The following is a 72,089-nucleotide window of genomic DNA, read 5'->3' as shown; positions in this document are numbered from 1 at the left end:
TAATAGTCTCGATCAAGGCTAGCTACTACTTTTTCTTCGTCGTCTCGTCTTTGCTTCTGTTCACCTTTGTATTTGGCGTTTCGCCGGGTTCCGCAGGAAGTTAGATAAACTAGAGGGGTCAAAGGTTATATGACGCCATAGACGGGCGACAAAACGGAAATAAAGAAACGTGCCGTGTCTTCTAATTAAACTATAATTTTCTCCGAATCTGAAAGATTGTGGAAACTGTTGGGATAATGTAAGTACACAACAACAAAAAAATATATAACATAGATATAGTGATTTCTGTTATTTTTAAAGCAGAAAAATTACATATTGTGCCTTTAAATTATACACCAAAGGACTTCTTCAGCCCCAATCCATAAATTTAAATTATCCTCCTTATCACAAGTTGAGCTCCAATAACAGTTACCACGGAAGCCTGGGTTATGTAACGTTACATAACAGACAGGCGGTATGAGTAATATTTCATAACACTAGAGACCCTGACTCCATGGCATCATCTCTCCTTTTCTCTTTTCTCTCACTTCATCTCTCTTCTGATGTTGAAATCAATACCGTTATTTTACGCAAAGTCCCCTTGATGGCCATCAATGGCTCTGTATCAAACGTAGCATGTCACTGAAGAGCGGCCATGTGTTTTTTCCTCCGCCTCTCACTGTCTAGCACTAGACCAGACGCTTTCCTCATCCAAATTTCGATATCAAAGAGTCATTAAATTCACCCCCACCCTCGACTCCGCTCACCCTGATTTTTTTCTTCCCTCAGTCTCCTTGAGTGCTAACAGGGTCAAGCCAGGGTCACGGCACAGATGCACGCCATCCACCAGCGGGCCATGGCTAGCAACCAATCACAGACAGCAGACGGCAAACCCACCATCAAGATGCTTTTCAGAAGATAATGGATTTTATATTGCTGCAGATTAATGAATATCAACAACGAGCTCTTTGTTAGATCAGACTTTATGAATATGAAAGCCAAACTGTAGATACATTAACAGGAACAAAGAGCAGCAAGCATAATATTCAGACCACATTACTGAAAAATCATGCTCTTCATATTTCTTTTCACCCGTGATACCCCAATGAATATGACAGTAAAGTATAAACACATTATGTCCTTGGGGTTCAAAAATGATATTATCAGCATAACAACTTAAGTGAAAAGAACTGAAAAATTAGCATGGACTGACATAAATAAGACAACTGACCTTTGATACAAAAAGATTCACATGGTCAGTATGACAAATGTAATTACTTGATTAGAAATGATACATTTTAAATGATTAATCTTATTTTTATTATGTTAATATTTATGTTTTATCCTAAACAGTTAATTTTAAGTCATTATATTTACATTTTTTCTAAATCCTAATTAAATCCTAATTAAATTCTTAATTTATTATGATTTTTTTTTTTACAGAATAAAAATAAAAAAGACATTAACACTTCAGGACATAAACACTATATTTTTACTGTGAACAATATTAATTAAATGTTACATAATTGCTGCTATAAAATACTACAACACTCTACAAACCAAGCACGCTGTAAATTAGACCAACATTTAATTAACTGATTTTGTAAATAGACTTTTTAAGCTAATAGTCAATTAAATATTACTGATGTTAGTTACTAATGCACAGTGCCTTTAAAATAGTCTGTCCATAAAACCTAAACTATACAAATATACAGCATACAGAATGTTCACATAAAATCAATTATACCTATTAAAGGGATTCTGTCATTATTTGTTCACCTCATGCCATTACAAAACTGTATCGCTTTCTTTATTCTGTGAAACATGAAAAGATGATATTTTGAGTTTTTGTCCATACAATGGAAGTCAGCATTCAACCAAAATGGTTTGGTTACCTGCATTTTCCACAGAAAAATGAAAGTGAAGGTGAGTAAATGATGCCAGAATTATCATTTTGGGGTTAACTATCCCTTTAATACGTATAGTATCCAATTAAACTTGCTTTAAGAGAACAATCTTATGAAAACCACAAGCACACACATATTTTCATTGCAACCTTCTTACCAATAAACACCTACATACAAACAAATGTTACACCTACCAGATCCAGGTGCACTGAGGACCAATGATGATCTAAAGCACAAACACCCGCTCTGTGCTCTGTTATTGTGGCATCTATGTGGAGATGCCACAATAACCAGGATTATTTCAAGAGGAAATGGAGTCACTACACACAGCCAGAAAATAGACGGAGCAGTTGACTTTTGTGCATTTCAACAATCTCTGATTTAATGCCTCAATGCACTGAGCAAACCCCTGGATGAGATGTGCACTTTACCACATGCGTCCACAAGCTTGCTCGCTCGCTGTTCGATAGCGCTTCCCATGATATATCACCCGAGCGTTTGCAACAAGAATGGTTAAAATACTTTTCCGAACTCAAAGACCCAGTGTGCCTTTTCACCTAGTGCTAACTGTACAAGTCAACTATAACACACATATAGGCCCATTGTCTCTGATTCTCCGGAGGTAGCGGACGACCGGATGGATGGACAGTTGTGGGGGTTCCCGGATGAAAGAGTGATGGACAGAGGAAGTTAGGGGCATACTGGGAACAGCGAGCACGACAGAAACTGGGAAAGAGAGCGACCCCCACAATTCCAATCACAGTTCGCCTTCCTGCATGTTCAAGCATGCATGGTGGCACACACACACTCACGACACACACACGTACACACAGAATCACTTACGGACAAATCCTACCATGCAAACTAACACAATATTTGCAGCACAAGCATTAGACAAGAAAAGGTGAAGGAATGAAGAATCTGTTTTCAACACACATCTCACACATTCTTTGATTCTGTCCTCCGCCGATGCCTGAATGCTGCACATCCCTGATATCAGCCCGCAAAATGTAAAACAAGACAATCCAGAGTGAACTACTGGTTTTCAGTAAGATTAAAATGCAGGAGACAAAAATAGATAAAAAGAAAGGGAAAAGAAGTGTTGTTTGAATGTGATTTCAAAAAGTGAACAAGAAATAGTAGTAACAGAGAGTTGAAGTTGAAAGATAGGGATGGAGAGAAAGAGATGGTGACAAATGAAAAAAGAGAACTAGAGGGTTTAAACAGAAAGACAAGAGTACCAGTCTGGTCGATCCTCCTCCTTTTCCCGCGGTTTCGTGATCCCACATTTGGCTCTTTCTCTCGTTGCTCCGGATTCTTCCTCCTCTCCGCTATCCCAGTCACTTCTCCCCTCTTAGCGTTTTTTTCCTCCTACCCATCCCATTTCTTACTGTTCATTAAGCACTCTGAACTGCTTACACATTATGAATGTGAAAATTTGTTGGATTGAGCTGGCAAATTATTTAACGAAAAAAAAAAAGAATGTAGATGAAATGCAAAGGAGAGCGAATGGTGATCAGACACCGAGACAAGTAAGAAAAGGAGCTGTTTAAGGGGCCTGTTTTTTTTTTAGGGAGGCACGCAGAGGGGTGGGGGACCACTGGAAAGGCTGTGCATGTTTCTCCGTCCAGGAGGGAGGAACACGGATGAAGCTGCCAGGCTGCAAGGATGAGAAGAGAAGCACTGCAGCCGGCGGAGAGAGAGGAAAAGAGAGCAAGATTGTAAGGGCGCATGTGTATGCAAGCGACCGCATGAGGAGGTGGGAGGGGAGAGAATGACAGAGAGGGAACGACAGATAGAAAAGAGAGGCTAAGGGGTTCACGGGAGGGAGGGAGGGAGGGAAGAAGGAGGAGTGAGCCGTAGCCGAGAGTTCAGGGGAGGGGGCCGGAATACATTTTTTTTTTGTCCTCCGCTCTCATCTCCCGGCGTTCGATTTTCTTTCATTTACTCTTTTGAGAGTGCATGTTTTGTTTTGTTTTCTCACCTTCTTTATGCAAAAATCTGTGGCTGAAAAAAAGAAGAAGAGGATATTCCAGTCTGCGCTTTAACATTCCGCTCTCTGTCTCCCAGGTCATTTTCTCCACATGCACTTGAACTCCAAATCCTGTCTGCCGGCCCCTCCCCCCGACCTCTGTGACTCGCTCTCCTTCACTCCTTCTGATGGAGGCTTGAAATAGTGCTCGCAGGCTGTAAGTGAGAGTGAGAGGGAGGGGGGACGAGGGGGACAGAAAGGGAGAGAGACATGGGGGGAAGGGGAGAAGGTTTACACGAACAGACTCTGTGCAGAGAGTGTGTAGAAAATGAGAAAAAGAAACCTCGTGCACATACGTGTGTTCAGTGACTCTGAGTCTCAGAAATTACAATGAGCAGCACAAAACATAAATTCTTGGAACCAGTTCTGAACAGGGGCATCTATTGTCTCCAAGGAGCCACCAGTGGCAGTCCCGGCACACTTGAAACCCTAGGCCAGATAAGATTGTATGAACATAAGGAAACACTTTTTAATAACTTAGTAACTCTCTACATAAGTGCAAGTATTTTCTAAATAAACAGCAACTGAATTGTTCATCACGCATTTTCATAGTATGAAAAAAATTTATAATAATTCCACCGGACAACGTTTTGAAGAGTAATGACTGATTTTGTCAGTTAAGTGCAAATTAACTTATTATTAAAACTTACTTAAAACTTTAACTAGAACATTATTAAATAAAACAAAATTATTTTTGCTTTACTTGAAATAGAACATGAACTGTAATAAAAGAAAATATAAAAATAAACATTTTAATTTCAGCTAGTTGCAAAAGCCTCATATATCACTCTCTTTTAGTTTATCCTTAAAGCTGCAGTCCATAAATATCCAAAATTTATATTTGAGAAAGTACATAACCAGCCAGTGTGCGAAACTATCGCGTTACTTTAGCCTGATCCATAATTTGAGTGGTTCGGGTAGGTTTTCGCGGGAAATTCTAGCATGTCGCAGCGTCATTATGTCACGTATGTAAATATAAAGAAGTTGTCCCGGCTACTGGGCTTTTACCATAGACCAGCGGTTCCCAAACTTTATTTCCTGCGCACCCCCAATCCCCACTTAAAAAAAAACGGCAACAAAGCTTTCTTTTATCGCCATATAAAGAGTCATGTTTAATCACGCGCAAATAACCAGAACACGCATGACAATAAAAACATCAACAAAGTTTCAATATAATGCAACAAAGCTACGCACAAGCTTCCACTTTTAAGAGGACGAGTGACAGACACAGGCTCAGTAACAGAAAGCACGGTTATTTTCAGCCGCGTAAAAGAAACATTGCAGCAATAGGCTAGGCCTATTAAATGACCATGGAGCTAGCAGCAGCATCATCTCAACCCGCAGCCCGTCACGAATTAAAATGCGGCCCACCATGCTGAACACAATTAATTTATTATTATTATTATTTTTTTTTTCGTTTTACAATTTAATTTTTTTACATTAATTTAAAAATGTACTTAAGAAATATAAGCTATAGCCTAATGTTTTTTATGTTAAATCATTTTGTGTTTCATATATTATTTTCAGACATGAGCAGACCTACTCACATAACATTACGCATTTAACGAACACATACATGCGCGCACTTTGGCATAATTCAATTCAAATAGTCATCAACAGACATTAGTTCGGTAAAATTGAGCATCAGAATGGACAAATTTGTTTTTAAGGGAGAAAAAAAAAGAAATGTGGAAAATGTCTGCGATTGAACACATAGAAAAAATTATAGTCGCAGTATCAGTAGTGAAGGAGAGTGCTGGATTTTCGGTTTGCCCCGCAACTCACTTGAAGAAGTTCAAGCAAATGGAAACACCTATGCAGCAATCATCCTTAATTGAAGAAATGTGTCAAAACATCTCTGGAGATCCTCATATTATTAAATTCGAAAGTGCTTTCCATATTTTGGATCATAGGCTACATTTGTGAACGCACATTTTCTGCAATGTCGCGCGTCAAGTCATGCTCCCGTGCGCGTCTTACAGACTGCATCTTAAGCCTATGTTATACTTTCTGCATCCGCGGGGAGTCCGCTATGGACCGCTAGGTAGGCGTGACGTAAAAATCATCATCGGAGAGTGTGCGCCGAGGCTCTGAGCAGACGACCGCGCGCCGCTCGTGGTCAGTAGTCTTCAAAAGCACAATTGCACATGTGCAGCCAGTTTGAAGAAGCCCATTGCTACTGGAACCTGTGCAATCCGTCAATAAAGAAGAATATAAAGACAGTCAGATGTGCAATAATTCTGGGCAACTGTTTGTTCACATGTTTGTTGCCAGTGTTGGGAAGGTTACTTTGGAAATGTAATAGGTTACAGATTACAAGTTACCTTGTTTAAAATGTAATAGTAGTGTAACTTTTTCAATTACTTTATTAAAGTAATGTAACTAATTACTTTTGAGTACTTTTTGATTACTTTTTTTAAATTTGTGAAAATTAAAGAATAATAAATAAAAGCATATACATCAACTTAAATACAGTTATCTAATAAGCATGTGACGTATTCTGTGTAATAAACTCCTGAAATATTGGTGTTTTTTTTTAAACTGCTGTCTCTTTGTATATGATGATAGTTTTCTCAAAATAAGTAAAATGCACATGAAGTGACACAGAGCAGTTTTAGGAATTATGAGGAATATTGAGGCGGCAGAGGTTGAAAACACTGCGAGCTTCAGTAGGCTTATGTGTAGTAAATGAAACCATGTCTTTGCCATTAATTTACAGGAGGGGCGGACTGGGAAAAAAATTCAGACTGGAAAATTCAAACTCATACAAACCAGTTCATGGACAAAACTATTTTTTGTTTGGACCTGACATAAAAAAAAGGTTTAAATCTTTAATTTGGGGACATGCAAAATAATTAAAAGTTCTCTCCTGAACTGCACCTTCACTTCCATTTTAAAAAACATTAAATAAAAAAAATCAGATTTTTTTTCAGCTAAATTACTACTGTAACATTACAACAGATAATAATGATGTCCTTTATATAGTATTTTGAGTGATGACTGATGAGCAACGTGCTGCTGCTTGATTAAAAAAACAAAGACAAAAATTCATCTTTACAGATGAAACTGACCTGAAACCCTGAACAGTAGTTCTGCTTCTCAGCTCCAGTCTGATCCAAACCGTTTGGCGGAGGCGCGGAGAGCGCGCGAGTCACGACTAACACTTCATGACTTATTAGAGATTTAATTATCAAATGGCGGATTCGCAAATTATCGCTTTAGTACATTCGGCAGGCAATTATACAATAATGATATTAAATAGTGGGCCAAATCGGCTGCCAGGCCACCGGGAATTGTCCCCCGGTGTCCAGTCCGCGCCTGATTTCCACAGACACGCAGAATGTCATATATTGCATTTTTGGGGCTTAATATTCACAGACACTAGTCCATGTCATGTTTTGATTCAAGTGAACTGACCTACTTTTGATTTAGTCATCCAAAATGTGGCATATTCCGTCCGCGTTAGACATTTCGTTTTTATGACTGGATTCTAAGAACCAAACTGTATTTCCGCATCCCGGAAATTATCAGGGCGGTATGTCTCAGAATAGTCAGTGCAATTTGGGAAAGATATCAGTTAAATCTGTATGTGGATGTGTGTAAATATTCAAATGTAATCCCCTTTGTAATCGTTAAAAATTTCATAAGTAACTGTAATTTAATTACTCATTTTTTCTTAGTAACTGTAACTAATTACAGTTACAATAATTTTGTAATTAAATTACGTAACGCCGTTACATGTAACTAGTTACTCCCCAACACTGTTTGTTGCAGAGCGGACCATCAGCGTATGCTTTCGGAAGTATAAATGGAAGAAGTCCGTGTCAGCGCTGGACGTGTACGCGTCCGGATCGTTCATGCATGAAAGTATAACACAGGCTTTACAATTGCAACTTCATTGTGCTGTTACTACATCGAGCCGAATTTCACAAAAATGTGTTTAGCTCCCGACAGCATCATGGTGTTTTAGTTATATGGGGAGTGGAATTTTTTATTTAGTTAAATGAATGTAATCGATAAGATATCATAATATTTATGCTATAATATTATAAATCAGGTTGGTTTGTATTGGTGACGTAATATGTAAATGATATGCGTGCGGCCCGCGAGACTTGCACTTGGACCTCAGTGCGGCCCGCTGGAAAAAAAGGTTGAGAACCACTATAACACAACGGTTATGGAAATTAGAAAGACAGTAAATTGAATTAAATTGCAATGAAGTTACAAACGATCCACATCATTAAAGAGAATAAGCTCCGAAATAGATAAAATAAATAAAAACGAGGATCAATCTGAAACTTTTCAAGTGCGACAATAAAATTAGCCTACACACGATCTACAACATAATTAAGTTGCAAAGAGCATAGGCTCAAAAATAAAATAAAAGAGGATGCATCTGGAACTTTTCAAGTGCAGCGCAAAAGTCGCTCAGCCTACAGCAAGAGAGAGATTTCCTCAAGATTTTTTTTCTTCGCTAATTTTCTTTCTCTATTCTCGTCTCTGTTGCCTCCAAAACCTCACTCTCTCTTGGCCCCTGTCCTCCTGACTAACAACTTTATCATAAGATGTCCGACTTGACAGTTTCCCTGATTTCAGCCAGTTAAGCATATTTATAATATATATTATGGAATGAATGAAACATAAAAGAAGAACAGTGCGTAGAAGACAGCATCTCTCTTCTACGTTTCCATCGAAAACTAATAATTTTTAGTTTTTTTATTTAAAATAAAAGCGATTACAAAGGAAATGTTTACTGTTCATGTTTTTTATTGTATGGAAAAATCCCACCAAAAAAAAACAGAACGCCATTACATTTTTCCTCTCTCGCACCCCCTGGTGGCAGCTCGCGTACCACACTTTGGGAATCCCTGACATAGACAGTAACATGTGAGGATCCTGCAGGTGGCGGATCATTTAATTATAGCCAATTCCACAGCAGCTGGAATAATGTAATGTCTAAAAATATTTTTATGGCGGACTGTAATCAAGAAAGATTATATGAAACACATGTGATTTAAATTAAATTATATTCCAGTTTTAAATGTGCTTCTGATTACAGATAGCCTGGGTTTCCACAAGATATGTATTTTAAAGACAACGAGTTCGATAATTTGCTTTTTGGGTTAAAAGAATTTCTTATGAAATTCAAATGACGTGACAATTAGAGATTAGACTGTACAGGAATTGAAATCTATATGCTAGTACACACTAAACTCTTAGTCACGCAATGCTGATGTTGTTAACGTTAATCATTTGAGAATAAAGTCTAAAAATAATAATAATTTGCAGGGTTTGATGTGATGTGAGCTAATCGATCGTTAGATTAATTAAATCACAATTGGTAGCGTGAGTTATTTAAATGCTTTTTTCCTCAGTTGGTCAGAACAAAGCATGGCAGACTTGTTACTTACTCGTTCAGATGACAATATGTGGTGAAAATTCTTATTAGGGTCATATATTACAAGACGTAGGCTAGAATATCTGATTACTAAGTAGAGTAACTATCCACACCGGTGCGGTGACTGACAGCTACACATCCACCTCAAAACAGATACATCCGCGAGATCACAACCCACGCATGGAATATAATTCCGCAAGGAACTGCAATTCCTGGTTTTCGAACACAGGTGGCGACAAAGAGTCAACATTTACGGACGGCAGCTTTAAGTAATAAAATTAATAAAAAACTGAAATAAAAGTGCAATATATATCAAATTAAAATACAACCAGAAAACATAAAAATAAAAACAATTTAAAATGTTAATAAAACCTATAATAATATATCAATGTCTAATTGTACTGACCACATTTTGAGATGTATAAAGGTGGTTTTGGCCTATAGCATTGTAGAAACCAATTTTTACCTATAATAACCATGCAACCTAATTATCAAGAAATCAAATAGGCCTATTCTTTATTTTTTATTTTTGCTATTTTTAGTAATTTATTGTTGCATTAGGAACCCATTTGAATAAAACAAATCTGGTGAAGCTGATTTAAACTTCAGTAATGGAAAAACTAAAGTTTAACTAAAGTAAAGTTTCGGGTGCTGCAAGTATATGACTGCTTTCAGGTGTTGGGTGTTTAAAATTGTAACATCTTGCTTAAGGTACAGACGGGTAATAAAAAAAATATTTCACAATTTAGGCAGATCTTGCACAAACCGGTAGCCTATAGTGAAACCAAAAGTATCACTGGAGAATCCACCTATGCAATATCAAATAAACATTCAAAATCCCATTTTGCGTATTGAAATATAAAACATTTTCACTTCATTATCAATGAAATATCAAATAGATTTAAGACAATTACAAAACCATCTCGGTTGTCATTTATATTTATTATACAGAAAAAAAGGAAATCAATTCTAAAGTAACTTACATTTTATAAACCACGTTGCATTTTGCAGTTACTCCACAATGATATTCACTCACTATTGAAGACAGTATCCACAATAGTATACTACTCTATTTTTGCCTTGTTGACATAATATATATGACTAAAATAGAATATAGAAAGTCAGTCACTTGTCGTCAACTAGCAGACATGAAGATGAAGGCGAGTAAATATCAAATTAGCTGATATTGAGAACAACAGCGCAAAATATAACAAGTTTAAAGATAATAATACTTAGCAACTTACATTTAAGACAATATTCACAGGTCATTTCGTTCGTTTCGTTCATTTTCAGTTTTCGTTCTAATGAATCGGTTTTTAGAACGAATCGTTTGAATGAACGATTCAATCACTCGCTCATAAATTAACGAAAGAGTCTGCACCACAGATTGAGAATCTGTCTGTAACGTGTGTTTAACACACACAAGCACGTGATACAAATAGTCCTAAATGTTCATTAAAGGGACTGTAAGTAGGAATTACTCCCATCTAGTGGTGAAATTGTATTTTGCATTCAAACTCATTTTGCTCTCAAGCGCCTCGCTTTTTCAAATGCGCGTTGCATCTACGGTAGGCGATATGTACCAAAAAGCTTTGATTTGACATGATTTCTTCTAATAGCACTTCGTTTTGGCGACGATGTTTTCTTCTCCTGTGGCGCAGCATATGTATGGTCCATAATAAGAATGCAATCCAGACTTAAACTTGCCGGTGCAGTTTCAAGCGCCTCTCACTGCTCTGCACCTGCGTTTCTGGCTCTGACCGAAAACGCGTTGTGGAAACGCGTTGGCTTAGTACTTTTTGTCCCTCTCTGCTATTATAGTTTTGCAAGATGGCGGAACTACATGGAAGCCTCCGTCGACCTACCCGTCCCATGTATATAAAGATAATAAATTCTTCATTTACGAGGATTAGTTTAAACATTGGCATAGGTATTTGTACACCATTGAGGGCATATTTATGAATAAAAATATTGATTTTAGATAATAAAATACCTAAAAAGTTACTTATTGTCCCTTTAAAGGAAATCATATAAAGACAATTACGTTTTTAACAATGTAAATAAATACCATTTATTGAGGTCTCAAGTTTATAAAGACCACAGTGAGCCCTCATTCAAGCCTAGAACAACCTAATATATAAGTCAGGGAAAATGTAACTGTGATGATAACCCTGCTGCAACACCACTGTGCCCTTCAGCAAGACACTTAACCTCAAACTGCTCCAAGGGAATCATCCCTGTGATTAGTGAACTCTAATTCACTGTAGGTAAAAAAAAACAAGAACTGCTATACCACACATAACAGGTCCTGTTGTGTTTAAACTAAGCAGCAATATGTAATCCTGCTAACTGGGTGCTTGCTAAGGCTAATATTGCTATTTCTCATATAAAACTTACTGTATCCTGTATTTGATGTGAATTTCTGGTCCTGTATAATGATACAATGATCAGCTTGTTTAAAACCTTATTGAAAACCTTGTTGTAATCTGCTTCATGCCTTCTGCTCTCTGACTAATAAATCATTCTTTCTTTGCAAGTAAAAGGTAAAATTGTTATACAGTACAGAGACGTTTTATTGTATTTTAAGATAAACATCTTGACTGATTGAATTTAGGTTCATTTGATTATCCAAACATTTTTCAGAGAAAAAAAATCTGAATGTAATCTATACTATATATTATCTTACCATGGGCAAGCAGCATTTATATTTTCTTCAGATCGAAGGAAAACCTGAGTTTAAAGTGATAGTTCACTCTAAAATTAAAGTTCCGTCACCATTTACTCACACTGTCAATTCAAACCTGTATGACTCTCTTCTGTGGAACACACACACACACACATTTTAAAGATCAGTAAATTTCATGAGCAGTTAAAATGTACTGTATTCCTTGTCTTTTTTTAATTGTGTGTGTGTGAACGTTACCATAATTTTCAATACTATTCCAAATATTAACTATTCCTTGAGTGTCTTAAGCAAGAGCTCAGCAGGGACGGCTCATGGCTTAGTCCTTGTGAGGATCAAACCACCAACCTTCTCGTTACTTGTTCATTATGTATTAACCACAACAGCATAATATAGCTCTAAAAAGCTCTCTGACAATAGCAATATATCATGGGTTTCAAACCGTTTTGTTTCCTCCACCAGCAGCCAGGTGCACATGCATCACTATAGTGCTTTTTTCATTTCATAATGCGATCTATCTTTTGTTGCCTTTATACTCATTTCCTCAGCTCTTCTACTTCCCCATTGGTCTCCAAACAAACCAGTCACAGTGACAGAACTGCAAACAGAGGTGAGCTGATGCAATAGAAGACCATGGTCCAGATAGACTGCCTCTGCTGCTCGAGATATTCTACTCAGAAATCCAGCCATGCAAATCTGAAACCAACATCAGTAACTATATTGGAAATCGTATCCTCTAACTACAGCATGGCCTCATTTGTATTTGTGTTTATCATGGCGGCCAATAAAGTGGTTCTGGTCCGTGTCCACTCAGTGCAGCTGGTGTGAGCAGATGTTCAGCGCCCTCTGCTGGTTGATGGTGAAAGTCTCTTCCCCTTTATTAGTCAACAACATTACTTCATACAACATATTAATTAATGCAATTACATTTGAGATAGCTGAGCTGTACAATTTAAGTCTGGGAATTTAAACCAAACAATAATTATAAATATTTTACTAATTATAAATATGTATTAAAGACCACTTTTAACTGATGAAATGCTTAAAGTACAACCAAAAAGATTATATGCACACTCAAGGGCAGTAAAGTATTGATGCATGTTGCTTTTTTTTCCCTTTTTGCAGACTTGGCAGACCCAAAAACAGACGTTAGCCACACTTTCTCCAAATCACTGCTGCCATCATCTTTGCATGGTGTTTTGGTAGATAAGAACATCCTTCTGATTACGCTATTCTTCATTTTAAAAAAAGGATCATAAAATTATATAAAGCAGATCAGATGTTCCTTTACTTTTTACTTTTTTTTTTTTTGACAAAATTTGGTTAGCAATACAGTTTATAATGTGTACAGTTTAATACCGCATCAAATGAATAAGTTCCCCAAAAATTGAAATTTGCTGAAATTCCAAAAAATAGACAAGTTTGTTTCTTCATATGAATAGATTTGGAGAAATTTAGCATTACAATATTGCTGCAGTGAATGAGTCCAAACAGCTGATAAAAAACATCCCAATAATCCACATGACTGGTTATATATGTGTCATCTGGATGCTATGCTAAGCAAAATGCTATGTGTTTGTATTATACACATCCATCATTAAGAGCCGTTAACTTTAAATGAGTCCTCTATCATTATTATTGTTTTCTACAGTGAAAAGGTGGTCTCGCCTGAATCAGGAGAGAAATATGCACAGATCAAGCACCAGTCACAAGTCTGAAACAAATGTGTCCCAAAAAATATGTCAGAGGACTTTGATGAGAGAGGACACCAGATGGACTTTTTCACTGGAGGAAGATTTTTAAGGATTATGGACATATATTTTGGCCAGAAGCAACAGTTTAATAATAAAACACCTTAAAGTTGGCTTTATTTCTTACAAACCTGCAGCGTTTCACTTCACAAGACATTAATTGATGGACTGGATTGGTAGATTATCGTGATTTCTGTTTTTATCAGCCGTTTGGACTCTAATTCTGACGGCACCCATTCACTACACAAGATCCACTGGCGAGCAAGTGATGTACATGCAATGCTAAATTTCTCCAAATCGGTTTCGGATAAAGAAAACAACTCATCTACATTGCAGATGGCCTGAGGACGAGTCAATTTTTGGCAAATTTTAATTTTTGGATACAAAAACCAGAAAATATTTTGTAGACACATTTGGGAAAGAGCATCAGATGCGTCCACAATATGAAATGATGAGGCCTTCAGGTCAGACACTACTAGACCCGATTTCAACGTAATTGACACAAATCACTATAAAACTCCTGTAGATTTTTAGGGTAAGGAAGGGCCATCACTATTAGCGTTCCAATCATACAACTTCAGCGATTGAGCACTGGTAAACATACTAGGAAGAGAAGAGGGACAAGGATCACTCATAGGTCACAGAATGACAAAACAAATTAGAACAAAATTTAGTTCTTGCCTTGAGAGAAATTAATTCGACAGCAGAGAGGCCAGATTAACCAGGACCGAATCTGTGGTATAAATAGCCATCAGCATCACTTTGCCAAGAATTCTGAAAGAAAATGGAAATTAATTTAAATTTCTACATTTTATCTGATATTCTACTGTATGGTTTTGTAAGTACTATTTTTGGAATTTAATATTCAGAACTTTTAAGTTAAAGCATAAATTCTTACTCAGTGGAAGCACTGATCCTTTCCTCCAGACCATCGATCATTTTTACATATTTGTCGAAGAACATTTGTGTGACACTATTAAAGGTTCTTTATAATCATGAAGAAAACAGTAAATATATTTAGTTGGCTAATTGACAGTATAACTAATAATAACACAAGATCAATGCAATCTTTTCTTACTTTTGTGCTTCATCAAGCTTCTCTTGAGTTATTTCTCCACTGTCAGTTAACTCTTTAATGAAAATTCTCTTCACTTCATCCCAGCGGCTATGAAATGTGAGGTAAAAATTTCATTTGATTGGTGATTTAACTTACATTGCAACATTACAAATTAAAATGTGTTGTTTGGAAATATCAAAAGTAAGACAAAAAATTCAGGAGCCGACCTGTTGAGCACAAAATAATTCATGTTACACTTTACCTTGCTAATTCTTTGTGTCCAACATTTTTAATTTGTTGGTTCATCTCAGAGAGAACTCTGTCCCAGATGGCAAAGCATGTCGCTTTAATTTTGCTGTTACAAAAATCAACAGAGAAAATGGTTGGGATCAGTTTTATATTTCATTCATAAATTAATGCTTTGAGCGTTAATGAAATCAATGAAATTTAACATTACATCCTTTCCTCACCAGTGTTCTGCAGTGAATGGGTGCCGTCAGAATGCAAGTCCAAACAACTGATAAAAACATCACAACAATCCAAAAGTAATCAACAGAACTCAAGTCCATTAATTAATGTCTTGAGACATGGAAAGCTGAGTGCTTGTTTGGACTCTCATTCTGACGGCACCCATTTACTGCAAAGGCTCCATTAGTGAATGAAGTGATGCAATACTAAACTTCTCCAAATCCGTTCCGATGAAAATACAAACTCATCTACATCTAGAGTTGTCCTGGGGGTGAGTACATTTTCAGCAAATTTTCATTTTTGGGTGAACTATTCCTTTAAGCATACATACACAAAAACAAACAAACAAACATCAGAGCTTTATGTATTATACCGTAAATGTCGCAGTGGGTCCTCATATTCCACATTTGATGTAATTTGGTTTTTCTTGTTTATGGAAACCTGAAAAATTTCATTACTAATAATATTCCATATTTCATAAATCACAGCCCTGGAAAACAACAGAAAAGGACATTTTTGCATTAATGACCAAATGATGATGAATCACCACATAATCTTTAGTTTATCTGTACATTGTCACTGTACAGGTGGAATATGCTCAAATGTGTTTGTATTATGGCATCTTTAACATATTTATAGTGGAGTGGCCATATTGATTTAACAGAATAGTGTGAAATACAACATGTTCTTACTTCAAATTGAACAAGATGTCTTGACCTAACAATTCAGTGAGAGTGTTTTCAGTGTCAATAAAAAAATCATTAACTTCAGACATCCCAAGGCCATTTTCAGACAATCTTTCATAAATTGGAAGAGGGTATACTGTCACCATCTTCATAATGGCCCTGTGAAACAAAGAGCAGAGTGAATGGACATACATTTATGATGTTCAAACAGACTATTAAACTGGAATGCAATACATTCATGAGGCACAGCTTATACATTCATACACACACAATAAGCATAACAGCATTATGAATGATTAATGGATTTGAATCCATGCATATTTACTTGAATCATGCCTTGGGGTCAATGGTCTCAGTTAGTTATTAGTCATACCAAGTTATTAATTCACAGTCATTTGTGAACAGTGTGCAATGAATGAAAATCACCGTCATACTAACCAGCTGGATTGATTGAATCTCTCATCTCCAAAAATCCCATTACCCCATCGATCATATTCTAGGGCAGCATTGTCAAAAAGATCACTAAAACGCTCATCTGCCCAACTAGATAAAGAAAAGGAGTTCAGTTCAGTCGCAGTTATTACAAATGCCATTGTGTTGATAGGGTTCTTGATTTGCAGAGTAACACTCATAAACCAAACTCAAGTTTCTGAAATCTTTAAAGTTTTAAAGGAATCAATCACCCATAAATGATAATGTGTTGAAAATGTACTCACCCTTTAGGGCCATCCATGATGTAGATGAGTTTGTTTCACTTTATCCGTACAGATTTGGAAAAAATTAGCATTACATCACTATCTCGCCAGTGGATCCTCTGCAGTGAATGGGTGCCGTCAGAATGAGAGTCCTGATAAAAGCTGATCACAATAATGCACAAGTAATCGACACGACTCCAGTCCATCAGTTAACCCCTTGTAAAGTGGAAAGCTTTTTAACTTCAAAATGTTAATTTCTGGATAAAAAACAAGGCCTCTATCCATAATATTAAAATAATTGTATCTGAATCAGGAATTAAATTTGCACAGATCAAACACTGTTCACAAGAAAAAACAGTCCAAAACAGTTAAAAACAAATATGTTGGTGTTTTAATGTGAGAGGACAAAAGGGGATGAACGTTTTTGCTGAAGGAGGCATTTAATTTTATTATGGACTCATATTTTGACCAGAAGAAATGGTTTTATGTTAAAATGGCTTAAACATGGATTTTTTTTTTACAAACACACAGATGTATACTTCACAAGACATTAAATGATGGAGTGGAGTCATGCAGAGTACTTGTGGATCATTGTAATTTTGTTTCCCCTGACGGCACCCATTCACTGCAGAGGATCCATTAATGAGCAAATGATGTAATGCTACAATCTGTTGGGACAGTAAACAAACTCATCAACATCATGGATGATCTGAGAGTGAACTTTTTCAGCAAATTTTCACTTTTGGGTGAATTATTTATCTAAAGTGTTTTACTGGTATTAAAATTGAATTGTTTTTACGTCCAGGCTTTAAGTCCCGTTTCTGGGCTATAAATCACATGATATTTTTCAGTATCTTTCAACACACTCAGCTCCTTCCACCTCCTGCAACACAAACAACTATTATATTACATCAATTATTTCGTATATTTAATATTTTATATTAATTTTTATTTTAAATGTAACCCATATCAGGTAACTATTATGTTCAAAGTCTTACCTTACAGCAGCTAAATACTTGTTATGGAATGGCTGGCTCTCAGTGTATTCCAATAGTTTATCCCAGTAAAATGCAAGAACTCCAGATGCAGTTCTATGAAATCCAGAGTCCGAAATTGCAGGTCACACTTTACAGCCAATATGATTAACAAACATACAGCTAAAAAGTATTTTGGTTAAATTCAAGTGAACTTGAAAATATGTAAATAATTTTCTATATTAATAAAAAATCAGTATAGAAAATAATACTTTCAATGTACCTCAATGTTATTAGAAACTCATCCTTCTCAGTCTGCCTTTCTAAGGTAGAAATTTCTAAGGCCTTCTCTCTGACAAGTTGCACAGCCATTTCCACTCTAAAAAAGCATAACTGAGACTATAAAAATCTAGATTTGTCATCTGAGTGTATTTTGACATTTTAAAAGGACCATTTTAGGAAACAGCTGAATGAAAGAATCAATTTGAATGCAAGAGGTGTTATTGATTTTGTGTGCTTTAACACACCAGTGCATAACAAAAAAAAGATCTTACTCTTCAAAAAGTTGATTGATGTCTGTCTCCCCAACTTCCATAGCAACTTTTAGGATCTTAGCCACTTGAGGCTGTGCCCCCCTGTTATAGATCACAACAAAGAAAACCATTTCCAGTCAGCATGAACACTAATAAGCTTTATATTAACATCTTCATCTGAACTTTGATTGATACAAAAAAATCTAAAGATTAATAAAACAATGTTTACAGTATTTTACTAGAAATTAGCAGCTAAATATATTATTTCGTTATTTCAAAGGGAAAGAAACCGTTTGTAAGAAACAATGCATCATACAACTTAGACAGAAGGTAAACGAGGAGCCCCAAGGGATCGCTGTAGATTGGTGGAGCTCCTGGAAGGTAGTGTGATTCCACATATCTGCATTAAACAAAACTATATTTTAGCTATTTAGAATTTCAAACAGAACCTGAGAAGATTATCTGCATTTTAGAGGTATTGGATTTGAACTGGTAAATGGATGAATCTTTACACTATTTCAAAGCAATATGTTTTGTCATCTTGCACAAAAAAACTAAACAAAACAAAAAAACACCTTACTTCCAGAGGTCCACCACTTTCTCCTTTTTGAAGATCCCTTTGAACATGCCAAATTCTCTGTAAGAAGACCAGAACATATTAATCAGTCTTGTGAAATGAGACAACATGTATTCAAGATATCTCAACAAAAATATATTCAGCAACAGACACATTCAATCCTATGCATATCAGCATGCTCTGCATTAACTCATTTACATGTTGTAAAAAAAATATAATAAAAAAGTTATACAATAACATTAATTAATTGGATGAATGGTCTTCATACCGTTCAGCCCATCTGTTGCTGGGGAATGTCCTTAAGAGCTCAGACATACCATCATGGTAAAGTGTACCCAGTTTGCGAAAAATCCTGTTAAACATGCAGAAGGGGAAAAAAAGATGATAATCGGATCACAGGAGTTCCTTAAACATAAGTGGATTGTGTTCAGCTTTATTATTCATTATTTAAATACTTGTTTTAAGTTCAGTATATGTGAACTTAAACAGTATAATATGGTTATAAAGTGCAAACAGTCTTTTGTAGCCAGTGGATGAAGTACTCACTTCAGTGCTACAATGAAACGATCATGTCCTTTAGCTTCTTCCTCAGCACTGATCTTCTTGATCATCTCCTTCACAGAAATCCACAAGTCTTGCAAATCAGTACTGTACAAAACAGAAAACAATGGTAGAGAATTTACACTCCTCATTCCAAGAAAAGTCATAGAAATATGGCCCAATGTACCGTGTTCACATGAAGAAATTTTCCATATTGAATTAAGAATTATTGAAGAATACGAATTACTCTGAATTAAGCATTGCACTGTCCATAAACTTGGAAAACATGTTGGTAATTTTCTGCCCGCACATTTTTCATTACATTGCATGGTCATTGTTAACTTTACATCATAAGTCTCTGGTTTTACCCTGTTTTATTGATCTTATTTTTTTCCACAACCTCTTCTGCTGCCCCTTTTAAATTGTCCAAGCATTTCAAAAACGCTTCAGCTCCCAGCGTGAAGAGTCTGTCTGTCATTTCATAGTCCTCATCGGTTAGGCTGACGTTGTCCATACCTGTATAAAAAAAATAAATCAGCTAAAATATAAATGACAGTATAATATTCAATGATTATATAAAGTCCAACCAAAGTACGTATTTTAATATCACATTTATATTTAAATAACCATTGTGAGATTAATATTATCACTTATTCAATAGAGCTGCCATGTCAAATGAGAAATCAAATACCACATCTGATAGAATTTAGGTATATAATATTAGGTATACAGTATAAGGTATATATGAAAACAGGCATTAGCTTACCTTTAAAGAGCAGGACAGCTAAGATCAAGACAGCTAGTGACTTATTCATTTTGTTGCTTCTTTTATCAGACCAGAAAACTAAATAACAAAGAGATCACAACATATTCACACCGGACTTAAACATCAGGAGTAAAAAACTGGACTAAACTTTATCTCTACTGATATGAACTTTCATCTGTGTTAACACACCTACTGAATTTACCTTGCAGTCTGTCTGCTCTTACAACATGAGGAGTGTTTCAATGTCCACTCTGAAGGTCACAATAATAGTGCAGACAGTGCCTCTTTTCAATTGTAAGTTTATCATTATCAGTTTTGGGATAGGTTAGCTTTTGCGCAATATGTTAATATTTTTAAATAAGTCAATATTTTCCTTACAACACAAAAGCAAAAGAAACTCTAAAGCGAGTTAACAAGAACAGTTCATTCTAGTGCATGCATGTACATGGCAAACTATGACAGTAACTATAATTTTGAAAAGGCCAGATTACAAGAACTGTATGATGATGATTTGTGCAAGAAATGCAATCTGTCAATATTAAATTGAATGTAGACCAATGAGTTTAATGCACGTTGCCAATAATGTAGATCATTGTGAAAGTCCATGGTGTGTGTGTGTGTGTGTTTTTTTCCAGGTCAATATTTCTTCAGTCAACATACGTTTTTATAATCAGTAACTCATTAGAGCTTAAAAATGTTAAAATCAGGGGCCACTCCTGCAATTAATAAAGCTAAAAGTGCTACACCTAGATCTCAGCTCCTAAGTTATTTAAGAGAGTCGGAGATGTCTCTCAGTCTGACCTAGGAGTAGCATGATGACTGATTTGTTTGAACCACACTCTCCAATATGGAAAAGGTGCTTCAGACTTGCATAATAGTGGATAAATGTGATTAATAATTGACTAAACAAGTGAAATCCATCAATATATGCATTTAATGAATTTCTTTAAACTAGTTTTAATGAATTCAGTGTACAACATCATTATTAGTCAGGTAAGGTTACATGTGCAATCTCAAAGTGACAACTAAAAGCCAAGTTGTTACAGTAGTCAGGTAAGGGTTAATGTACATCCAGCTGGTTGTTATTGCTGCATAAACTGGTGGTCAGGACTGAATGTTGTAATGGTCAAGCGGTCAGTTATTTGAGTGTTGTTATTGAAAAGTACTCTGTAAAAATCACAATAGTTTCATGTGTGGTGCTTTGAGAGATTCCCAATATGTAATAACTAATCTTTTATTCAGGCTATATATTTCTCTGTAAAACAAACAAAAAAAAAAGTAATGTGAGTTGCCATTTAGATTTCACAAAAACAAGAACAAGTTCTAGGTGCATAGAATAATTCTACAGATTATTCTAGCTCTTAAAAATTCTATATCTCTAAAAATAAGTATTTTATGTTTTCTTTTTATAACAGGAAAATGCATTTATATAACGCACATTTTCTGCATGATGCTTAGAGTGCACTTATATTTAGACTGTACAGTTTTTAATATGTACATTGATTAAAGGACAATGTTCGGCAAGAATATTAACAAATAGAGGGAATTAAAATTGGCCTTCTCATTTCATTCATCAAACAATAGTAAAGTAGCCTGTGACTTGATCTGTTATAATAAATAATGAACAAATGTCATATAACAGTGTCATTTCAATGCTATCATCATACCCCTGGCCTTGCACTCAAGTGTTAACACATGAAAATTGATCCAGATGTTATTGATATCAAGATATTAGACTGTTTTTATTATAAAATATGTAAAATAAATCAACAGAAATGCAACAAATCATGTTTTTGATGAAACCAAAGCATTACAGTGGAATTCGATTTAATCAATATTCACTAATGAAATTTAGTAGTCCTTCAGAGACAGGTACACATTAACAGCAGCATCTTAGTTATGTACTGTTAATACATTCCTGGTATGATCCTGCTTATTGCCAGCAGTTGCAATCTTGACATTGCCTTCAAATAAATATAGTTTACTCCAACAGGAAGTCCAAGGCCTCATTAAATGTGACCTTTGTTTGATACATCAGCTTCATGGAGAATCTGAGGGAAAATGTATGTTATGAAGCTTACTGATTGTACTTGACAATATAAACTGATATTAACTATTAGTCTTTTATTTAGACAAAAAGTAACGTTTGATATGGTTTCTGTTCAAATGCAGATATGGTAAGAAAATGATAATCTTACAAAACAGTTGGATCGATCTTTTCATCAAAGCCGTCAACGAGATCAGTATACTGCTTCAGTTTGTCCAGGATCCGGTGAATGCCTTGAACAAGGTTTCTTTTTAATTGAAAAACAAAAAGAGAGCCAGTCAAATATGAATACGTTTCGAAAAGAATATTAAATATTAAAATAAAATATTAATTAAGAACATATCTTTAAATTTTATTAGTTTTAGATTTACAGCCACATATTAACAAATAAATACTTGTCCTTGATCTTTCCTCTTACTTTGGTACTTCTTCGAGCTGCTTTCGAGTAAAAGCCTTACTTTTCAATAACTCATTAATAATGGTATGATTCCATTTGCTGGGAAATAGAAAATTTCGTATTGGTTATTAAATTCATAAACGAACAAAAATCGTTCACAAGAACATGCTAAATTTCAGCCGACAAATGTGTTTCAGAACCATGTAGTTCAGATTCACCACCACAGAACTTCACCACATTGAATATATAAAAAAAATATAAAAGGATATTATAAAAGGACATTTCTTACCTCTGCGTTTGCTGGTATGCAGTCTCATCAAAATATCCATGTTTTTCTAAACTAAGAAAAGCACTCCAAAACTCTAGGAACAGTGTCCTAATTATTCTATAGCAAATAGAAAATTATTATAAAAAGAGGAATAGATTATATCAAGAAAGCAAAGCACTGGCCTTCTAAACAGAAATATCAAGATAATAAAAAACTTAAAAAGATAATTTATACACTTTTGCAAAATTATTTTCATGAGGGGTTTTCAATACATTGTCTTACCGCAAAGGCAGTAATAGTTGGTTATTTTCGCTCTTTGATTTCTCGTATTCAATTAATGAACCAAATATATAAAAAATGAAACGAATGGAGGCTTCCAAGAATGTTTGTCTGCAAGATAGAAAATAACAAATAAAGTCTTAATATTTTAATATTTACATGGTAAAATATGGTCAAAACCAGATGTTTTGTGTGTCTTACCTGTTATAGGAAATATCATTCCCTTCTAGAATAAGAGTTATGTCATTAACTCTGTGAAGAAACCTGTTGATCTCAGTGATCTCAAAGCCGACGTCAGACAGTTTTTCATAAACAGGAAGAGAGTAAACAACAGCGCTCTTGACAACAGCCCTGAGAAACATGCACAAGAAAATGGAGGGATCAATTTGTTTTAAAACTTTAATCAGTCATTAATGTTGCTTTAGGTATTAAGTTCTGTCAGATGTTTATTAAATATATCTTCATGTTCGTGTAATTCATCTGAAACAACACATGAACAGCTTTTGAAACATGAACTGCAATTCCCTTTGGGGTTACATATTAATTTACCATAAATAATGTGGTTTCATTTCATGCAGTACTGATCCATTAACAAAGTTTCAAATTAAATTTACCAGTTGAACTGATTGAATCTGTCCAAACCCAGAGCTGCATTTCCACGATTATAATATTCCTGAGCCGCGGCCTCAAAGAATTTACCAAAATAATGTTCAGCCCAGCTACAAAACAAAAGTGGAATGATAGATGAATGATACAATGCAGTGGAAAACCTTGAAAATTCAACTGTTATTCAGTTTAAGAATCTAACATACTAACAGTGGACCATTATAGTTGATTCTAATGATAATTATGAAATCATTTTAGTAACCAGGAAAAAAAACCATTCTTGGATTAATTACATATTGACACATTGATACCACATTTTGAGTATCTTTCTTCCTTACTTCAAACATCCACGTCTTGTATCTGGGGCTAAAAGCACATGATAATTTTCACTTGTGTTTCTCCACTCTGTTAACTCTGTCCATTGCCTGTAACACACACAAAAAATGCTCTTTACTGCTTATTTTACTTCATACTTTCTGCTATTTGTGCAGAACTGGACTGTCGTCTTACTTCATAGAATCCATGTACTTTGCATGGAACGATGGGCTTTCAGTGTGTTCCAAAACTTTATCCCAGTAAAAAACAATCAGTCCAGATGCAGTTCTAGAAAACAGAAAAAGTTGTCATTTAGAAATTTCTAAGTTAATTAAGTTAAGTTCTAAGTTAGTTAATTAAAAGTACAATATTGAAGTTAACAAAGGTTTTAACCTTAATGATACAAGGAAATCATTCTTCTCTTTTTGTCTTTCCAAAACTGAAATCTCAGAGGCTTTCTTTCTAATCTGATCCATAACCATCTGCACCCTTTGGACGAGACAACAAATGGTTAAAATGACACCTTAAGAAACATATTTTTGTAATGGGCTTGTGTGCATTTTAGCCCAATACTTTACATTTGGAGGACAATAATTCAGTAAAACAGCTCTTACTCCTCATGAAGTTGGTTAAAGTCAATTTTTCCAATCTCCACAACAGTATACACCCCAGCTTCAAGCATGTTCACCAGCTGGGACTTCACCATTCTGTTAGATGCCAGAAATACACAGTGTCACCTTTTAATTCGCTACTTTAAAGAGTTAACTAAGTGAAATCGCTTTGTAAAAAGTAAATACATGTACATGCTAATTATTACAGAATCTAATCCTAATTTATTAATGATAATGTTTTAAATAAATTATATAGTGAGATCATACGCCTTAGCCAGAAGGTGACTGAAGAACTGCATGGGTTTACGGTAGACTGGAGGAGCTCCTGGAAGATAGTACGACTCCACTTCTCTGTAATAAACAAGTCACATGAATAAATCAAGTTATGAGCAGATTTGGAAGCCCATTATGTTCAGTGCACAAACACATCTTTGACCAGCACTTTGGCAAATCAACACTAGAGTTGTCTATTCTCAGTGAACACATGCTTACTTCCAGATGTCTGGAATTGTCTCATTCTTTACGGCCTCACGGTACATCTTCCTATAACTGCAGAGGAAAAGCACATTCGCAGGTAATATATTAGTCATGAGTTTCAGTGAACTGGTCAGAAGTAAACGAGATCTGTTAAGGTCTTGAAAATGTGTAAAGATAGTAAAGCTCTTACGGTACGAAAAACCTGTCAAAGACATCCTTAAATGTTACCAGAAATGTACCACCAGTAGATACCAAAAAAACGCTGTGAATCAAAGAACATAAGCTATATGTAAATAATAATCATAATATATATTTCTAAATCACCAAAAAAATGCATTACATACAGTAAAATAAGACATATTTGTTCTTTATTAAACACGTTTGATAATAAAACTATTCTTATTCTAAGAGTATGAAGAAGTTCACATCACAACTATAACGAGCGACATATATACACAAACACACAGGTGTATCTGAATAAATAAGAATGTCTTGGAAAAGTTCATTTATTTCAGTAATTCAACTCAAATTGTGAAACTCATGTATTAAATCAATTCAATACACAAAGACTGAAATAGTCTTTGGTTCTTTTAATTGTAATGATTTTGGCTCACATTTAACAAAAACCCACCAATTCACTCTCAACAAAATAGAATACTTCATAAGACCAATTAAAAAAAAATTTTTTAGTGAATTGTTGGCCTTCTGGAAAGTATGTTCATTTACTGTACATGTACTCAATACTTGGTAGAGCTCCTTCTGCTTTAATTACTGCCTCAATTCTCCAAAAAAAACTATAGGCAGTTTAAATGCTCAGGACATTAACATTCATTAACAACCATCACAAAACAGCAAAGTTACAACACAGCATATTAAGAATTAAGTATATATATAAACTTTTGAGAATCATGTTCTTGACTTGAGCACAGAATAAACAATGTTATCATGATTAGACAGTAGTACAATCACCGACTTACGTTGGTATTAGAGATGAATCATCCCGGCTCTCCCTTTTCTCAACATTTTTCAGTGATTTTGCAATCTCTCTTAATTTTTTCATGTATTCTAGAACACTGATCCTGTAAAAACATAAAGAAAAAAAAAAGAGGATCAGGCAACGGCGAAACCAACAATTCAATAGCAGTACATAATCCATAGCTGGTCTTACCTTGCTTTTCTGAACTGATCATCTCTCACAAATTTCTCTGTCGTGTTTCTAACTTTCTCCAGGAAGTCTAAAAAGACTACAGTCCCAGAGTTGAGGATTTTTTTATCATATGATAGTTCAGCACTCTGCACACCTTCAAAACAAAGACAGAATCAAAAACAGCGTCAGAGAAACAGAATGAGTCCACAAAAAACAGTCGACTGGTCCAGAGCTACTGCTTTTGTCTAATAAAATTCAGTTTAAACATTGGACCACAAAGACTTTACCCCAGCAGCAGAGAAATGCAGTTAAACTTAAGATGGCCAAAATCTTATTCATGCTTCCGTTTTATGCTGAAAGAGGAAAACAGAGAGGTTTCAGAATGGATTCAGAACACCAAAATCAATGGATGTCTATACTTTGTACTGAATATAACAGACCACAGAAGTGACAAACACTTACTTTTTAAATCTGTGTGCATCTGAAATAACCCTCTGTCTGACTCTTGCTTAAACGGGTCATTAAAAGGTCACCTGTTCACAGTAGATTAAATGTGTGTACAATTCAAGAGGGCAGAAGGGCAGATGTGGGACTAAACAAACATTCTGTTAATATTTGAGTGTTTCGTCCATTGGTTGTTACTGAAAGTGTAATTTCAGATTGAATGTCCACAGACAAAATTTTACAAAAAAGTTAAGATATTGCAGAGAGAGGAGCCTGAGCATCTCATTATTAATAATGTGCATTTAATTAAAACTAGCACAAAACTAGCCAAACTACCATGAACAAGATAATGTTGAATTAGTCAAATGCTCAAGGTATAAAAGGATATTAAATCATAAATATCTGAAAAATGATAAAAGGCATGTCAAAGTAAATCTTGTAAAACTATAAAAAATACAAATATACAGGCATTGAATGATTTGCCAATTAGCATACAGGCTGATGATGAATAAATATAAATTTCACTAAATAAAATAAATGCATTTAAAATAAAAAACTTTTAGTGTACCCACAAATCCACTAAAGAATAGCCATTAAAAAATATACAACATCATATAAATTAATACATAAATAGTGTTTGAATTATTAAATCTTAAAAATGCTCAGGTAAAAATAAAAAAAAAACAATTTCCAAAAAATATTTTAAAAGGTCGAATGAAGTTCAAGTCCTATAAAAGCCAAACGAAATGCATTTTTTTCTTTGGAATTCCATGCTGTAAAAGTATAGAGGGGTCAATATTGATTTCAAATCCACTTATATTAAAAACAAAACCAAGTTTCAAGATTACTCTGTTCAAATATTTTTTCATCTTTATTACATACAGAACATCATAAATAAAAAAAAGTGCGTAGAAAAATTTTACAGATTTAGAAATTCTTGTATACAACTATATACAAAGATTCACTCTGAGTTGGATCACGTTCAGTGATGGAATCAAGCCACAGTCTTCATTTTTAACACGCATACTTCAATTCTGTACAAAAGCATGAGGGAAGAGGGATATGGGAATTCTCAGGAAAAACAAACAACTGAAACAAACAACCCCTACAGTCACATTGCATAAAATCAAAGCTAGTGTGGGATTATCCCAGCATTCTTTATACTATTGTTTGTACTGCAACTTAACTAGCTGTCACTGATGTAGTCAACCCAAACAGAGACGACAGTCGGTCTAAACGATGCTGCATGAGGAAGGGTATCACAAGAATGTTGATACCCTGGCTATTAGCAATATGAATGTTGGCTGTTTCAAGCTAAACCTGCCATTCATAAGTAAGGTTTTGAATATTTCCTTAAATACTGTTGCACTGACGATCAGAATGGGTCTTTTCAAATGTCTAACACTGCACAAGTGATCCTAATATTACAGTAGAATATTACAATAGACCCCTAAAGACTGGCCTCGAGATATAAAAGCACATAAAAAACAGTGGATTCTTAAAACCAATCTGTCAAAAATTGACTTCAAGTGAAGTCTTATGAAGAATGGTAATCTGTACATGACCCAGAATGCTGTAAACTGTCTGTATGTGCATTCCGAGAAAAGGTACACTAACTTAATGTGACAGTCAAGGGTGTTCAATTTGGTTTTTAAAAAAGTGTGTTGTAAGTGAAGCATTCATTTGCACCCATTTAAAAAAAAAACTGAAATGTACAAACATCTATTTTCTGGAAACGCACAGACTTCGGTTAGAAAATATGTTGTGTGGCAAGATTGTTCATGGTTTGACTAAAGATTTTGTCTGTTCTGGAGAATATGTACAGTGTTTATGTTTCCAAGAAAAACAAAAGAGCAAAGATTATTAAGGTGCTTTTGAGGACGACCCGTAACAGGAACTCCTCTTGATTCAGTAGCAAAAATAATCCCACCCTTTCTGACTTCAGGGCATCCTCCACTATGAAAACCTATTTACATTAATTCTGCAAGCTGAAGGATCCTTCCAGAATAGATCTACTGCATTACCAGCGACAAGATCTGAAAGGCATGCTTGGACAAAGAAGCGTAAAAAAGACAAGTAAAAATAGTTAAGTAAAGGGTATTCATTTTGATGTCACGATTTGTGATTGTTGTTTCGAAACAAACTACGTCATCCAGTGCAGGATGTTACTAGTGTGTCTAATGTTGGGGTAGGAATCATAACTCATATGAGGTAACCATCCTTCAGAATACATTCATCTCTGCACCATTAAACACCTGTAATGAGTGTCTTCCTTCAAAAAATAGCCACCCATACCAAAATATCCCGTCCTAAAGCTCCTTTTCCTGCCCATGTGCCAGAGTAAACATGCTGATTTTAATTCAGGAAGCGTCGGCAGCGCCGGGCCCCACAGTTACAGTGCAACTTGCTGTTTTCATCTTCAATGGGGAACTTGTAGTCATAGGTAAGCTCTTCTCCACGGTAAATCTTCCGCAGGGCGAATATAACGATGTGCTTCTGGCCCTCCACATTGATGACTCTTGAGTAACAGTTAGGGTCGCAGGAGTGATTTATAAATCGTGCTGCGTTTCCGTGCATGGTGGCGTCCACCACATCAAAGTCGTCAATGCGAAACATGTAGCAGCCGATGCCCTTTGAGGAAAGAGAGGCATGAAACAGACAGTAAAGGGTTAGGAATGAAACATCACTGATAAGAGATGAGCCTGCAAAAAGAGAAATAGATGTTTTTAAGCAAAAACTATACATCACACTGGGACAATTAATTTTTACCTTGCTGTCATAGTATTTCTCCCTTTTGTCTGTGAGAACTGCGCGGATGACGTTGCCAGCGTACTCGATCACCATCTCTCCAGCCTCAATGTTCCTCTTACAGAAAAGACCACGACCATGTATAGCAGATCTATCATGGAGATACGGAAAACATGATTGCACCATTTACTTTTCCTCTTTAAAGGTTATGTTCATTCCATCTTTTTATTAGCATGAGACTGGCTGATTTTACACGGCTAGTTTTTATGCTGCAGCACCCTGCATCTCTTGGGAAGGCATTACCTGTAAACTCCTACAGCCTCTTTTGAGGTTTTCTCCAAGTGTCTGAACCTCATAGCCATTGGCAGCTCTGTACTTGTGGCTCGTCTAAAAGGAAGTCAAAATAACAGGATGAGTCACAAAAAAAACTAAAATGTTAACAACACTAGTAATGCATTTATTTTAAATGGCTAAACAATCGATTATTTTGGTATAATAGTTGATAAACAACATAACATTTGCTTTGTCTATCTTTTTTTAAATTACACAAATAAATTGAAGCATACCATAATATGCAGTATGAAACAAGGATATTCATTTTGAAATTTGCTCAGGGTTATATTAAGCAGTACGATAGGAGTAATTTTATATCATGATAATGATATATATCATTTTATTCCTTAATATCTTATTTTAAAACGTTTTTTATGGTATTAAAATATTTGATACCATAGAATTTTCATAATCCTTGTCACTAATGTCAAGATCAAACTAATACAAGCCTAAAAAAAAAAACCTCAAGCTCACTGAAGATAAATAAACAGTCAGTGATGAAATAAGGATAAGAAACTAATTGCAAGCAATAGGACTAAACCTACAATAAATAAGAAATGCTACATACATTGTGTAAATTAATTCACTGTCTTCACTGTGTTAATTATAGATAGACATAAATATAATTAACGTGTATTATGTATAGATTCTATACATCTATGTATATATAAATATATAAATTATGATTTTTTTTTTCTTCTTCTTATTAAAGTTACAAAGTTAATTTAGTCAAGAGCAGTGATGCATGGATCCAATATATTGATACACGTCTTCATTCTCAGCTATTTACATTCACTTCAGTCATAAGGCCAAGACAGGCATTTTAAAATAATTCTGTGTGTATTTTGACATTTAAAGCGAAATAACTTGTACAAGAAATCTGAATTTGTGATCGCATGCTGTGTGAGAGAGACGTGGCTTTCCATGTCGGGTGTGTGATAGCGCGTGATTACTGCAGTGAGTTCTTTGGCAAGGTTTATTTAACTTTAACATTTTTTTGTTGTTGTTAGCAACAAAGCGCATCCACGCTTTATTTTGTTATTAATTATGCATGTTTCTTATTGACTTTTAAATTGTTAGTAACTTTCAGCAGTCCTGCGCTGTGCAGATATATAAAGTTTAGTCAGTGTTCATGCAGGAGTGGAAACAATGTGAAGCAGCAAAAACTGCTTCTAAATATCCAAAAACGCTGTCATTCTTAAAGCATCTATACTAGTAAAATGAAAAATCATACTTTGTTTCAAAGCATAGTAACGCCATACCTTTTTAGTACTGGTATATTGAGTAACACTATATATATATATTAGTGCTGTCAATGTAACGCGTTAACGCATGCGATTAATTTTTGTCTGGTTTAACGTGTCAAAATATTTAACGCAATTAACGCAGCATCCGTATTTTCTGCCATCCGTTGGCTAGCTTTACATTATGATCATGCTCTTATTCATTTAAATGCTTTTAAACATTTCAAGCACGGCAAGACAAAAGAGAATGCGCTGTCTGTGAATGCCCTTATGTGACACATACACACGTACACACACACACACACACACACAATGCATAGACAGGGTGCCAGAATCCAGTTCTCTTAAGCGCTTGAACTAACAATAAACATCCCAAAGTGCCAGTTTTGTCGATTATCCTCATAAGAGCAATCTTAAATGATTTATATAAAGTCTAAAATGAACAAAAAGAGTTGTGAGAGAATGAGGCGAGATCCATAGACAGTATATAAACGGTGAGATCCGCGTGTCTGTCTGCTCTTAAAGGGACAGCAGCCAATAAAGCTTCCTGTCAGTAAAGTTAAAGAACAAAGGGAACAGAGAAAATGACTCGCTGCTCTTGACTAAATAACTTTTGTAGCTTTAATAAGGATTAACTATTTAATTTATAGTTTATGCAGTGCAGACTGCATATAACTTTGATAACTTTATTAAATTTCTGTATATTTCCTAACTGTTAAGACAGGAAGGGCAGGAGTAAACATGACATTTATTATGGGTTTATGTTAGCATTGTTTTAAGTTTACTTAAATTAAAAACTGTTATATTTTTGAAGCCTAATAATAAATGTAAAAAAATGTAAAAAAAATCAGTAGCTGTATTAATATCAGTAATACTGGCCTTCATTCATAAAAAGATGCCATTTAAACAAGTATTTAAAATATACTGTCTTTATGTTGTTTCTACATTAATTTGATTAACTGTGAAATTATTACATTAAAAAATATATTAAAAACGTACAAAAACATTTCTTTTTTTTTATTGCGATTAATTGCGATTAATCACAGAAAAAATGTGTGATTAATCTAGTTAAAGTTTTTAATCGATTGACAGCACTAATATATATATATATATATATATATATAAAATTATACATCATGAGGGAAAAGTGTGTATTTTATTCACATACTATGTTGCTGAGTGTCTAACCTGCTGGATTTGAGCAAAACATCATCCTCTTCATCATCACATGGCCTAGACTCAGGAAGCTGACGATGTTGCGATGCCAAGAAATTGAACATGTCAAAGGTAGATTTTCTGTTGGGAACAAAAAAGGCAATTTTTGATTTCCAAATTTGGAAAGGAACAAATAAAGGAACTCAAAATCATATGTGATAAAATGTATACATGAGTTGACAGACACTTACCGCACATAGACCTCTGCGCGGGCACAGCCACTGGGGTTTACTGGCAGCTCCTCTTCCAGTGTTTCATGCTGGTGGAAACGGAAGCAGTGTTTCTGGCAGAGAGAAGCACCCTGCAGCTGCTCCAGCAGAAAAAGCACGGCATCATGGAGGACACCCAGCACCCTGGCACCGCTGACCCCGCTGAAAGGGAACTGCTCTAGTCGACAGCCTATCCGTGCCTCCTGGACACCGTCCATTACTGCCTTCCATGCCACTGAAGAAACACAGCAGAGGAAACATTTAATAATGTGCCAAACCACAAAAGGAACAAACTAATTCTTATTTCGAAGTTTCATTTCAAGGTTCACCACTACTGACCATCCATGCTGTCAGCTTCTACGCTAAAGCCATCCTCACTGGTAATCTGGAAGTGCAGGTGGGGCTGACACTGACTGGCACACTTATCCTGCTTGCCTAGTGATAGAGAGTCCTCATCTGAACTCCAACCTGAAACAATTGCACATGTGGTGAACTTTCAAAACCTGTTACAGTTTAAGCTAATTGAAAAAGCTTTAGCAACTACACCAAATATGTATAAGGTAACACAAGATCTTGTATTGACCTGCATAGGGGGCCCAGTCTGAGGAATCACCTTGTTTGGAGTTCATACACTGAGATTTAGCACTGTCCTGTTTGTCATATCTCTGCACCGCAGTGGGCTCGGATTCATTTGGAGTAATTCTAAAAAGAGGAAAAAGACAATATTGTGATTTTCAAGGGTAAAACATGAGTAAATATGATTAAGTTATCGGCACTTACCTCTCTTTTTTTGCAACCTTGGATTTATCGTTCTTTGGCTGGTCGAGAGATCCAAAATCAGGGTCGTCAAGCACATCCTTTATACTTGGGGCCTTTATTCGAACGCGGTTTGATCTAAACATTAACAAAACAACATTATTACTATTACATTATAATATTAAATAGAAATGTATAACATCCAGTTGGGATGTTAAAAATAACATTACAGTTGTGTTAATGGCTAGCTGGTCTTAATTAGGCTTTGATTTAGGGTCATGTCCACCAAGAAACTTGTATTTTGTTTATGAAAATTCTCTTTTATGCATTCATATGCTTTGGTTGAAGACCTAATGATATTCAATGTAATAATATGCAAAAAAAAAAAAAATCAGAGAGAGGGGTAAATACTTTTTCATAGCACGGTTATCTTTCCTTGCTCAAAACAATAATAGGATTGTGTTACATCTGACTAAATAAGACTGAATATTTATCCCTACCTGCTGTGGGCATCTTGGGAATAAGAATCCACCTGTTCCAAGAAATCCGTCCTGCATCTTTTTATACTAAATCGATCATTTACTGAAGACACTCTCTTGATCTTGACTTGAGGTCTGGAGTGGGACAATATGTTTGGTTTAGTCCGAAGATGAAACCCAGGGAATGAATCTTTTGATTCAGGTGAGAGGCGTTTTTCAAGGGACTGAGAAGGGCTCATGCCAATGGGACTTCCTATTTCACAGTGACTTGCCATTGCTTTATCGTGTATCGCCTGGGCCATCTCCTGCCCACCTTCAGAAATCGAGCCAGGTCTTTGTATCGACGGACTGATGCTATGCAATTGGCTTCCAGGATAACTCTGAGGAATCCTCCTGATTAGCACTTGGGTTGGTGGTGTTGCTCGATTGTTGTTGCTATAAGATAAGATACGCATTGGTGTGGTTTTGCCGAGGTTAGCCTGAACCTGCGGCACTGGTATCACTATAACCTTAGGAACGGGTCGCTGGAGAACATTGCTGTGGATTATCTTCGCAATTTGGCTGATTTGGGTGTAGGAGGGGGAATTAGAGCTAGGTAATTGATATGTATTAGTCAGTGGGTTTTTCACTAGAATCTGTCCCGCACGGTTGACCAGAAGAACCTGAGGCGTAGGGGGTGTACCAGGTAAACAGTGGGGCAGAGACTGTTCAGTCACTTGTTTTTGGGTGGCAATGCGTATGGCAATCGTACGACCCTTAGTGGCTTCCTTAGGCAGAGCTCCAAAACCATTTACTACAACCGAAGCAGGAGCAAGTGGAGGTCCTTGTGGTGCAACTGAAATGGTGGGAGAAGATGATACAACATTGACAGGCATGGAAATGGGCAGAGAGTTGGTGACAGGCATTGCCATCTGGAAGGTTCTGAGTTGGGAACTTGGTTGTATGGTCACAAAACTTCTTTTTGTAGCCGTAGGTGGTGCAACAACATTAATCGTTCTAGTACTACTCACTGGCACAGATGCTGCCGGCTTCTCATCAGGAGACAAAACTCTATTTAAAACATGTTCATTCTTGTATACTGGTGAAGAATCAGTTGCCACCTCTGCCCCATTATCTTCTGTCAAGTCCAAAACCCTGCCATCAACAGCGGATATGAAATTCCCACTGGTGTCATCCAAGAACACTTCTTGCAAGCCTTCCGTTGATTCATTTTCAAGCAAGACTTCTTCTTGGGTCGTAACAAGATCGCCACTTTTGTAAAGGATGGGAGTTGTTCCTTTTAGTTCTTCGGGAAATGATGCTTCTTGTCCATTGGATACGTCAGAATCAACAATTACATTCCCACCATCTTGAAAATAAGTTATTTCCTGAATTTCCTGTTCTTCACAGACCTGGTCCATGTTTTGAGTCTCTACCTGAGAATTCTGATCAACAGAATCTGTTTTATGTGGATTTGCAAGAGGTGTTCTTGGACAAACAAGCTGCCCATCGCCAAGGGTTCTGCCCTTGTTCCGCCCATTGTGTTTTAATGGCTCAGTATCCTGACTACAAAAACTACTTTCTACTTCCTGAGTATCATCGTCTGTGTTGGCTTCACCTGTCTCACTCTCTGAGTCCTTGTCAGCTCCATCCAGCTGTGAGATGGACCCTGAGTTAGGAAGGACAGAGAGATCTGCCTGTGCTGATTCTTTGGCAGGTTCAAGGACCACAACTGTGCGAGAGAAATTCAGATAATGGTCAGTGACATCATCATCATCTGTTTCCACTGGCATCTCTAAAGTCAAAGGAGATGACAAGTCCTCCCTGCTAGTGGTGAATTTGCAGACTCCTTCTGTATCTCCATCTCCACCTTGAGAATCACAGTCCAGAGCCACATTTTCATTGAGTAAAGCCTCATCAAATTCAAGCTTTGAATTCAATACCGAGGCCACCGCTACATCTGTGTCTGGATCAAAGTGTGCAGAGAGCAGTTCTTGATTCTTATCAGTTGCTGTGGGAATTCTGTGGCTTGGTGCACGTGCAGCCTCCTCTGGCCCTGATGAGGCAAAGAACTCTTGAACCACCTCATCAGTTTTATGCTGTATCGTTTTAAAAGGCTGTTGATGTCTTGGGGAATGGCGGACACATGAAGGTAAAGTGGAAGAGGGACTTCGATGAGTTGCTTGTGGTGGAGAGGGTCCTGAGGTGATGCTAGAGGAAGACACAGAGGAAGGCCTCCCTCTTCGTCGAGGTAAGGTGGAGCTCATGAGGTTCTTGGTTGCACCAAGTGGTGAGACAGGGGGGCTGAATGAAAGCGACCTAGGGTGAATCAACCCCCCTGATCGCAAAGCCATGGGGCCTGAAAGTCCCACAGGGGGAGGAGAGGCATTTCGGCTACGTGTGGAATGTCTCCTTGTTGCACGTCGTGTCTCATCAAGGTCACTGATGGTCAAAATGTGATGGGATGTGGAAACAGCATTTCCTAAGAGAGATTTGAAGACAGATATATGATAGATGTATGACTTCATTATGAATAATCAAGAGTTAACTTGACAGTTCATAAAAAAAATGTAAATACTCAATAGTGTTGTCAAAAGTATCAATGTCAGTACCTAAATAAAATAAATTTGATGATACCAGCATTTACTCCTAGCATTCTGAGCGCTGTTGGAGCAGATTCTTAAACCCCTCTGATTGTTTTGTGAGCGTGTGAACACAATGGCCGATCAGAGGTGTTTGAGAATCCACACATCAGCGCTCAAAATGCTAGCGGGAAATGCTGGCATCACATTTATTTCAATTTCAGTACTGACTGGTACCGACAATAGGGCCGTGAAATTAATCTTGGTATCAGCAGATACTCAATATTCAATGAGTAGGATCGGATCAGGGGCACAAAAAACCTTATTGGGACATCCCTAACTTTTACATATTTTAATTACATTTAAACAATGACGGACACATACACAGGACACATAACATTTGGTGAACACAAAAGCTCTAATGTGGGGTGGTGCTAGCGCAGTGGATAAGACATGTCTTTGGTGTGAGAGACCCGGGTTCGAATCCACTGTGAGACACCAATGTGTCCCTGAGCAAGACACTTAACCCCTAGTTGCTCCAGAGGTGTGCGACCTCTGACATATGTGGCAATTGTAAGTCGCCTTGGATAAAAGCGTCAGCTAAGTGAATAAATGTAATGTGCATATGTGATGCATAAGAACCAATGAGGTTTGTTTCAGTGTAATATATCCAACAAGCTTCTGTCATACGTCATGCACTATACATGATGTGCATGAGTGAGTATATATCTATCTATCTATCTATCTATCTATCTATCTATCTATATATATATATATATATATATATATATATATATATATATATATATATACATATACTTACGCATGCACATACATCGTGTGTGTGTGTGTGTGTGTGTGTGTTGGTATCAATTATTCTTTGGATGTAAATACAAGCAAAATCTGTTAATCATATAAAGCGATCATGTCTCTTCACAAGCTAGGGACAGAATTCTCTCAGGTTTCACTGTGAACATCCTAATTTGTGTTTTGAAGATTAAGCAAAGTCTTATGGGTTGGGAATGGCAAGAATATTTTAAATGTTTGGCTGAATGATCCCTCAAATCACATTTGATATACTTTGATTTATTTGTTTGGTAAGTGAACAGAACTTCAAAATGACGCAAAGATCTTACCTGGGGAAGGTAACGGTCTGGACATTCCTCCTGCTGGTCTCCTGCTGTGTGGATAGGCAGGAGTCTTACCTCCCGCCCCCATATACTGATTGGTCTCGGAGGGGGTGCTGGGGGGCAGCCCAGGTGAAAATGATTCGCTATCTGTGCCATCCTCATCTACAAGACAGAAATATGATTAGTCAGAATAAAATTAAAAAAACACTAATTACATAGATTCCACACCATACTGGCACAAAACTATATGGGCTCTAACTTAATTTTTTTTTAATCAAATTCATGAATATAGACAGTTATATATTCATTTACACACCATTGTGAGCTTTTGGACTGTGTACAATTGTATGATTTTCTCCCTGATCCACCATGGTGCTAGGAGTTTTGCACCGTGTTGATGGTTGCACCGCTGTCACTTTACAAGTGTACCGGCATCTCCTGCGAGGGTCAGCAGTGCTCCAATACCATCTAGAACATCTGAAACCACATCAAATTATGTGAACAACTATGGCTCCTCATGATTCATTATTAAATAGGCAATAAAGTTACATCTGAAACTGATACTAGTGTATCGTTAACAGTTCTGTGTATTGTTAACCAACCGAATTGCCTTGATACCATCGAGTATAGAAAAATGTCTTGTTGTTCAGCACCAGATTTCAACTCCTAAGGGGTTAATCAAGGAAAAACAGTAGGTTCGACTTGACACTACACTGCACAGATCAATAGGTGTTTGATAAAGTACAGCGATAGCGATTTGAAAGCTAACAGAGCAGTCTGGTCTCTATAGCTCTCATGGTCCTTTGATGTCATCCACTGATCAGTCTGCGCAGGCAAAGTGTCATGTCAAACAAACCTACTGGATTACACCAATGCCCAGAAAGATTGCTCACACGTGAAGCTGTATGTAAGCATCCGGACTCCATAGATGTAACATTTATTCTAGTGTATTCTCATTTTAAAATGGTCTTTCCACTGCATTTTAGAAAATATCTCGGTCCACACTACATGACCAAAAACCACTACAAAGTGTTTGTAATAACATCTGATTGCAATCTAATGTGTGTTTTGCCCATATAATGTTGCTGAATTGCTATTTGTAATTTTTTATGTCGAGTTAATCGCTACACCTGCTAAGCATTTCTTGAGTAAACACCCTGTATTGTTATGAAAATAGGCAGAATCTTATGAAAATCACATACTTTCGTAATTGTGTTTATTAGGTTTTTCTGAGTTTCTTATGTACAGACCAGAACGTGAAAGTGTAATGGACATTCTTAATAAAGGAGACAGGGCAGGTTATGAAAGTGTAATATAAGTGACATGAGCGGTGAATGAGTTTCCTTTGAGTTAGAACAGCGATCGCGGAAGATAAGACACAGGCAGACAGCCCCAGAACCTGCTAATGCTCATCAGTAAATCAGTGGAAAACTTATAGAAATGTTGATTCTGTCTAAGCTATGCATTTTAAAACGAAAGATGTGGAAACTTTGTTAAAATTATTTGCACTGATTTATTGTGTTAGTTGCATTTTTTTATTTTATGCAGTTGCTCAGGAGATGAGTGTTTGATTATATAAAATCTTCAACAAGCTGAAAAAAGTTGGTGTACTGGCGCACAAATAAGAGTCCCTTTCCTGCGCGCACTAAAGCTGCGCGAGCGTATACTGTACCGGTCCGCGCCCTGAACACGAGTAGACTGTGAAGAGATGTTCAGATCAACTTCGGATGAGAAACGAAACGGACTAAACTGTGACAAAACTGAAATGTGTTTTGTTTTTTTGTAAAGTAGAACTTGCACGTTTGAAAAGCCAGAAGTAAACGTCAGTTCTGCGTTAGGATGATTACTTTTATTTTACCTTAAAATTACCTTGACTTAATTTGATTTAAAAATCACCTGCTGTACCACACTGAAAAAAAGTGTTTCATTCATCCAATTAAAAAAATTTAGGGTAATGCTTCACATCTATATTTTTTACTTGAGACAATAGTTATTTATTTTTCATTGGCTCAAGTAAAAAAATATAGATGAATCATTACCCAAATTTTTTTTTTTTTTTTTTATTGGATGAATGAAACACTTTGCATCTTTGTTTTATTCGCACCGACATTATTTGATTTTAACATTTTGGAATAATGTATTTATATAGCATACTTTTATTCAGTCTCGCTGGTAAAAATCTTTTTTTTTTATTTAAAACCAAATGTAAAAACTAAAACAAATACGGAATGCTGATTAAGAAACCTCTTATTGAATGTGTGTTGATTGTGTTGTTTGGACTGTAGAACTATGCAGTTATTGCCTTTAAATTCACATGGTTAAAGTTAATCTTTTCATTTAAGGCCAGTTCTATGTAGTTTCAACCCAATTCAAAAACAAAAGCTAAATGCTGATGTCTGTACCATCTATGTTTGTATTGAATGTAGGCTACTTACTGTGCAGTTACTGCTGTTAATGTCAGATGGTTACGGTTATTGTTATCAATAGCCAAAAGCCAGTTTGGCCAATTAAATACCATATAAACATCTTGTTTATGCACACTTTCCTTCTTTCTTGTTTGTTGTTTAAAGATAAAAAAAAATCGGAATCGGCCAGTTTGCTTGTAAAAAATCGGTATCGGAATCGGCCATGAAAAATCATGATCGTCCATCCCTAAAATTAATTGTCATATTCATATTACAATACAAATCATATTACTCACTGGTAACCAACTGGATACAATTTTCCAGAATTTGCAGACAGCTCTGTCAGAACACCAAGTTTTTGTACATGTAGAGACCCTGCATAGATACATAATAAAACATGTTAAACTCTCTTATTTTTAATGCACCAACATAGAAAAAAAAAAAATCACCTGTTTACTCACCAATCATCACATTTACGGACTCTGGCTCCAAGCCTGTTAGAAACTTCCTACGCAGACTGATTCCATCAAAATCTACGTAGACCCTTCTGAGAACTTCAAAACCACTGCTTTGTTCAATCTTCAACAAGAAAAGCTTGAATATAATTTTTCACACTTCGATTTTACAGTAACTGTAAAACATTAAATATTAGTTTTCTTCTGAGCCTGCATGCATACCTTGTTGTTTATGAGGTCACGATGTTTGTAACAGTAGACTTTCTTATCACACTGGAAGACACAGTTGCTGGCACGAGCACACATGAAGTGGTAGTTACTCTGACATGAGGTAAGGCAGCAGCCCACAGTTGCCCCCGTCTGGCTGCAACGCTCACAGCGCTGGCAAAGAAAAAGGTAAGGTCAATAAATTTATATAACCAAAACAAATAATATTCAATTTAAATTACAAATTACAAATGGTATAAAGACTGCACAAAAAAAACTATATAAAGCTGCATATATAATGCAATATAATATACCAACTACTAAGTATATCAACTACAAAATCATCTTGTTTTTCCAGGTTATTATGGCTATGAAAACCCTGAACTGGGCTTAAAATCTTTCATTTTTATTTCTTTTTACATTTTTGTTTAGTTTGTCTAAATGACAGTATTCTATATCAGGTCAAACTTACCATGAAGCGGCCCCTGGCGACGGCACTGTGGACATGCAGCAAAGCTCCTTTGACATCCTGCACCTCAGCCGACCACATGCAGCAGTTCACATGAGCCCATTCGTTCTGTCCAATATACAGCAGCCTACCAGCATCCTACAAAACACAACACAACTCAGCTGAGCCAATCATGAGACTCATCTCTGAACTTAGGCTTCACCTACATTCGGTTTGGCGTCTCCATGTTGCTGGCAGAGGGAGCACTGTCTTTCATCCGAGAAAGACTGAGAGTTCACATTCTGCAGATCTGTAATTCATGGTGGAAAAAAAAATTAATAAAAGACACACAAAAAAGAGGAGAGCATGAGCCATAAAGATAAAAACAATGTGTTTACCTTGAGATTTCGATTGAGGGTTTTCTGGATCCTGCTCTTTGAGCCACTGTGCATAACTGTGTTCATCGCTGGGGGGAATTATAGCCTCGGGGAGCATACCGCTATGAAATAAAAGAGGCAAGATGGACCTTAACTTAAAAACATCACAAACACAAAAGCCTGAATGAATGTAGTAAATCCCCAAGTAAATTTGCTCAACTGCCTTAAACTCTGATTGCTGTAAAATAATTTTTGTTGATTTTGACAATCTGAAGGATGACTCATTGTTATTTTCTATGGTAACTGACCGTCTACAAAGTCAAAGTTTCCATTGTGTTTAATCACAGAAAACGTTATTGCTTTAAAAATAAGAAACATTAGGTTCATACCTTGGAAATTCTTGCATATGAGAGTTCCAAGTTTTGGGTTCCTGACTGTTGAACCAGCTAAATACTTGATCTATTAGCTGCAAAGACAACGCAAAGATATTTAAAAGAAGCACACTAATGCACCAAGATGAACTACAGCCTGAAAACATCACTCATACAATATGCATTGCATTAAAATGCTCAAGAACTAGGTCTTACAGGAGAAACACGTTACCTTTATATAATACAATTTGGCTTGGCTGGTGGGCCTTTGCTCCTCTAGATGTTCTGCTTTTCTCAGCCTTTCCACCATCACTGCCACCACATCCTCATGAAATGCTTTCTGAAAGAACAGAGTAAACTGCATTTAGTTATTGTATTATACACATTTTATTGTAATGTGGTAATGTTAGTTTCAGTAATGAGGTAATGTTAGTTTCCACAGAATCCTTCTGTATTATGTTATAAATAAAGTCATAACTAGTTTCACATTAATAAGAGATCTCACCAGTGAAGTGTACAGGCCATTCTCCAGCTTCTTCTCTACAGGATGTAGACAACAGTTTGACCTTTCCTTTACAACCTCAAAATCTGGACAAACCTCACACTGTAGAGGCACACATATAAAGCACATTCGATTCACCAAATTGCTACAGGAGTGTGAACAGACAAATTGTTTAAACTAAATCTTCAGTAAATAGACTTCACCTGTGTACACATGAAGAGGTGGCAGATGGTCGGAGAGCTCTTCAATCCATTCATGATTTTCTCCAGACCGTTCCTCAAAACTTCCTGAACAACATCCTGCCAACCGCTGCGGAATCTCTTACTGCAGGGAGCACAGGAGAACACCAGACTTTCCCCCCGCAGACGACACAGGATCTCATACAAATCATCTGAAAAAGTAAAGGGTAGGAAGGAAATACAAGACAAAGTACTATGTGAGGGATCAGTGAGGCACTGTAAATGGACACATCCTACCTGTGAGCCCCTCACATTTGGGGTGGACCCAGTGGGCACATCGGGCACACTGCATCATGCTGTTGTCAAACTCATGTTCTTCGAAGCACTTCAGACACACAGTGCAAAAGTTCCCTGAGAAAACACACACACAGCAGATTACAACAATGTATTACAAAAGTAGATAAATAACTAAACTATATAAAACAACAAAAATTAACAAAAGTGATTTTTTTTTTATTATTTGATTTGTTTAAATAAATCTAAAACTAAATCTGGTCTGACTTCTTTAAACTTTTTTCATAAGAACCAACTGAAAAGTAAAGAGTCCTGGAGGAGTTCAAGACATCACAGTCCAATATATACATGTAATTGATGAAATTATTTAATCAATATAATTTAAAAACAATCTGACAAGATGTTTGCATAGTCAAACCTTTGCTATGGAATTTGCTACAGTCAGGGCAGAGGTCCAGCTCATGGTTCCAGGATATATCTGAGGAATTCCCCGGAGTCACACCACAGCTCTTACACCTAATACACAGCATACATATCTACAAAGAAATAAAGCAAAATTTATTTACATGCCAATAATATACAAAAACTATAAAAACATAACTCACTTTACAAATATTCAAATGAAATTGTGCGACCAACTATGTGAAAATCAAAATGATAATTTTAGGACATCTGGCAGCCTGTGGTAGGGAGGTAACTTACCCATGAAGTGTTCATTTTGACAGGTTTGGGATATCTGGGTCCCAAACAGGATGGATGGTAGCAATACATGCATCTCTTGCACTGCAAAACTGGCTAAATGAGGAACGAACAGAACATCCCTGCTGTCAAATATATACACCTTAAAATATATTTCTCTTCTGCAAAGTAAAACTGTAGGTCTGCTTCCATAACAATTCTGTATTAGTACGAAAAAAAAGAAAAGAAAAGTAAAGTACCTTTGCTTGCTTGCTCTTGCGGCCACAAACATGGCAGAACTTGCAGCGTCTGCAGCACCAGTTCTCCTTGTTCTCCTCCTTAGGACGGTCGTCCGGTGGCAGGCAGAAAAGATGAAAAGGCTCACAGCACATCTGACAGTAGATCATCTGGGGAAAGACAACAATTAAATAAGGATCAACTTCTATTCTCCAGCAAATAATAAAAATTGGTGTGACCACTGAAATGCTGTAGTACTGTGTTTTGACAGAAGTAGTATGGATGATGATTCAGTGGTATTGAGTGATGTAATGAGAGCTGGATCTTACGTCATGCTGGCCTTTGCTGGCGCAGAGCAGACACACAAACTGGGGCATGATGGGAACTGAAGTGAGAATACTCAATCCTCCCATCAACCACACGTTCTGGATGTGACAGTCTTCCTGCACAAAGTAACAAAAAATGTTGTTAAAATAAAGAGAACAAAGAAAGTTTGAGTTATGAATAGATTTTGACATCTAATTTCTTTTGATTCATGATTTCACGATTCGATTTCTCACTTTTTTTTCTAAACAAAATTAGATAGAGGACAAATTATAAATGAAAAATTAGAGTCAACCACTGCATTTGAATCACAGTCCAAAAAAAGATACTGCATACATGCAGCATGAGCAGTTTTTAAAATCTAAAATAAATTGAATAATTTGACATTTTCAAACAAAAAAAAGGAACGCTCTGACTTTAGTTTTGTTTAACTATACTACATAAAACATCTGCACAAAACAGAGCAGAAGCTCTGAATGAGACGCAGATTCACTCTCTGACATCAGGTGGCGCTTGTGGCACAGCAGCGATACAGTGTTTCCTTTGTTACCACTGTAAACAAGCAGCGCATCGCTTATGAACGCTGCTTCAATATGAAATATACAGAGACGAGTTGAAGAGAAAATATCTAAACATTTCTAAAGACCTCACCTCAGACATACATTCATATAAACTCCAACCCCCAAATATACCACTGATTTGAATCATCACTTATTTATATTGATTTTCAACCAGCTCACGGTGACCCATTACATCCCTAAAAAACTGAACTGAAAAAAAGGATCATCACGAAATTGTCACTGAATTTTATCACCGCAATATATATATACACATTAGGGATGCAGAATTTATCTGCCTAAAATTGCATTTTCAGTTTTTAGTCTGAAAGACAAAAAAGGATGAAAATATATGCCATGACACCCAGCAGTGTTCAGTTTCCCACAGCCATTGTCACTGTGCAGTGTGATGATGCTCGGCTCAATATTCTATTTCATGAATGTGCATTCCATCGAGTTGCTCGCAGCCCATGCGAACACTCATGTATCTATATATATCTTATATATCTCATTCTGTTGATTAGAACTGAATAATTATAATATATTATTTTTCCCTTGAGATTTAATGTTGGTGAAAAGTCTCGTATGCTCACACTTAAACACTTATCCTGGATTTTAAATTGTAATATTATTATATAATATTACTGTTTGTACTAAATTTTTGATAAATTAAATTAAAATTATTAAAATAAATAATGTATATATTAATTCTAATTTTATTGTGTATGTCTTGGATGAATAACCTATATTCAACTAAAACACCCAAAAGAACTGAGCTTCAGTTTTTATAGAAAATCTCAGCTCTGACCTTGAAGTCCACACGAATCTTGTTCATCGTCCCCTGTGACAGCTTGCCCCTCTGAGTGCAGCCATTAATCAGTTGAGTCAGGACACTGGACGGCGTGTGCTCCCCCGAACTCTGAGAATGAGTAAGAGAGGAGCGATGAGTAAAAGCTTGCTCCTCTTCCACTTTACACATCACTTTCTGTGAGGTTGTGGAGTCGCATTCAGTAAGCGGGAGTGCTAAACCCAAAATGGCCGCTTGCACAACACTGGCTGGAAGCCTCTCTAGCTGCAACTGCAGCCTGTGCCCAGGTTTGAGGGAGGGACTTCCTGTGGGGGTGAAGGGATGGTAGGGTGGTGCTGAAGTGTCCGATGATGATGATGACTCAAGTGGCTCCTGTGTAAATGTCAGAAAACACCAAGAGAATTGGGGGAAATATGGAGGGGCCCAGCCTTATAGTGGGACCAAAAAACAAGAAGGAAAAAGAATGGACAAAAAGTGGGCAAGAGGAGGACGGCCACCAAACAGAACATGAGAAGAAATGAGAAGGCAGACAGCAGAGGGAAGCACTACCATTACCATCAGAACTGAAAAGTCAATGAAAGAAAAATGACTTGATGCCAGAAACTTTATGTAACTGATGTGGGGGGGGGGGGGTTGGGGGGGTCAAAAAACCACAGCAAACCTGGAGCTTAAAACATTTTTTGATTAGAATGAAGACTTTTTTTTCTCCAAACTCATGCATTCCTCAACCAAAATATATCTTATAGGTTGATTAACTATCAGACATTTGTCCATTTTGAGATCAACAAAATCAAGACGAGTTACCATACCTTATAATTTCTGCGTTGGGCCCAAAATGCTCTGTAAAGCCCTTGCCGTTTCTGCTTTGTTGCCTCTTCTGGAGCAGTTACAGAAGTAGCCATTTCTGGAAAGTAGTTCAAAGAATAGGTTTGAGACACTGGTTTTGCATGATTAAGTCAACATATCTGAAATCCTAAGGCAAACAAAGAGCTGTCCCGTGAAAATATAATTTGAAGTGTTGACAAAATTCATACCACTGGATTGAGTCTTTTGGGTCCCACTGGCCTTTGTCTTTTCAGAGCTGACACTCTCTGTGTCAGAGGAGTCGTACCCCAGCAGTTTTCTGTAGGACTGAGGAGTGACTTGTCGCCTGGGCTGCCTCCTAGTGGGGCTGAACTGGGTCTGTCCTCCTCCATCATCTCCCCCTTCGTCCTCGTTTTCTTCTTTGCTGCTGATCATGCCAGCAGCCGCTGATGGCCGGCGCCGCTTCATCTGGACTGCGTCAAAGAGAGGCGGTCAAACAAAATGATCAAATCTGCATGCATAATCAAAAGGCAAGCACTTTAATGCAAACTTTGTTTTCTTATGTTGTTGGGTACCAGGATTTTTAATTGTAATATTTGAAATCATATACATACATACATACATACATACATACATACATTTATACATATATACATACATATACAGTCGTGGCCAAAAGTTTTGAGAATTACATAAATATTGTAAATTGGAAAAGTTGCTGCTTAAGTTTTTTTAATAGCAATTTGCATATACTCCAGAATGTTATGAAGAGTGATCAGATGAATTGCATAGTCCTCCTTTGCCATGAAAATTAACTTAATCCCAAAAAAACTTTTCCACTGCATTTAATTGCTGTCAATAAAGGACCTGCTGAGATCATTTCAGTAATCGTCTTGTTAACTCAGGTGAGAATGTTGACGAGCACAAGGCTGGAGATCATTATGTCAGGCTGATTGGGTTAGAATGGCAGACTTGACATGTTAAAAGGAGGGTGATTCTTGAAATCATTGTTCTTCCATTGTTAACCATGGTGACCTGCAAAGAAACGCGTGGAGCCATCATTGCGTTGCATAAAAATGGCTTCACAGGCAAGGATATTGTGGCTACTAAGATTGCACCTGAATCAACAATTAATAGGATCATCAAGAACTTCAAGGAAAGAGGTTCAATTCTTGTAAAGAAGGCTTCAGGGCGTCCAAGAAAGTCCAGCAAGCGCCAGGATCGTCTCCTAAAGAGGATTCAGCTGCGGGATCGGAGTGCCACCAGTGCAGAGCTTGCTCAGGAATGGCAGCAGGCAGGTGTGAGCGCATCTGCACGCACAGTGAGGCAAAGACTTTTGGAAGATGGCCTGGTGTCAAGAAGGGCAGCAAAGAAGCCACTTCTCTCCAAAAAAAACATCAGGGACAGATTGATCTTCTGCAGAAAGTATAGTGAATGGACTGCTGAGGACTGGGGCAAAGTCATATTCTCCGATGAAGCCCCTTTCCGATTGTTTGGGGCATCTGGAAAAAGGCTTGTCCGGAGAAGAAAAGGTGAGCGCTACCATCAGTCCTGTGTCATGCCAACAGTAAAGCATCCTGACACCATTCATGTGTGGGGTTGCTTCTCATCCAAGGGAGTGGGCTCACTCACAATTCTGCCCAAAAACACAGCCATGAATAAAGAATGGTACCAAAACACCCTCCAACAGCAACTTCTTCCAACAATCCAACAACAGTTTGGTGAAGAACAATGCATTTTCCAGCACGATGGAGCACCGTGCCATAAGGCAAAAGTGATAACTAATTGGCTCGGGGACCAGAATGTTGAAATTTTGGGTCCATGGCCTGGAAACTCCCCAGATCTTAATCCCATTGAGAACTTGTGGTCAATCCTCAAGAGGCGGGTGGACAAACAAAAACCCACTAATTCTGACAAACTCCAAGAAGGGATTATGAAAGAATGGGTTGCTATCAGTCAGGATTTGGCCCAGAAGTTGATTGAGAGCATGCCCAGTCGAATTGCAGAGGTCCTGAAAAAGAAGGGCCAACACTGCAAATACTGACTCTTTGCATAAATGTCATGTAATTGTCGATAAAAGCCTTTGAAACGTATGAAGTGCTTGTAATTATATTTCAGTACATCACAGAAACAACTGAAACAAAGATCTAAAAGCAGTTTAGCAGCAAACTTTTTGAAAACTAATATTTATGTAATTCTCAAAACTTTTGGCCATGACTGTATATATATATATATAGTGAGGACTGCCCACATGAAGGGTTTGTAATTGTTATGGTAGTTTTATTTTAACATAGAGACTGAATACAAACCAAACAATCCAGAAAAAAACACATTATATAAAGTTTAGAAATTGATTTGCATTTCAGTGAGTGAAATAAGTATTTGATCCCCAAGCAAAACATGACTTGGGCTAGTACTTCTTGAAGAAACACTTGTTAGTAAATACAGAGGTAAGATGTTTGTTGTAGTTGCTCACACCTCCACCATCTCAGAAGGGATTTTGATCAGATTCTCAGATTCTCTATAAATCCTTTCAAAGTTTCTTGTCATTTGGCATCTCGAAGTTTCAGCTCCCTCCACAGATGTTCTATAGGATTGAGGTCTGGAGACTGACTGGGCCCCTCCATGACCTTAATGTGCTTCTTCTTGAGCCACTCTTTTCACGCCTTGGCTGGTGGTATGTTTTAGATCATTGTCATGCTGGAAGACCCATCCTTAGTGTTCTGGCTGAGGAAAGAAGGTTCTCGTCCAAGATTTTACAGTACATGGCCCAGTTCATTTGCCCCATAATGCGGTGAATTCGTCCTGTACCCTTAGCAGAAAAACAGCCCTAAAGCATAATGTTTCCACCTCATAGTCAGCATTACTCTCCCTCCTCAAAACAGGGCAAGTTGAGTTAATGCCAAAGGGCTCAATTTTAAAAATTTAAATGTTCTTTGGCAATCTTTAAACGAGCCTGTACATGTGCCTTCTTGAACGGGGTACCTTGCGGGCGCTGCAGGATTTCAGTCCATTGCGGCGTAGTGTGTTACCAATGGCTTGCTTGGTGATTGTGGCCTCAACTGCCTTAAGATCATTAACAAGCTCCTCCCGTGTGGTTCTGGGCTGATCCCTCACCTTTCTCATGATCATCCTTACCCCATGAGGCAAGATATTGTACGGCGCTCCAGACCGAGGCTGATTGAAGGTTGTTTTGGATTTCTTCCATTTCCGAATAATCGCACCAACAGCTGTCTCCTTCTCTCCAAGCTTCTTGCTGTTGGTCTTGTAGCCCATTCCAGCCTTGTGCAGATCTACAATCTTGTCTCTGACATCCTTTGACAGCTCTTTAGTCTTGCCCATGGTGGTAGGAGAGGTTGGAATAGAAGATACAGATTGTGTGGACAGGTGTCTTATACACCTGATGAGCCTTATGAATAAAACTACCATAAAAATTAGAGTCCCTTTATTTCTTTGTAAGTGGGCAAACTTACAAAATCAGCAGGGGATCGAATAAATATTTTCTCCACTTTATGTATGTGTAAATATATACACACACACATTTATTTTTTCACATTTTGCATTCCCAAGTAGCAACTGAGAGGTTAATAATGAACTGTTAAAAATCTTTTAATTCTAAATAGGCAAGTAGAGTACCTTTATTAAATCGTCTCATTTTGTTCCGCTCGATCAGCAAACACTTCTTTAGGCTGTTAAAAAAATTTGAAAAACAAGTCCACAAATCGGAAAACACTTATCAAATACAGAAAACACTTTTAAAAAAAAGGGGGGGGGGGGGGGGGAGTCATGTATGATGTGGCCCCTTTAAACGCTGGGAAGGGTTACTCCATTGGCTATCATGCAATTAACACTATTTGCTCACTTACACACAGCTCTGTCGTTTCTTGTTGGGTCCTCCAAATTTGGGCTTGTCCAGACAGAAAACACACCTCCCGCAGTCCTCCATCCGACTGCAGCCCTTGCAGCGCATGCAGCGTTGTAGCCGACAGCCAAAAGCTGTGCTTTCGTACCTGCGTCTAAATGTCGGCTTCGGCTCAACAGTTTCTTCACTCTCAGCCTCTGAGTGAGATGCTACATCTTGAAGAGCCAAAAAGGACAGGTGGAAGAGGGAGACAGAGGCAAAAGAAAGCATCTAACATAAGTATAAGAGCATTTTGGGCATGTCAATGTTTGGTTTGAGAAGAAATAATGTGAACACTGCCTTCTGAGACAATTACAAAGATAAAATACCACAAATTGGCATTTCACAAATATTAGACACATTGCAATGATTGTGCACTTTAAACTGTAATCACATGTAATAACTTTTCAATTAAGGGAAAAATAAATAGCTTAAAATGTGGATTTTTGTGCATTTTGTGAGCTCTTCAAACAACCTCAAGCAATCTTGTGGTGTTCTGAATACAATCCACAATGCAGTTTGCATGTGCTGTAAATTATGAATGCAACACTCTCAAGGATAATTTTATTTTCACATTTACTCAATTACAAAACCTTTGTACATTACATGTTAGCACATCCAAAAAGGATGAGAACATTTCTGCTACACAAAATATCAAGTTTAAGTTAAGAGTTTAATGCAGAATTACAGTATTATTGAATGTAACTATACTAGATTAAATTAATAATCATATTAATAATACTAAACATACTATGCAGGTGGGCAATAATAATGAAAATGCAATAATGGAAAGTGGTTTTAGGAATTGTACATTAAGTGAAAAATAAATATTTGTAGATTTTATAATATTCATTAGTTCTGGGTTTTGACACAAATTTCACAATTCGAATGGATTCTGATTTACAAGCTTGCGATTCGATTTCCAATTTGATTCAATATGAATTTATTTTCAGCATCATTACTCCAGTCTTCAGTGTCAAATGATCCTTCAGAAACCATTCTAATATGCTGATTTATTATCAGTGCTGGAAACTGTTGTGATGCTTAATATATTTTTGGAACCTGTGATGGTTTTTTCAGGATTCATTGATGAATAAAAAGTTTAAAAGAAGAGCATTTATTTAAAATAGAAATATTTTCTAACAATATTCACTACAGTTCAAAAGTTTGGGGTCAGTAAATTTGTATTCTTTTTTTTTTATATAAATTATTCAGCAAGGATGTGTTAAATTCATAAGAAGTGATAGCAAAGATTTATATTGTTAGAACATATTTAGATTTTGAATAAAAGCTGTTCTTTTAAACTTTTTATTCAGCAAAGAATCCTGAAAAAATTTATAGCAGTATAGCCTTTTCCAAAAAAAAAAATATTTGGCAATGTTGCCTTCATTAACTGAAAACAGCGTAGACTAATCAATTCTTCAGATTTAAGAATTGTTTCGTAAAAATGAGAATAGATTAAAATCGAGTAAGCTATATTTTTTAACCCAGCCCTAATATTTATCTAGAACATTTATTATAAATATTTATAATAGAATATCTGTATTTACAACACTTGCATTTAACTGTTATATTTATCATTATATTTTATAAAAATCATTCTACCCTGTATACAGTTTGTTTACAAAGCCTTAAAGGAATTCATACATTTTATGCCCTCGTAAACAAATTACTTGAACATATATTACAATTGCACTGTAACTAACAAACAAAATATACAATTTCCAGGTCAAAAGAACCCAGATGTCTCCACGAGCAACTGTCACTTATAATGGATGCGGACAGAATGAGGAAAGGAGAGGTGTGTACCCTCTTCGGCAGGTGAAGGAGTGATCCCCTCTCTCTCATGCAGAGGAAGGGCGCTGAGCCTTGGAATGTCGTCGGGAACCATGGCGCGTGGTTTCCCCAGTGCCACTGCTGCTGCTCGACACACATGCTTTATACGCGGACCACCAATCAATTGCTCCTATGGAGTTAAAAGGGCATAAAGGTAACTCCCGATCCAACAAAAAAGCTGCAGAGCAATATTTTGTATTCAAGCATACCTGTGGAGCGCCCTCTAGGTTAGCTGGTACTGCTCTCTTCCCTCTCTTTCTGCCTCTCTGCATGACTGCTGCTGATCCATCTCTTACGCTCACAGAGCCATACAGAAGCTGCAGAGCATAAACAATCATTATACAGAGTACTGAACATTCACTAAGATACGAAATCATATAATTTATTATATAGTATGTTAATCAAAATCGAATTTAGAAGAAAAAAAAAATTCTTAAAATGACAAAAAAAAACTTTGGGGTTAACAAGATTTTTTTTGTTTTTGTTTTAGGTGAATAAGATTTTTAAAAATTAAAGTCTCTCATGCTCACCAAGGCTGTATTTATTTGATCAAAAAAAATTGTAAAGATGACTTTTTAAATAATATTGTAAAGTATTATTACAAACAACATTTTCTATCTGTATATATTTTAAAATGTTTTTTTTTTCTGTGATAATTTGATTATTTAATTTTCAACATAATTACTCCAGTCCTCAGTGTCAAATGATCCTTCGGAAATCATTTTAATATGTTGATCATTTTTTTTATTATTATCAATGTTGAAAACCGCTGAGCTACTTAATATTTTTGTGGATACTGTGATAAATTTTCTTCAGGATTCTTTGATGAATAGAACAACACTTTTACTTGAAGAACATTTATTTGTAAGATAAATCTTTTGTAACAATATAAATGTTTATACTGTCACTTAATAATTTTTATGCATCTTTGCTAAAAAAAAAAAAAGGCAAAAATGTTTAAATTAAAAAATATGTTCTGACCCCAAAAGTTTGAATGATCCTTGAATAAGTCTTTGAAAATAAACAGAGTCCCCCAGCTTATGAATAGTCAGAACTTGTCAGAAACACAGTGACTTGTATTAATGCAACAAAGCACTGTTTGCCTTCTGACCTGAGCCGATTTGAGCTGTTTCTGCTGGTCAATTTTAATCAGTTGGACTCTGGCTCTCTTCAGCAGGTGGAACATCCTCTTATTGGCACCAGAAATACTCATTCTTAGGGTGTTTCCACCTTGCTCCACCATCATCTTGGCATTTTGTGCAGTCATTTCAGTGGTGCCTTCAAAGTTGGTAGTCTCTATTGAAGGAATAAATTAACCTCAGGATTAGGAGTAGGAAAGAATAGAACAGACCAAAAAACTTATGAGCATTTTGCCAAAGATGAAAGTGGCGTCTGACCTGAAAGTTCCCCAACATGAATGGCTACTTTTGGTACCACCCCTGGAGAACACATGTCCTGCAATTTGAGATCAGACTTTCTTCTTTCCTCATCATGGGTCTCTCCCTCAGCACAGACCTCTGTTAGCATGGAGCTTGCACTAGCAATTCGCTGCATCCTTCGTTTTGCCAGGCATGCTGTGAGCTTCTTCAACTTCCAGTATACCTTACAGCGGTCCATGGATTGACCGAGTCTCCCACCCCTCCCACGAGGACCACCAGAGAGCCTAGAGGAACTCAAAATGGGTTTGACGCCCTGAGATTGCACCTTTTCGGAAACACATTTTTCCTCATTGTTTAGGATCGGCGATTCCTGTGCGGTCTTCAGCTTGCTTCCAGAATCAAGTCTTTGCAGCTCAACACTCGGTTTACCGAGAACCATTGGGATCTCATTAAGAGCTGGTTTCTTCGGGGACCCTCTTTCTGGGAGCGCAGACATGCGCTCATCATCCATGAACCTCTTAGGGACCTTGATGACCCGAGAAGATCGAGCACTAACAATTGGTCTGGTTGAGTGTTTAGGCTGTTTAGCTTGGCCTCCAGAGCTGGATCGCTCAATCTCTCCAAGTGTCTGTTCCTGTCCTTCCATCGGTTGGAGCGCATGTGTAGAGTCTGTCTGTAGAGCAAGCTGCTGTCTCTTTCTTTGCATGCTAGGGGTCTGTCCTTGACTGTCCTGTTGCAGTAACCTTTGTTGCCTTACAAAAGGCTTCTTTTGGGAAGAACTGTCGCTAAAAGACACTCCTGCATCTCCACCAAGAGAACTAAGAGGCTCCTCATTTGTGTCTGACTTTCTGCCCCTTCTCTGTTTGGCCATTGGTTTTGAAGATACAGCACCTGCCTGATCACTACCAGTCATTCCCTTGGTCTTGTTCCTGTGGGTCTTAGCATATTCTGTTGAAGCTCTTTGGTCTTTAACTCTGGAGGCTCGCTCTTTACCTTTAACCAGTGTTAAAGTCCACACTAATTTTCCCTGCCTTGTCCGTCTGTCTACTGCACTGGAACTGCACTTCTTTGTCTTTCTAGTGATCTCCGCCTCTCCAAAAGCCCCTTCCATATTTACATAATTTCCTGTCTTTGAGGAGACACATGTTCCCTCTCTCTGGTTCCTGAGTACTCTGCAATTTCTCTTACTTGAGCTGCCCTGTTTCAATTGTGCACCTTTATCCACAGATGGCTTTTGTACCCGTTCAGTTACTTTTTTGGTCACTTTTTTGGCTGCCATTTTAACAACCATTTTGGGCATTGCAGATTTTTGGTCAGTTCTGGAAAATCTTTTGCCTTTCACCAGGTTCACCAGCTTCACCTGTGAGGATGCCAGTTTAAGGAGACTGCCTTTAGAAAAGAGATTGACAAAAAAATTATTAAAACATGTTATTTTTAATAAACACAATAAACCTAAAAAAAACAGGCAAGAGAGTGTCAACAATGTGATTAATCATGGCTAGCCCTTCAAAAAAAAAAAAAAAAGTTTTTAACGGTCAGCATACAAAATTATTCGACCAACTCAATTAGGGATGCATCAATATCAAACTTTTGGAAAATTATGATATAGATAATTATTAAAATATTTCAATTAAAATTCTAAACTAAAATATTTAATCCTATTTACTTTTTAATTATATTATAAAACTGCTAAAAACAGAATTAAGGCATAACAACACTATGTATGAAAGGATTAAGATCTGCTTAATATTTAACAGTGTTATTATTACATTGATTTAACATTTAATAGTGTCATTTAAACTGTTACTGTTACAAAAGATAGATTAGGTGTAGGTATTCTTAATGTAAAAATATGCATAAATTAACGCACAATTATATAGCTGATTAGCCGCTAAACTTCCAACGTTGACCAATAAATTAAGAAAAACACAAATATCAGAGGAAAACATTTCATTTTCCTCATGACATTTTGCACAATAAAATATTGATGATTGTCTAGGATTGTAAAATCGAAAATCAATTCCAATTTTGAATCAGATACTTAAGGTCAGGAATTGAAAACTTGTAAAATAAAAATTTTGATTTCGCCTATCGATTCTAGCCCAGAATGAAAATTCTGGTCTGAAACCTTAAAGGGGTGGTTAAAAGTTTTTTTTGTTTTTTTTTCCTAGGCTTGATTGTGTTTACGGGGTGCAGTCTAACATGTATTAAATGCTTTGTTAAAAAAAAAAAATTTAGTAAGGAGTAGGGGTGTAACGGTACGCAAAAATCACGGTTCGGTACGTACCTCGGTTTTAAAGTCACGGTTCGGTTCATTTTCGGTACAGTAAGGGAAAGAAATGCAAACATTAAACTGCAGGTTGTTTATTACTATAAACTTTTTTTTACAATTTGTTTACACTTTTTTTTAAATACTTTTTAATAAAATATATATAAAATAAAAGAATAAGAAATAAAATACTGCTGCAAAGTTCTCCACTAAATAAAATACTCTCAGTCTCAAACCAATATCATATAATAAGATATAATGAAAAATATAAATAAATAACTATGATTACAGTGCAGCGTTACCAATCCCAGCTTGTAGGCCTGCTCATATTTAAAAAATATATATAACTTTTCCAAAGTGTGAAGTGCAGCATCAACAGTTTCAGTTTTTAGACCTGCTCAGATTTCGTTATTGCATTGGACCGATCTGAATTAAGAGCAGAGGTCTGTTTAAATGCCGACGGGAGCTGCGTTTGAATTACAATAGTTTTTTTCCCAGTTGTAGTGATGTTCACACTCGCGTGATGCCTTTTGAAAACCTTAGGCCGGTGACACACTGGCATATTGCACCTGTCAAACATAATCTATTTTGCCGTCAATAGTGTTGACGGTGTCCTTTATCAGTAGGCTTTATATTTATGCTCAACATGAAGTATAGATATTGTTGTCGTGAAGACAAGATCCTGGTCTGTCGGTGCCTCGGCGGTCTCCCTCTATGTCACTACAGTAGCAGCAGCGCGTCAGAGCCGCTTCAGGCACGATTCTGGTGTGTAAAGACACAGAAAACGCGAGGCAGCCGTCACGCAACTGATACACAGCAGAAACGCCACGCTCGTCGCTCACGCCACGCAGCCAGTGTGTCACCGGCCTTAGAATCAGCTGCAGGGCGGGATTTGTGCTGAACGCGGAGACTTCCGCCACTTAATACGTTCGTTTGGAAACACGAAAATGTACCTACGTTCCGAGTACAAAATATTGCATTCGGTCATTCGGTACACACGTGCACCGTACCGAAAGCCCTGTACCGAAACGGTCCGGTACGAATACACATACCATTACACCCCTAGTAAGGAGCCATTGGCTCCTACAAGAAAAAAAACTTAGGCGCCACATTATTGTTTTTTTAGGTGCCACAGAAAAAAAACATGTTTTATTTTATTATAAATTTTTTTTCTTTACATTTAACATTTCAATCATACTGTCATGTGTTTCGGTCTCATCTTTTCTTGACTTTATCAGCATTTTATTCCATCTTGTAGATGACTATTCAAAAATAACCTTTAACATCTGAAGAACCTTTACATTTTACAAAAGGTTTGTGGCGAAAAAAGTTTCTTCAGATTATAAAAAGAACAGAAAGAGATGGTTCTTTAAAGAGCCTTTGTTTCTTTGTGGAACAAAAAATTGTTTCTATGAGAACCTTTTAAGCACCTTTATTTTTAAGAGTGTATGTCTTTCACACTTTCAGTCTATTTTTCTTAATTAGTAAAATGTAATTTTATAGGAGGAGTTGAATCATGTAGACTACAGTTTAAGTAAAAAATAATAAAATGCAACAGTGCATAAATATAGCAAAATGCTCCTCTTTATAGTTATTTTTCTAGCTGACTGATGAGCTTATGGACACCGAATGGTTACTTAGGTGAATGTATATTTGTGTGTTTGTAGGCATTAAACTGGCAGAATTTTAAAAGACGATATATCTGTTCACATTGAACTTTCGTATCTTTGCAGATATTGTTTATGCTCAAACAGCAACATTACACTCTAACGTTAAAAGAGTGAAATCGCAATCAACCACCCCTTTAATATTCTACATGCACTTGGCCAAAAACCTTTGTAAGACTTTTTAATTTCATTCAATCATTTTAATGATACTGAATATAAAAAAGGCAAAAAAATAATCACTTTCATTGAACAGATGTGAGCAAAGCATATCGTCATGAGAGCGTCATTTTATCAGCATTGCCCAGTAGGGACGGGCATGATTAATCGAGGATCGATAATTGATTGTTAAGAATTTCTTCGATCACGTTAATTTGTTATCGATAAATCTAATGCATTTTTTTAATCTAATGCAGGTTGCGTTGCGTAGTGAGTCTTGAAGCAATGAAATGAATTTCACTGTGTGGCAGCAATTAAATATTTTACCACCAAGGTGCAATATTTGACACCCTACTCTGTTATCTGTGATCTTCCGTTTTGATTACAAAAGAATAATCATGAAGAGGTCATGGCGAAATGTGGCGTGGGACCATTTTGATTTAAAAAGCGAAATAGTTAACTGCAAACATTGCGATGCCATGTATAAGTACAACATGGCCACGACTCAAATTATGTACCTGTGCATCCCGGCAACGTCAGTTCCCTCAGAGCAGGTGTTTTCGGCGGCTGGACTGACGGTCACCAGGTTGGGGTCGCGTCTGACCCCAGATCATGTCAACATGCTTATATTTCTCAACAAAAATCCGTAGACTCGTGCAGAAGTTGTATGCTAGTTACTAAAGTTAGTTATTTTACACGAGGCTTTAAGTAGCATAAATTGTTAAGTTAGCGTAATTGTTAGGAAGGCTAATATCTGGCCTTTTCTTCTGGCTTGGATAGTTTTGAGTTACATTTTGACAAAACCTGTCAGATCTAAGTATTATTATGTTTTTTTTTTAATGTTATTGTTTAACATGATTCTTTTATTATTATTATTATTTTGGAACAAATGAGGTCTCTGTTTAAGAACGCCGGCTCGCAGCTGCAGGTTCCGCTGCTTTAGAGCACCGCATCTGCATGCGCATATATGTTCGGTTTGCCTGAACGTAGTTTAACAACCCTGCCACAAGTTGATCTTGTAATAAAGGTCTCACCGAGGAAAAACACGCTGTATTTTGTATTAATTATAAAAATTAAATAATTAATTATATTATAAAAATATTAATGATTAATCGATAGTCGATCGTTAATTCTCTCGACGGTCGACTAAGAAAATTTAATCGAATGCCCATCCCTATTGCCCAGTACAGCTGTTGCTAGCCCATTTACTGTAATTACACACGGAACACTGTGTTTCCCCATGGACCATTATTACTAACGCACAACCCAATAAACACTGGACATAGCCTGTCCACACGATCCATGCTAAATTCTATATGATATTAGTCATTTTCAATACTATCTAGGGCAGCTAGGGTGGGTAGTATGCACATTGGGACGCAGGGATATTTAAGACTGCAAATCCATATGGTGGCTAGTTATGATGTCCCTAACTTAGCTATGTTTTGTGAAAGACTAAGCGCCATTCATGTTGATTGTCTCATTCTTTCTCTGTGACACACACACAGCCCATACAGTTGTGTGTAAAAATACCACAGAAAGTTAGTCAATATCACACGAAGAGTGACAGTTTTCACCTTGAAAAGTCAGCATAATTACAAATGTGTTAATGATTTTATGCAACAGTTCAATAAATGAATATTAAAAGTTACTATTAAAGGGGTCATATGATGAGATTTAAATTTTTCCTTTTTCTTTGGAGTGTTAGAAGCTCTTGGTGCATGAAGAAGATCTGTAAAGTTGCAAAGACTAAAGTCTCAAATCCAAAGAGATATTCTTTATCAAAGTTAAGACTCTGTCACTCCCCTCCTAAAACGCCTCGTTTAAACACGCCCCCATGTAGAAATATTTGTGTAATATCGCCCAAATGTTCACACTAAGAAGGAAGGCATGTTTCAGTAACCACAGTTAGTGTTGAAGCAGTCGTGTCAGGGAGATGCTGTGTGTATCTAGGCTAAAGCAAAAGCACTTTATTTGGCCTTCCTAAAGAAGATACATTTAGGAATCTTTAAGATTAACGTTACTTACAACAGAACAGCAACGCATTTTATGGACGACCATTTTGTGAACCTTGGAGAGGAGGTCATTCTGACTTTGCTGCGACAATCTGGAACTTCTGAATCAGCTACTGGAAGTATGTTTTGTAATTAGTTTAAGTATTTGCTACTGTCTGTTAAAATGTGGAGCTTTGCGCTGAGCGAGAGAGAGAGAGAGATAGATATACAGGGTCACACAGTGGAGTCAGCTGTCTTAACCGTCCGTGGCTTGTGTGCTGCAAACACATACGAGCTTCATCACGGTGTCTGTCAAGTTGACACTGTTCCCCTTTCAGGCTTGAACTGACATTATTAACTGTCTGCATTTATTTTGAAAGGTGAAGTTAGCGATTATGGAAATGCGTGTTAAATTTCCAACGAGTGCTTGCGGTGTTCTGCCAATAACAATGCACTGGATCCAATCAAAGCAGACTGCACTTGTCAGAAGGAGGGAATTTGTAGAATATGATGCATTTGAGAGGCGGGGCATAGACGACCTACAATAATGCTGCGTTCCAGGCAGGTTTTTGAGCCCGTAAGTCACAACTTCAAACCACGACTCACAACTTTGTAACATTCCAGGCAAGTCACGCCAAACTTCCTGAGTGCAAGGAATTTTAGCTAGATCATAGCTCGGAACTGGAAGTACATCGATCTAGTACGAGTTCACGGGTGGGAAGTCACGGGTTTGACTGCTGTTCCAGTGCATTTTCATGGGTAGAAGGTTGGGAAAACATGGGTTACGGGTTGCCTGGAACGTGGCAATGTACAGTATTTGAAAAATAATGTGATTTTTGAACATTAAAGCATGTCAACATATTCTGTTACACCAAAAACATTTAATAATTATCTTTTAAAAAGCATCATATGACCCCTTTAAGATACTAAAGTTTTAGACACTATTGCCTGTAATGCTCTACTTCGCCAACAAAAAATAATTCCAAACACAGCCACAGCGCTGTTTTGCCTCTCTGAGCAACATGACTGTGTTTTGTTCCTGATTGAATCAACCGTTTAAATGATAAGGTTCAGTTGCAACGACTCGCTTACTAACAGTAACTTACTGCCACCAACTGGTGGTTTTAATTTCATATTTAAAGTACCTTTTCATTTTTAAAATAACTGTTAATATATCAATATTCAGAATTTTCTGTATCAGATTGGATCGGTTCTGAAAAAATGGTATCGTTGCTTCCCTAATTTCAAACAAACTGAAATACTATAAACGCGGAGTGAGGACGGATTTGTCACAGGCAATAGTTGCATTTTTCATCAATTAGGCCTAATGTCTTAAATTATCCTTTGACTATGTTCTGGGCCGTCATCTAAGCAAATTTTTTGGAGGCCTGATGCCAAACTTATTTGCCAACCCCTGGTTTATGCCATCAAAATGCTTAGACATGGAAACAAATGAAACACTCACTTGATAAGCTTTGTCCAGAATGCAAGGAACATTGACCATCCACTTTAAAGCCTGTGAAGTCTCCCTCCTGAGAAAGAACGATGGATAAAATGTAACAACTCAAAACCACATGCAGACCTTAAATGTATTTTAAAAATTTAACATCAAGTGATTCTCAAATACGTAGAAATATTTGCCCTTTCTCTCCACTGGCTAATCAAATAGCAGTTCAATGAATGTTTGCAGTCCATTCTATTACTCACTGCTGCTGAGTACAATGACAGATGGCAGCACTACAAACTCCCTGCTTGATTGATAACACTGGAATTATACAGAACAAATATTCAACAAAGACAACAGTTTCCATGAGTACTTAAATATAATAGGCCAGGCTTCACATACACCAAAAACAAACATGTAGCATGTAGGGCTGTAGCTATCGAATATTTTAGTAATCGAGTATTCTACCAAAAATTCCATCGATTAATCGAGTAAGCGGATAAAATGTGTTTTTGCTTAATTAAACGGCAATATTAATTGTGCAAGAGAAAATAAGACTCCTAGGTCTCTTAAAATGAACAACTAAGTTTCCTTTTTTAGAAAAAAAAATTTGTATTTTTTAAATGCATAGAATGCAATGCATACATCAAAAATAAACATTTAATTACTACCCATTGTTTCTTTGTCTGTACTTGTACTGTGAACAATGACAAGAAAGTTGACAGATGAATTAAGTGCTTTTAAGTGCCATTCAGTTGGGGTTTTAAATAAAGCATTTTCTGAGATGCACATAAAACATTAATTTAATTTACATGCCCTCAAATCAAAAAAACACTGCTGACTCCTTGCATTATGCGATTTCGGACACAGCGCTTGTGTCTCCTTCCGCTTTGTGGGTGACGTAAACGCATTGTGTCACATTAAAAAAATCATTTTAAAATAAATTAAAAGAGGCTTCGAGGCAGAGGAATTTGCCTCGCTCATTTTTTGTAATCAAGTTACTCGAGGAATCGTTTCAGCCCTCATGGGATCCCTGCTTGATCTCTATGAAAGACTAAGTGTTGAGAAATGCTGATACAATACAAATTAGGGATGGGCGTTTTCCGCAAATATCACATTTGAATATTAGAGCTCACAAAAAAACGAATAATCGATTATTCAAAAAAAATTTAATAATCGAATATTCGTTTATTTAAATTAAGTTTAATGAGACAGGCGTTATTTTTCAGCAACATTTATTGTTTCCATCATTTTTGAACAAGCTTACAATAAGCTTGAACATTACACATTGTGTTTTGTAGCTGAAAACCATTAACAATGCGTGCAAACAAACAAAAGTACAGATTAAAAAAAAACATTTTTTTAAATGAACAAAGAAAAAACTTAAAGCAGCCTGCAGCAATTAGGCTATTGTACAGAACGTAGCTTACACTTAACTTTTAAACTGTCAGCAAATATTTTTTGCTTTTTTTTCTATTGTTTTACATGTTCTTGTTAAGAAATACGGGCATGTAAACATGATCGGGGGAAAGTCGGCTCCTTAGTCTGTTAACAATAAGGCCGGCCGCGGAGAAAATGCGCTCTGACGGCACAGACGTTGTCGGGACTCACAAATAACGGAATAAGTTTTGTGAAGCGCTTCGTGTTTTCGTTTCACCACTGATTGGGATCCTCATCTGGTGGAATACATGGCTCCAGCAAGAACTGTTCCCACTCGTCTCGGCTGGACTCTCTGTAATCATCGCTGAAGAACTGGCTCAGCCTTTTCCGACGAGTGGGCATTAGGGTGACCAAACGTCCCGAAAAATTCAGGACAGTCCAAATCCTGACTGATAGCAACCCATTCTTTCATAATCACTTCTTGGAGTTTGTCAGAATTAGTGGGTTTTTGTTTGTCCACCCGCCTCTTGAGGATTGACCACAAGTTCTCAATGGGATTAAGATCTGGGGAGTTTCCAGGCCATGGACCCAAAATTTCAACATTCTGGTCCCCGAGCCACTTAGTTATCACTTTTGCCTTATGGCACGGTGCTCCATCGTGCTGGAAAATGCATTGTTCTTCACCAAACTGTTGTTGGATTGTTGGAAGAAGTTGCTGTTGGAGGGTGTTTTGGTACCATTCTTTATTCATGGCTTTGTTTTTGGGCAGAATTGTGAGTGAGCCTACTTCCTTGGATGAGAAGCAACCCCACACATGAATGGTGTCAGGATGCTTTACTGTTGGCATGACACAGGACTGATGGTAGCGCTCACCTTTTCTTCTCCGGACAAGCCTTTTTCCAGATGCCCCAAACAATCGGAAAGGGGCTTCATCGGAGAATATGACTTTGCCCCAGTCCTCAGCAGTCCATTCAATATACTTTCTGCCGAAGATTTTATACACTATACTTTCTGCCATTTTTATGCAATGCAATGATGGCTGCACGCGTTTCTTTGCAGGTCACCATGGTTAACAATGGAAGAACAATGATTTCAAGCATCACCCTCCTTTTAACATGTCAAGTCTGCCATTCTAACCCAATCAGCCTGACATAATGATCTCCAGCCTTGTGCTCGTCAACATTCTCACCTGAGTTAACAAGACGATTACTGAAATGATCTCAGCAGGTCCTTTAATGACAGCAATGAAATGCAGTGGAAAGGTTTTTTTGGGATTAAGTTAATTTTCATGGACTTTGCAATTCATCTGATCACTCTTCATAACCTTCTGGAGTATATGCAAATTGGTATTATAAAAACTTAAGCAGAAACTTTTCCAATTTCCAATATTTATGTAATTCTCAAAACTTTTGGCCACGGCTGTATATGCACAAAGACAATACAACATTTTTGTCCCCTTTTTGTTTTAAAGCTTGATGAAGAGAGTGCAAGTTGCTGCAGCTGCGAGGAGAACAGTGATGCATGCGTACAGGAGTGATTGACAGTTCGCGGCACTGTAAAAATACTCCGCTACACAATTATTTAGTTTTTTTCGTTTAAGCTTATTGGCGTTAGCGTTACAGAAAGGTCTGATTTACGCACTGTTACAACAGTCATTGATTTTTTTTTTTTTTTTTACAATGACATTTGAGTTCATGATTTTATTGTTGTTGTTTTTTGTGGCAGACTAGCGAAGTCTAATATCATAAGCCCCCCATCCCTTCACCCAAGACCGCAGACACCCCCCGCAGTTCTTATTCATTCATTAATTATTTTTTGCTTGCATACATCTTCAAATATGCCGTGGAGAATCACAGAAAGTTACCGAATTAGGTTTTATTGTGGATTTTTTTTTTATGGCAAGCAAAAATATAGCGAAATTCGAATATTTTAATTTATTGAATAATTAGAGCAGAACGAATATTCGAATGTTCGACTATCCGTGCACACCCCTAATACAAATCACAGTACTAATTTAATATACTAACCTTTTATAAAACAATGCACTATTTTTGAAGTTCAGCACATGGCACAAGTACTTATTTTTTCTCACCTGGTTCATATTAGTGAGCAGAGATGTTAACATTAACTATTAAAAGCTGCAATTTAAATACATTTGAAATGAGATACAAGCTTTCATGCAAGGCTTGAAAGTGCGATCGTTTTAGTTGCATATGCTCCCTAAATTTAATGTGTGCAACCTCAAAATATATTTGGGAGCATTTGTGAGAGTGCAAATAATTGTTGACCAGTGAACCATTATATCACAATCAATTAAACTTCAACTTTACGTTCTTACGTTTAAAGCAGATTTTAGGTTGGTTAATATTCGCTGTCAAACATTCCCTTTCACTGTGCTCCATTGTCACGTGACCGGGAGCTAACTAGCGCAGAAATGTGTATATATATTTTACACAAACATATTTTAGTTGTGGTGCTCCTAAATTTTTGCTGGTGCTGGTACTTTTTGAAGTTGGGAGCACCAGTGCTACAAAGTAAAAAGTTAATTTTGGGTCCTCATGAACCGGGAGTCTGATGCCAGCTCCTTAATTCAGTTATTATACTGACCTAAAAGCAGGTGAAATTAGAAAAATTTACCACTTATAGGGCCATGAATCATTCACATTTTTGTATTAATTTAATAACTATAAAGTGGCAAGTAACAGCATTTTATTTATTTGCAAATGACTTGATACAACAGAGTTCATGCTGAAATGATCCACGAAGGTCGGTGTGAAATGATCACAGAATGTTACAAATAAACCTCTGCACTCATGTCTGATGCTAGGACTTTAAAGAGATGTGCAGAGCTGATGAAAAGAGCATCAGCTTCACATCAGTAACAAGTTAATTACTGAAAATTACTAAAAATCAGCAAACTTTGAAATTATTATTTCCAAAATACAACACAAATTAAAAGCAGAATCTTTAAGTCTTCAATGTAATCTATCCTTTGTCTGTGTCTCTCTCAAACACCTCAAGAAAGAAATGTCCTAGGGATGGGACGATAACCGGTTTTATTGATAACCATGATAAAATGTGCTGAAGGTTAGTAATATCGTTTAAAAATGAATTATCATTAAAACCGTGTTTGATTATCGTGGTTTTAATAACTCACTATTAAATCATGTCCAGCCAGCAACAGTCTGACGCAAGCGCAGCGCACAATGTTTTTTTTGGGGTTTTTTCGAGAAGGAATGGCGAAAGTCAGTGACTTTTCTATGCTTTTCTATGCTTCTACACTTTTCATTGTAAGGAAGGAAATGCCACAGAATTTAATCTTTCTTTAAATTAAGTGCATAGAGTTGCTTGTTTTATTAGTTGTTTGTTGATTATTAAATATAAAACTTGCTGAAATGTTTTCAGTGTGAGCATCAACTATTTTTGAACACTTTCATCTCGTTTCAACAAAACCGTGATAGTATTGATAATCGTGATAATTTTAGTCACTATAATCGTGATATTAAATTTTCATACCGTCCCATCCCTAAAATGTCCACACAGATAAACATCAGTGTCAGCATCTACTATAAACCATGCAATGCTACTAACAACTACTTATGGGTCAAAAGGAATCAAGTTCAGTTTTTCATATCCCCATAAAGTGCAACTATCCTTTCAACAAAAGGATAATGCTGGATAGTCCTCTCAAAGCAGATAGTTTAGAATTTAATTATTAAATGAAGTTAACAAAAATTACAACGAAGCAGAGAACTTGTTTATAAACACTGCTACCTGACGTTGTACAAACGGATCTATGATTTTTAGAAACAAGACATATTTTAATAATTCAAAGACGATTCCTAACAGAATGCATAAACTTTAAGGGTATCATATACCGGATGCACGCCACGCCTCCCAAACGTCTGAACTAAATTCGTAGCATCTATTAAACTATCAAGAAAAACAGACCTGTCAACAACACTGGCATTAAATCCCAAAGCCGATAACTTTACACAAACTCCCTTATAACTAATCCGTGGACACCACGCTGTCACTGACCGACAAACAATCCGGGTGTCCACTGCAAAACCGCCAGTCAGAGAGAAACACCCGCAATGAGATCTCGACAGCCCGACAAAACTCCACGATGTGACTTGCGTCTCTTTAAATGCTCTGCGAAGGCTCCATCTCTGTAATCTGTCAAACTCACGTCCGTGCAACTATGATCAGGCGGCTGCATCTCTGCAGGCACGGACACCGTGGAAAGACGGACAGCAACTCAGCGCCATGCTGATGATGCACTTGCTGCGCATTAGTACCGTGACTGTATTTCACTTGGCGAAGCACTCACCTCATCGCTCCCGCTCGTGCAGAATCCCGCCTCGCGCTGGCGCCTGTGTTTCTCCGCCAGCCCGAGCAGGCGCGACAGTGACGGATCCTCTCTCAGCGTAGCTCTAACGTCGACGGGCCTTGGCCCTTTTTCATCCTCAGTCCTCACCCGAACGACATGAGAGCGTTTCTCCGTCTTCAGCAGGCTCCGAGACGTCCATGGCCGACCTGGGAAACGGCAGCGAACTGTGGCGGAGGTGTTTATGGTCGCTACAGCAGCCGAGGCTAGTAATCCGCCTCCTGCTGCCGCCATTATTACATGCCACAACAACAACTACGGCGCTGAGCTCTCGGGAGGAACAAGATGGAAAGGCGCGAGATAGCGGAGGAAACGCACGGCATCATGGGAGATTTAGTTTTTCTTTTTGTTGGCCTTTTTGTAGGAGCATAAGTAATAAAAACATAATTAAAATAATACATATTCACCAGTTTAATGTCTGTAAAGTCTGGCATATAAAAAATTAAGTCATAATTTTTTTATGTAATAAACAGTTTATTAAACCTTTAGTTAAAAAAATAATTGTAAAAAGTTTCCATATGTGTTTTATGATTTGTATCTTATATGATTTTTTTGGCTTTTATGGCTCATGTAGTCTGAGAAAGGAGAATATGGAGCTCTCACTTAAGGGGGGAAAACACCTCAAATTTATTCAAAGTCCCTATCAAAATATGCTAGCCTTTTTTGGTGCTGATAATTTTTTTTTTAATAACAGTCTAAAATACTACCACTTAATGGCACAAAATTCATGTAAACATCAGTTGTCACTTTTTTCCTAATAATAATAATAATAATATATTTTAATGTTTAGTTTTATGATCAAAGCTCTGTCATTTTTATTGTGATGACAAAACGTATAATGATGACGACTGGGAGATCGATGTACAATTAAACATTCCTAAAAAGCCTGTTGTATCATATTTGATTCTTAATTTGGACATGGATAATTACGTTGCTTCAGTCCAGTAAATGTTAAAGTGCCCCTATTATGGGTTATGAAAGGTTTATATGTTTGTTTTGGGAGTCCCCAATAACAGAATGACATGCATGCAAGCTCAAAACACTTTCATTGTCTTATAATACGCATTTATTTTTACTTTACTTGCTCAAGGACTCCCAAACGATTCGCTCAACGATGCATTTTTTCAAAACCCTGCTGTGTGTGACGCTAATCTGAAGTGATTGGTCCTATTGGTCTTATTTTCATTTCATCATGACTAACGCCTGATAAAAACAGAGTTTGTGAGCGCAGTGCTGCTTTGTGTACAGCGTTACCAGGGAAACCGCTGGTTTTACCTCTCCAACAGCGGCGCCTAGTGGCAAAGAATGAATTTGCATTTTCATTCAGACAAACGAGACAAACGCGAAAAGACCAACAAGCAATGTTAATGTTTCTTGTTGACGTAAACGGCTTGAGTTAAAAACTGCTCGCTTCAAATGATTCAGAGTCGACTCTTTCTTTTGAGAGACAATAAATCATACACGTTGCACTTTCAATTTTTAAAACTTGGCAGGATGTTTTCATTCACTTAGAACTGTCATATACACACTGCATGAAAGGTAATATTCAAAAATCCATAATAGGGGCACTTTACTATTGAAATATTACCCGCATTATAAAAGTTATTCTTAGGTTTTCCTTATAAAAATCATTGAAATTTTCACAGCAAAAAGAAAAGTGCACCACAAACCTTTTTTAGGCTTTACTTACTAGGTATGAATTATCAGTCAGAGAGCAGAAGGCATGTGGTAGATTGTGTACAACAAAGACCTGATCATACTCATAATGCAGAGGCCTTAGAAATTAATCATATATGATAAGGTAGGCTTCATATGGTTAGTTGTTGTGTAGTTCTTTGACTACTGACATGATATAATTAAATTATATCCTCTGGAATCAATAGATTTTCTTATTTATTTATTTATATATTTATTTTTTGAAACCACATTATTATTTGTAAGTGTGAACAATATGAAGTCTAAATAAATATTTTGTCATTTGTAGATAATTATCTAGTAGATAATAAAAAATGTTTTTACATATCTCTCTGTTTCGGCTGCTCCCGTTAGGAGTCGCCACAGAGCTATTGGTTCCCTTTCATAGGTCACTTCGATGCTGCGGTGACGTCACCACGTATGGGAACACCTTCGGTGTGACGAATGTCTGAAGCCCTATACCATCCCGCCAATCTTATTGGCCAAATAGCGCGTGGCACCGCCCAGCATGCGTAAGCATATATATACCTGGTGCCGCGCGCCATTTACCTCAGATTTCATTCCTTCAGTACGAAGCGAATCTTCTGTGCCCTATTATCTCGCGTTCTCAGCGATCTTCTACGAGCAGTATACTCCTCTCCGCGGACGCGATGAGTCAACGAAAGGTAGGAGCCGTATGATGGGTTATCACGAGGAGGCACTTATGAGAGGTTCGTTGCAGCCTCTCTACAGGTTCTCTCCTTGATAGCCTATGGCTACAGTAAAATATGCATACACTTCCCCTGTGCACTAACGCCAATAGGAAGTATCCGCGCTCTGGAGTGTATTTCTTAAGTCGCCTCGCGTCTAACCCCCACCGTTTCGCTTCTGCGGTCGCCGAGGCCCCGCACGAGGTGTTGGTTAGGGGCGATATGTGCGGCTTGACTATGAATACAGTGATGCACTGGAGTTCCATGTGCTCGCTCTCCCCCACTCGAGCGCGTTAATCAACAGTTTTGCTCTTCAAATGGTGGATTACAGCTCACACAGCCGCCGCATTTTCGCTAGCGGCTTGGCCCGATGTTATCTTGTTGGATTGAATCCTGCCGTGGATACGCTTCAGGATTATATACAACGAAACGCAGCGAGTTTGACGCACACGCTTTTCTTCATGTTAATATGCCAGGGACTATGCCCTTCACTGAGAGTGCTGTTAGACTGCTAATGCACATCTACCCTCTCACTGCAGTCCCCATACTCTAACTTTGACTGTCTCGCAGCAAGGGCACCTCGAGCGTCATTGAACTGAGCTATCATTCACGCGCCCCCTCAGACACTCTGCACAATCCAGTCTTCAGAGTTTGAGGGACGGCGCGGAGGCTGGCAAAGATGGCCAGCGTATGACGGTTCACACAGCCGCCGCGTTCTCGCTAGCGGCGTGGCACGATGTTTATCTTGTTGGATTAAATCCTGCCGTGGATACGCTTCAGGATTATACACAACGAAACGCAGCGAATGTGACGCATGCGTTTTTCCTTCATGTTTGCTTAGGACTGTGCCCGCCTCCAGAGAGCGCTGTTGGACTGCTAATGCACATCTAAGCCTCTCACTGCAGTTTCCACACTCTAACATTTGACTGTCTCGCAGCAAAGGCTCCTCGAGCGTCATTTAACTGAGCTATCATTCGCGCGCCCCCTCAGACACTCTGCACAATCCAGCCTTCAGAGTTTGAGGGACGGCGCGGAGGCTGGCAAAGATGGCCAGCGTATGACGGTTCACACAGCCGCCGCGTTCTCGCTAGCGGCGTGGCCCGATGTTTATCTTGTTGGATTAAATCCTGCCGTGGATACGCTTCAGGATTATACACAACGAAACGCAGCGAGTTTGATGCATGCGTTTCCTTCATGTTCTCTAACATTGACTGTTTCGCAGCAAAGGCACCTCGAGCGTCATTGAACGGAGCTATCATTCGCGCGCCCCCTCAGACACTCTGCACAATCCAGCCTTCAGAGTTTGAGGGACGGCGCGGAGGCTGGCAAAGATGGCCAGTGTATGACGGCTCGCACAGCTGCCGCGTTCTCGCTAGCAGCGTGGCCCAATGTTTATCTTGTTGGATTAAATCCTGCCGTGGATACGCTTCAGGATTATACACAATGAAACGCAGCGAGTTTGATGCATGCGTTTTCCTTCATGTTCTCTAACATTGACTGTCTCGCAGCAAAGGCACCTCGAGCGTCATTGAACTGAGCTCTCATTCGCGCGCCCCCTCAGACACTCTGCACAATCCAGCCTTCAGAGTTTGAGGGACTGCGCGGAGGCTGGCAAAGATGGCCAGTGTATGACGGCTCACACAGCTGCCGCGTTCTCGCTAGCAGCGTGGCCCAATGTTTATCTTGTTGGATTAAATCCTGCCGTGGATACGCTTCAGGATTATACACAACGAAACGCAGCGAGTTTGACGCATGCGTTTTCCTTAATGCTTGCCAGGGACTGTGCCCTCCACCAGAGAGTGCTGTTGGATTGCTATGCACATCTAACCCTCTCACTGCAGTCCCCACATTCTACATTGTTTGCCTCGCAGCAAACGGTGCTTCGAGCAGCATTGGATTGAGCTGTAATGCCAAACGTTCCCTCAGACACTCTGCGCAATCCAGCTTTCAGAATTCGAGGGGCAATTCAAGGGTCCTGCACAGACGACCCATTTATGACGGCTCGCACAGCCGCCGTTTTTCGCTAGCGGCAAAGCCCGATGTTCAATCTGTTGGCCTAATTCCTGCCGTGGACACGTTTCAGGATTATACACAACGAGACGCAACGGCTCTTATACATACACTTCCCCTGTGCACGAACGCCATGAGCTTTTCGTGCCCGGATATTTTAACATGTATGACAGCGTTGCAGGAAGCGGAAATTTTGAGACCGCTAGTATGGTCTCGGCCGTGTGTGAACGCTTGCCCGACATTTCTCTATGGGTGTTACGCACGATTTGTCATGGATCAAAAATCAATAAGGCCCGCCTCCTTTCCGCAGAATTCTTTCCACGGTGGCGAAGCCGATGGAAATAGCGGTGCTGCGACAGGAGATGTCAACTCTGCTGAGCAAAGGGGCTATAGAGGAAGTACACCCCTCTCAGATGGAGGCGGGGTTTTTTACAGCCGTCATTTTGTGGTAAAAAAAAAAAAAAAAAAACACTGACGGATTACGACCCATTCTGGATTTACACCATCTGAATCTTGCACTCAGGAAGTTCCTCAGATTCGCTTTAGAGAGCAAAGCGTATCAGTATTTCTCAAAGTGCATGGATGGATCTCTGGCCCCGTTGCGGCCCCAGGGCGTTCGTGTTTGAACTATTTTAGGCGATTAGCTGGTGTTTAGCGCAATCGCAGACTCAAGCACACTCTCATGGGGATCTTGTGCTGAATCATTTAACAGCCTGGGCTTACGTATGGAATGTTTCACCCCGTTGTCTCCGCATCGGACGATTCCGGTGACACGGCGATGTGTGATGTCGCTAAAAATATGTATGTCAACCGAATTCTCCTGACTGAATTCTCCTGACCGGAGTCCGGCTGGGGATTTGCGCTTCCCGAGAGACTGTCACGACGGATGCGTCTTTGACCGACTGGGGAGCTGTTTGTCAAGGGAGTTGGCACATAAACAGGTTAAAATTACTGGCTGTTTTTCTGGCTCTCCAGTATTTCTCGAATCTGCTGATCGGCCGTCATGTGCTGCTCAGATCAGACAACACAGCGGTTGTGTCATACCTGAATCATCAGAGAGGATTATTCTCTCGCCCCCTGTGCAGGCTGGCGAAACATGTTCTTTGTTTTCAGAACTAAATTCTATCGATCCGAGCTGTTCATGTCCCCGGACGTTGGACTTTGGAGCGAATTTGCTATCCAGGCAGACTCTGGAGCAAGCGGAGTGGGGATTGCACCCCCAAATGGTGAGTCTCCTATGGCAGATTTTCGGGGAAGCGAAGTGGAATTGTTTGCGTCAAACACGACTACGCATTACCCGCTTTGGTTCTCCCTATGCCCT

At 37.5% G+C, this 72,089-nt stretch overlaps 4 protein-coding genes across 5 annotated transcripts; all 4 read right to left on the bottom strand.

The window, feature by feature from the left end:
- Positions 1–13,073: 13,073 nt before the first annotated feature.
- si:ch211-288g17.4 (uncharacterized) lies at positions 13,074–20,232 on the bottom strand. The gene is made up of 17 exons (XM_059509258.1): positions 20,047–20,232; positions 19,649–19,796; positions 19,287–19,388; positions 19,009–19,092; positions 18,744–18,800; positions 18,480–18,563; positions 18,185–18,265; positions 17,914–18,009; positions 17,655–17,747; positions 17,456–17,539; positions 16,400–16,504; positions 15,968–16,120; positions 15,649–15,765; positions 15,070–15,162; positions 14,829–14,915; positions 14,649–14,735; positions 13,074–14,524 (listed from the first exon to the last, which is right to left on the bottom strand). The coding sequence occupies exons 1-17, from the start codon at positions 20,093–20,095 to the stop codon at positions 14,443–14,445; spliced, it is 1,602 nt and encodes a 533-aa protein (XP_059365241.1). The 5' UTR covers positions 20,096–20,232; the 3' UTR covers positions 13,074–14,442.
- Positions 20,233–21,760: 1,528 nt separating this feature from the next.
- Positions 21,761–26,630, bottom strand: si:rp71-15k1.1 (uncharacterized protein LOC322393 homolog). Its single transcript, XM_059510215.1, has 17 exons — positions 26,481–26,630; positions 26,215–26,347; positions 26,024–26,125; positions 25,237–25,308; positions 25,062–25,118; positions 24,837–24,920; positions 24,573–24,665; positions 24,352–24,447; positions 24,154–24,246; positions 23,982–24,068; positions 23,652–23,756; positions 23,239–23,388; positions 23,041–23,148; positions 22,780–22,875; positions 22,512–22,589; positions 22,245–22,340; positions 21,761–22,097 (listed from the first exon to the last, which is right to left on the bottom strand). Exons 1-17 carry the CDS (start codon positions 26,530–26,532, stop codon positions 22,028–22,030), a joined length of 1,572 nt encoding a protein of 523 aa, XP_059366198.1. The 5' UTR covers positions 26,533–26,630; the 3' UTR covers positions 21,761–22,027.
- Positions 26,631–27,485: 855 nt separating this feature from the next.
- LOC132104060 (histone-lysine N-methyltransferase 2B-like) lies at positions 27,486–52,056 on the bottom strand. Of its 2 annotated transcripts, XM_059509256.1 has the most exons (33): positions 51,905–52,056; positions 51,669–51,825; positions 49,825–50,035; positions 49,595–49,647; positions 46,189–46,431; positions 45,964–46,058; positions 45,155–45,265; positions 43,795–43,908; positions 43,489–43,635; positions 43,253–43,345; positions 42,969–43,086; positions 42,554–42,667; positions 42,281–42,468; positions 42,081–42,179; positions 41,808–41,915; positions 41,594–41,670; positions 41,226–41,326; positions 41,055–41,137; positions 40,852–40,986; positions 40,395–40,553; positions 40,179–40,296; positions 40,014–40,092; positions 37,629–37,789; positions 37,319–37,474; positions 33,643–36,082; positions 33,167–33,280; positions 33,000–33,088; positions 32,726–32,854; positions 32,369–32,621; positions 32,151–32,258; positions 29,689–29,772; positions 29,407–29,536; positions 27,486–29,268 (listed from the first exon to the last, which is right to left on the bottom strand). In XM_059509256.1, exons 1-33 carry the CDS (start codon positions 52,031–52,033, stop codon positions 28,993–28,995), a joined length of 6,672 nt encoding a protein of 2,223 aa, XP_059365239.1. In that variant the 5' UTR covers positions 52,034–52,056; the 3' UTR covers positions 27,486–28,992. The 2 variants fall into 2 exon arrangements, with proteins under 2 accessions (XP_059365239.1, XP_059365240.1); XM_059509257.1 differs by lacking the exons at positions 51,669–51,825; positions 51,905–52,056 and having other exon boundaries at positions 32,970–33,088; positions 46,189–46,426; positions 49,825–49,895.
- A 998-nt stretch (positions 52,057–53,054) lies between these two features.
- On the bottom strand, positions 53,055–66,763 carry LOC132104853 (uncharacterized). The gene is made up of 3 exons (XM_059510380.1): positions 66,318–66,763; positions 60,626–60,692; positions 53,055–54,463 (listed from the first exon to the last, which is right to left on the bottom strand). The coding sequence occupies exons 1-3, from the start codon at positions 66,606–66,608 to the stop codon at positions 53,055–53,057; spliced, it is 1,767 nt and encodes a 588-aa protein (XP_059366363.1). The 5' UTR covers positions 66,609–66,763.
- Between the last annotated feature and the right edge of the window lie 5,326 nt (positions 66,764–72,089).

This window comes from Carassius carassius, chromosome 25, assembly GCF_963082965.1.
Source record: "Carassius carassius chromosome 25, fCarCar2.1, whole genome shotgun sequence".
Taxonomy (NCBI): domain Eukaryota; kingdom Metazoa; phylum Chordata; class Actinopteri; order Cypriniformes; family Cyprinidae; genus Carassius; species Carassius carassius.
This window is presented reverse-complemented; position numbering and strand designations above follow the sequence as displayed.

Coding starts and splice junctions, on each gene's coding strand:
- si:ch211-288g17.4 (XM_059509258.1), bottom strand. CDS start 20,095: ATGAATAAGTCACTAGCTGTCTTGATCTTAGCTGTCCTGCTCTTTAAA. Junction 15,766..15,967: donor GACATCTTGTTCAATTTGAA/GTAAGAACATGT, acceptor GTTGTTTTCCAG/GGCTGTGATTTATGAAATAT. Junction 15,163..15,648: donor GACCCACTGCGACATTTACG/GTATAATACATA, acceptor TTTTTGTAACAG/CAAAATTAAAGCGACATGCT.
- si:rp71-15k1.1 (XM_059510215.1), bottom strand. CDS start 26,532: ATGAATAAGATTTTGGCCATCTTAAGTTTAACTGCATTTCTCTGCTGC. Junction 25,309..26,023: donor GATTCATCTCTAATACCAAC/GTAAGTCGGTGA, acceptor TTTGATTCACAG/CGTTTTTTTGGTATCTACTG. Junction 22,098..22,244: donor AAGATCGATCCAACTGTTTT/GTAAGATTATCA, acceptor ATTTTCCCTCAG/ATTCTCCATGAAGCTGATGT.
- LOC132104060 (XM_059509256.1), bottom strand. CDS start 52,033: ATGATTGTTTATGCTCTGCAGCTTCTGTATGGCTCTGTGAGCGTAAGA. Junction 33,281..33,642: donor TCCCAAGATGCCCACAGCAG/GTAGGGATAAAT, acceptor GTTAATGTTTAG/ATCAAACCGCGTTCGAATAA. Junction 29,773..32,150: donor GTTTTGCTCAAATCCAGCAG/GTTAGACACTCA, acceptor ACTTCCTTTTAG/ACGAGCCACAAGTACAGAGC.
- LOC132104853 (XM_059510380.1), bottom strand. CDS start 66,608: ATGGCGGCAGCAGGAGGCGGATTACTAGCCTCGGCTGCTGTAGCGACC. Junction 60,693..66,317: donor GCACGAGCGGGAGCGATGAG/GTGAGTGCTTCG, acceptor GTTCTTTCTCAG/GAGGGAGACTTCACAGGCTT. Junction 54,464..60,625: donor TTCTGGACAAAGCTTATCAA/GTGAGTGTTTCA, acceptor TCTTTTCTAAAG/GCAGTCTCCTTAAACTGGCA.